General features: G+C 46.2%; 3 protein-coding genes and 1 long non-coding RNA gene across 4 annotated transcripts; 3 read left to right on the plus strand and 1 right to left on the minus strand.

Annotated features, from left to right (window-relative positions):
* The first annotated feature begins 352 nt into the window (after positions 1–352).
* Positions 353–727, plus strand: LOC140245940 (histone H2B.1, embryonic-like). The gene is made up of 2 exons (XM_072325404.1): positions 353–437; positions 501–727. The coding sequence occupies exons 1-2, from the start codon at positions 353–355 to the stop codon at positions 725–727; spliced, it is 312 nt and encodes a 103-aa protein (XP_072181505.1).
* A 7,336-nt stretch (positions 728–8,063) lies between these two features.
* LOC140245944 (histone H2B.2, embryonic) lies at positions 8,064–8,438 on the plus strand. The gene has a single exon (XM_072325406.1). It carries the CDS (start codon positions 8,064–8,066, stop codon positions 8,436–8,438), a length of 375 nt encoding a protein of 124 aa, XP_072181507.1.
* Positions 8,439–9,281: 843 nt separating this feature from the next.
* LOC140245942 (histone H3, embryonic-like) lies at positions 9,282–9,692 on the plus strand. The gene has a single exon (XM_072325405.1). It carries the CDS (start codon positions 9,282–9,284, stop codon positions 9,690–9,692), a length of 411 nt encoding a protein of 136 aa, XP_072181506.1.
* A 5,026-nt stretch (positions 9,693–14,718) lies between these two features.
* On the minus strand, positions 14,719–16,145 carry LOC140245943 (uncharacterized). The gene is made up of 3 exons (XR_011902405.1): positions 15,924–16,145; positions 15,380–15,603; positions 14,719–14,862 (listed from the first exon to the last, which is right to left on the minus strand). It is a non-coding gene; the product is annotated as an uncharacterized lncRNA (long non-coding RNA).
* Between the last annotated feature and the right edge of the window lie 55,944 nt (positions 16,146–72,089).

Below are 72,089 nucleotides of genomic sequence, written 5' to 3' on the forward strand. Positions count from 1 at the left end.
CCTTAATCCTCGCGCCCACAATCATCAATCCTCAATCATCATTTACAGAGAATTATTGATGTGTTTCATTTTTACACGCAGTTCAAGGACAAAATTAGGGTGATATTGAACAGAAATCTGTCTACCGCCATCTGGTGGCAAAAAAAAAAACATTATTCCACGACGACCGGCAGGCAGAGCCGTCATGCCCGCCTGAATCGATGCTTCTGCTTATCCTCATCTAATTTGCATGAACTGTGCGAGCGGATCCTCCGAACGCGTATAAAAGATTGAAGGGGGCTGGTGACCATAACATTTCTCTTTCAAAGCAACGTCGAATTCGCATCTCCGCTTAGTCTAATCAACGCTCACAATGGCTCCTCCATCCGGACAAGTTGCCAAGAAGGGTTCCAAGAAAGCTGCCAAGGCTCCCCGGCCCAATGCCGACAAGAAGAGGCGTAGGAAGAGGAAGGAGAGCTACGGCATCTACATCTACAAGGTTCTGAAGCAAGTCCACCCAGATACTGGAATTTCGAGTCGCGCCATGTCCATCATGAACAGCTTCGTCAACGACATTTTCGAACGCATCGCCGCCGAAGCTGCCCGTCTCGGTCAGTACAACAAGAAGTCGACCATCAGCAGCCGTGAAGTGCAGACCGCAGTGCGCCCCCTTCTCCCCGGAGAACTGGCAAAGCACGCCGTCAGCGAGGGCACCAAAGCTGTCACCAAGTACACTACATCCAAGTAGATGTCCACAGTCGCCTCTAATCCAAACGGCCCTTATCAGGGCCACCACATAACCAAGAAAGAATATCAAACTGTTGTATGAGATCATAATTATATCCTAACTATAACGAATCAAAAAGCTAGTACTTTACACACCAGATTAGAAATACAAATCATTGCTTGCTTAGTGATTTCAGATTGTCTACTTATTCATATTTGCTTCTCGTGTTAACATACTGTACTCATTAATTACTTGAATGAAAGCACTACCTGATCGAAACATGGTAAAATCATGCGAACATATTACAGATTAATGCTTAAGACCCGCACAATATACATTAACTTCCAATCTCCCTGCTCTTCCTCTTCGGGTAGAAGAGAGAATACAAAAGAGTCTAAATTACCACACCGCTTTATAGAATCATCTTCTTAACGAGGTGTTGGTATATGAATCTATTCCAAGGTGTTGCTATATGAATCTATTCCAATCATCGCGGACACAATCGTCAATCCTCAATCATCGCGGACACAATCATCGTCATAATCGTCAATCCTCAATCATCGCGCCCACAATCGTCAATCCTCTATCATCGCTGACACAATCGTCAATCCTCAATCCTCGCGCCCATAATCATCAATCCTCAATCATCGCGCCCACAATCATCAATCCTCAATCATCGCGCCCACAATCGTCAATCCTCAATCATCACGGACACAATCGTCAATCCTCAATCATCGCGGACACAATCGTCAATCCTCAATCATCGCGGTCACAATCGTCAATCCTCAATCATCGCGGACACAATCGTCAATCCTCAATCATCGCGGACACAATCGTCAATCCTCAATCATCGCGGACACAATCGTCAATCCTCAATCATCGCGGACATAATCGTCAATCCTCAATCATCGCGGACACAATCGTCAATCCGCAATCATCGCGCCCACAATTATCAATTTTCAATCATCGCGCCCACAATCGTCAATCCTGAAACATCACGCCCACAATCGTCAATCCTCAAACATCGCGGCCACAATCGTCAATCCTCATCATCCCGGACACAATCGTCAATCCTCAATCATCGCGCCCACAATCATCAATCCTCAATCATCGCGGACACAATCGTCAATCATCAATCATCGCGGACACAATCGTCAATCCTCAATCCTCGCGCCCACAATCATCAATCCTCAATCATCGCGCACACAATCGTCAATCCTCAATCATCGCGGACATAATCGTCAATCCTCAATCATCGCGGACACAATCGTCAATCCGCAATCATCGCGCCCACAATTATCAATTTTCAATCATCGCGCCCACAATCGTCAATCCTGAAACATCACGCCCACAATCGTCAATCCTCAAACATCGCGGCCACAATCGTCAATCCTCATCATCCCGGACACAATCGTCAATCCTCAATCATCGCGCCCACAATCATCAATCCTCAATCATCGCGGACACAATCGTCAATCCTCAATCATCGCGGACACAATCGTCAATCCTCAATCCTCGCGCCCACAATCATCAATCCTCAATCATCGCGCCCACAATCATCAATCCTCAATCATCGCGCCCACAATCGTCAATCCTCAATCATCGCGGACACAATCGTCAATCCTCAATCATCGCGCCCACAATCGTCAATCCTCAAACATCACGGACACAATCGTCAATCCTCAATCATCGCGGACACAATCGTCAATCCTCAATCATCGCGCCCACAATCGTCAATCCTCAATCATCACGGACACAATCGTCAATCCTCAATCATCGCGGACACAATCCTCAATCCTCAATCATCGCGGACACAATCGTCAATCCTCAATCATCGCGGACACAATCGTCAATCCTCAATCATCGCGGACACAATCGTCAATCCGCAATCATCGCGCCCACAATTATCAATTTTCAATCATCGCGCCCACAATCGTCAATCCTGAAACATCACGCCCACAATCGTCAATCCTAAAACATCGCGGCCACAATCGTCAATCCTCATCATCCCGGACACAATCGTCAATCCTCAATCATCGCGCCCACAATCATCAATCCTCAATCATCGCGGACACAATCGTCAATCCTCAATCATCGCGGACACAATCGTCAATCCTCAATCCTCGCGCCCACAATCATCAATCCTCAATCATCGCGCCCACAATCATCAATCCTCAATCATCGCGCCCACAATCGTCAATCCTCAATCATCGCGGACACAATCGTCAATCCTCAATCATCGCGCCCACAATCGTCAATCCTCAATCATCGCGGACACAATGATCAATCCTCAATCATCGCGCCCACAATCATCAATCCTCAAACATCACGCCCACAATCGTCAATCCTCAATCATCGCGCCCACAATCGTCAATCCTCAATCATCACGGACACAATCGTCAATCCTCAATCATCGCGCCCACAATCGTCAATCCTCAATCATCGCGGACACAATCGTCAATCCTCAATCATCGCGGACACAATCGTCAATCCTCAATCCTCGCGCCCACAATCATCAATCCTCAATCATCGCGCCCACAATCATCAATCCTCAATCATCGCGCCCACAATCGTCAATCCTCAATCATCGCGGACACAATCGTCAATCCTCAATCATCGTGCCCACAATCATCAATCCTCAATCATCGCACCCACAATCGTCAATCCTCAAACATCACGCCCACAATCGTCAATCCTCAATCATCGCGCCCACAATCGTCAATCCTCAATCATCGCGGACACAATCGTCAATCCTCAATCATCGCGCCAACAATTGTCAATCCTCAATCATCGAGGACACAATCGTCAATCCTCAATCGTCGCGCCCACAATCATCAATCCTCAATCATCGCGCCCACAATCATCAATCCTCGATCATCGCGCCCACAATCGTCAATCCTCAATCATCGCGGACACAATCTTCAATCCTCAATCATCGCGCCCTCAATCGTCAATCCTTAATCATCGCGCCCACAATCATCAATCCTCAATCATCGCGGACAAAATCGTCAATCCTCAATCATCGCGGACACAATCATCGTCATAATCGTCAATCCTCAATCATCGCGCCCACAATCGTCAATCGTCTATCATGGCGGACACAATCGTCAATCCGCAATCATCGCGGACACAATCGTCAATCCTCAATCATCGCGCCCACAATCGTCAATCCTCAATCATCGCGGACACAATCGTCAATCCGCAATCATCGCGCCCACAATTATCAATTTTCAATCATCGCGCCCACAATCGTCAATCCTGAAACATCACGCCCACAATCGTCAATCCTCAAACATCGCGGCCACAATCGTCAATCCTCATCATCCCGGACACAATCGTCAATCCTCAATCATCGCGCCCACAATCATCAATCCTCAATCATCGCGGACACAATCGTCAATCCTCAATCATCACGGACACAATCGTCAATCCTCAATCATCGCGGACACAATCGTCAATCCTCAATCATCGCGGACACAATCGTCAATCCTCAATCATCGCGGACACAATCGTCAATCCTCAATCATTGCGGACACAATCGTCAATCCTCAATCATCGCGGACACAATCGTCAATCCTCAATCATCGCGGACACAATCGTCAATCCTCAATCCTCGCGCCCACAATCATCAATCCTCAATCATCGCGCCCACAATCATCAATCCTCAATCATCGCGCCCACAATCGTCAATCCTCAATCATCGCGGACACAATCGTCAATCCTCAATCATCGTGCCCATAATCATCAATCCTCAATCATCGCACCCACAATCGTCAATCCTCAAACATCACGCCCACAATCGTCAATCCTCAATCATCGCGCTCACAATCGTCAATCCTCAATCATCGCGGACACAATCGTCAATCCTCAATCATCGCGCCCACAATTGTCAATCCTCAATCATCGAGGACACAATCGTCAATCCTCAATCGTCGCGCCCACAATCATCAATCCTCAATCATCGCGCCCACAATCATCAATCCTCGATCATCGCGCCCACAATCGTCAATCCTCAATCATCGCGGACACAATCTTCAATCCTCAATCATCGCGCCCTCAATCGTCAATCCTTAATCATCGCGCCCACAATCATCAATCCTCAATCATCGCGGACAAAATCGTCAATCCTCAATCATCGCGGACACAATCATCGTCATAATCGTCAATCCTCAATCATCGCGCCCACAATCGTCAATCGTCTATCATGGCGGACACAATCGTCAATCCGCAATCATCGGAGCCACAATCATCAATCCTCAATCATCACGCTCACAATCGTCAATCCTCAATCATCGCGGACAGAATCGTCAATCCTCAATCATCGCGCCCAAAATCGTCAATCCTCAATCATAGCGGACACAATCGTCAATCCTCAAACATCACGCCCACAATCGTCAATCCTCAATCATCGCGCCGACAATCGTCAATCCTCAATCATCGCGGACACAATCGTCAATCCTCAATCATCGCGGACACAATCGTTAATCCTCAATCCTCGCGCCCACAATCATCAATCCTCAATCATCGCGCCCACAATCGTCAATCCTCAATCATCACGGACACAATCGTCAATCCTCAATCATCGCGGACACAATCGTCAATCCTCAATCATCGCGGACACAATCGTCAATCCTCAATCATCGCGGACACAATCGTCAATCCGCAATCATCGCGCCCACAATCATCAATCCTCAATCATCGCGCCCACAATCGTCAATCTTCAAACATCACGCCCACAATCGTCAATCCTCAATCATCGCGCCCACAATCGTCAATCCTCAATCATCGCGCCCACAATCGTCAATCCTCAATCATCGCGGACACAATCGTCATTCCTCAATCCTCGCGCCCACAATCATAAATCCTCAATCATCGCGCCCACATTCATCAATTCTCAATCATCGCGCCCACAATCTTCAATCCGCAATCATCGGAGCCACAATCATCAATCCTCAATCATCGCGCCCACAATCGTCAATCCTCAATCATCGCGGACACAATCGTCATTCCTCAATCCTCGCGCCCACAATCATAAATCCTCAATCATGGCGCCCACATTCATCAATCCTCAATCATCGCGCCCACAATCTTCAATCCGCAATCATCGGAGCCACAATCGTCAATCCTCAATCATCGCGCCCATAATCGTCAATCCTCAATCATAGCGGACACAATCGTCAATCCTCAAACATCACGCCCACAATCGTCAATCCTCAATCATCGCGCCGACAATCGTCAATCCTCAATCATCGCGGACACAATCGTCAATCCTCAATCATCGCGGACACAATCGTCAATCCTCAATCCTCGCGCCCACAATCATCAATCCTCAATCATCGCGCCCACAATCGTCAATCCTCAAACATCACGCCCACAATCATCAATCCTCAATCATCGCGCCCACAATCGTCAATCCTCAATCATCACGGACACAATCGTCAATCCTCAATCCTCGCGCCCACAATCATCAATCCTCAATCATCGCGTCCACAATCATCAATCCTCAATCATCGCGCCCACGATCGTCAATCCTCAATCATCGCGGACACAATCGTCAATCTTCAATCATCGCGCCCACAATCATCAATCCTCAATCATCGCACCCACAATCGTCAATCCTCAAACATCACGCCCACAATCGTCAATCCTCAATCATCGCGCCCACAATCGTCAATCCTCAATCATCTCGGACACAATCGTCAATCCTCAATCATCGCGCCCACAATCGTCAATCCTCAATCATCGAGGACACAATCGTCAATCCTCAATCCTCGCGCCCACAATCATCAATCCTCAATCATCGCGCCCACAATCATCAATCCTCGATCATCTCGCCCACAATCGTCAATCCTCATCATCGCGGACACAATCGTCAATCCGCAATCATCACACCCACAATCGTCAATCCTGAAACATCACGCCCACAATCGTCAATCCTCAATCATCGCGCCCACTATCGTCAATCGTCTATCATGGCGGACACAATCGTCAATCCTCAATCCTCGCGCCCATAATCATCAATCCTTAATCATCGCGCCCACAATCATCAATCCTCAATCATCGCGCCCACAATCATCAATCCTCAATCATCACGGACACATTCGTCAATCCTCAATCATCGCGGACACAATCGTCAATCCTCAATCATCGCGGACACAATCGTCAATCCTCAATCATCGCGGACACAATCGTCAATCCGCAATCATCGCGCCCACAATCATCAATCCTCAATCATCGCGCCCACAATCGTCAATCGTCAAACATCACGCCCACAATCGTCAATCCTCAATCATCGCGCCCACAATCGTCAATCCTCATCATCGCGGACACAATCGTCAATCCTCAGTCATCGCGCCCACAATCATCAATCCTCAATCATCGCGGACACAATCGTCAATTCTCAGTCATCGCGCCCACAATCGTCAATCCTCAATCATCGCGGACACAATCGTCAATCCTCAAACATCACGCCCACAATCGTCAATCCTCAATCATCGCGCCCACAATCGTCAATCCTCAATCATCGCTTACACAATCGTCAATCCTCAAACATCACGCCCACAATCGTCAATCCTCAATCATCGCGCCCACAATCGTCAATCCTCATCATCGCGGACACAATCGTCAATCCTCAGTCATCGCGCCCACAATCATCAATCCTCAATCATCGCGGACACAATCGTCAATTCTCAGTCATCGCGCCCACAATCGTCAATCCTCAATCATCGCGGACACAATCGTCAATCCTCAAACATCACGCCCACAATCGTCAATCCTCAATCATCGCGCCCACAATCGTCAATCCTCAATCATCGCGGACACAATCGTCAATCCTCAAACATCACGCTCACAATCGTCAATCCTCAATCATCGCGCCCACAATCGTCAATCCTCAATCATCGCGGACACAATCGTCAATCCTCAATCATCGCGGACAAAATCGTCAATCCTCAATCATCGCGCCCTCAATCGTCAATCCTCAATCATCGCGGACACAATCGTCAATCCTTAATCCTCGCGACCACAATCATCAATCCTCAATCATCATTTACAGAGAATTATTCATGTGTTTCACTTTTACACGCAGTTCAAGGACAAAATTAGGGTGATATTGAACAGAAATCTGTCTACCGCCATCTGGTGGCAAAAAAAAAACATCATTCCACGACGACCGGCAGGCAGAGCCCTCACGCCCGCCTGAATCGAAGCTTCTGCTTATCCTCAACTAATTTGCATGAACTGTGCGAGCGGATCCTCCGAACGCGTATAAAAGAGGGAAGGGGGCAGGTGACCATAACATTTCTCTTTCAAAGCAACGTCGAATTCGCATCTCCGCTTAGTCTAATCAACGCTCACAATGGCTCCTCCATCCGGACAAGTTGCCAAGAAGGGTTCCAAGAAAGCTGCCAAGGCTCCCCGGCCCAATGCCGACAAGAAGAGGCGTAGGAAGAGGAAGGAGAGCTACGGCATCTACATCTACAAGGTTCTGAAGCAAGTCCACCCAGATACTGGAATTTCGAGTCGCGCCATGTCCATCATGAACAGCTTCGTCAACGACATTTTCGAACGCATCGCCGCCGAAGCTGCCCGTCTCGGTCAGTACAACAAGAAGTCGACCATCAGCAGCCGTGAAGTGCAGACCGCAGTGCGCCTCCTTCTCCCCGGAGAACTGGCAAAGCACGCCGTCAGCGAGGGCACCAAAGCTGTCACCAAGTACACTACATCCAAGTAGATGTCCACAGTCGCCTCTAATCCAAACGGCCCTTATCAGGGCCACCACATAACCAAGAAAGAATATCAAACTGTTGTATGAAATCATAATTATATCCTAACTATAACGAATCAAAAAGCTAGTACTTTACACACCAGATTAGAAATACAAGTCATTGCTTGCTTAGTGATTTCAGATTGTCTGCTTATTCATATTTGCTTCTCGTGTTAACATACTGTACTCATTAATTAGTTGAATGAAAGCACCTGATCGAAACATGGTACATCATGCGAACATATTACAGATTAATGCTTAAGACCCACACAATATACATTAACTTCCAATCTGCCTGCTCTTCCTCTTCGGGTAGAAGAGAGAATACAAAAGAATCTAAATTACCACACCGCTTTATAGAATCATCTTCTTAACGAGGTGTTGCTATATGAATCTATTCCAAATACCATCATGCACGTATAGTAATAATATCACTGTTACAGCAGCCTGCTGCGTACAGAAAAAATCGTTCGGAATGATGTCTTCAGTATATTATAGTGGTCGCAATAATCATTGAATTCGCGAGCTGCTATCTCAACGGCGCCATCTACGGGAACGCGTGAACAGGTTGAGCAGCGTGACCAACCATAGCAGACTGGACGGGTGGCGGCCGCCGCTGCGGGGCTGGACGGTGCGGTCATCTCGGACAAAGGAAATCACTGCTTGACCAATCACAGGCCACGGATTGGATCCGTCCCGGGTCTAGGGATCCATCGTCCGCGATATAAAATGGGAGCTGAATGTCCGGCGGTTTCATTCTCTTCCCAACTCCGCATCGAAAAAACTCCCTACTCGTTACCTGAAGAAAACATGGCTCGCACCAAGCAGACGGCTCGCAAGTCGACTGGAGGCAAGGCTCCTCGCAAGCAACTGGCTACGAAGGCTGCTCGCACGAGTGCCCCCGCCACCGGAGGAGTGAAGAAACCTCATCGCTATAGGCCCGGCACAGTCGCACTTCGTGAGATTCGCCGCTACCAGAAGAGCACCGAGCTTCTCATCCGCAAACTTCCCTTCCAGCGACTTGTTCGTGAGATTGCTCAGGATTTCAAGACCGAGCTGCGCTTCCAAAGCTCTGCTGTCATGGCCCTCCAAGAAGCGAGCGAGGCTTACCTCGTGGGTCTGTTCGAAGACACCAACTTGTGCGCCATCCACGCCAAGCGGGTCACCATCATGCCCGAGGACATTCAGCTGGCCCGTCGCATCCGGAGAGAGAGGGCGTAGAGAGAGGCCTGTCCTCCGTGGTCGCACCACCCAACACAACGGCTCTTTTCAGAGCCACCACATTATCAAGAAAGAATATCATGGTTCATACAATATTCTGTTTGTTATTCTTAGTTTTTTAAAAAAAGTAGAGGCTAGGATGATGTAGGATATTTATGTATTTAAAAGTGCACACGTACTTGAACGGAAATAAGAATTGAGAACAAGAAAAAAAAATGTCGACAAACCAAAAAGATAAATGAAATGCACGTAAAGTAGAGAATATCTGTCCCCGCCCCCTTCTTCATATGAAACGCAGACGACGGTGATTATGTACCTCGCAAATCACTGAATCCATATGTAATTAAGACGAAAAGGGGTCTGTTAGGTGCTTGATAGAGAGGGAGAGAGAGAGAGAGGGTAGATAGATAGGGAGATAGGAGTGAGGGGGGATAGGAAAAAGTAAAACTATATGGCCAAGGAAAGAAAAAAATATAAAGTTTTTGACGTTAATTCTGAGTCTATTCATCAATGTGTTGACGTGATTTGAATGCTGATTCAACTGAAAGTGTGTATTCACAATTGTTTTATCGTGAAATATGATATATGGATAGCCGCCTCGATACAACTAACTGAAGTGAATCACTACACACTGTGCCGAGTTAGCCAGCAAGAGGGCAGCAAACAGCGCTTGTGTCCGCACTGGCAGCAGAAGCTGCCCACGGCTACCACCGGCTACGCTGATTGGTCGACCGGTCAACAAAAGGATCTTGACCCGCTGGATCCCCGAGCGGGGTATAAATGGGTGCGAAAACAATCAGCAGGGATCACACTCTCAGTTGAATCAGCATTCACATCACGTCAACACATTTTGTCTCTCCGTCTCCAATCATGTCTGGACGAGGAAAATCTGGCAAGGCTCGCACCAATCGTCAATCCTCAATCATCGCGCCCACAATCGTCAATCCTCAATCATCGCGGACACAATCGTCAATCCTCAATCATCGCGCCCACAATCGTCAATCCTCAATCATCGCGGACACAATCGTCAATCCTCAATCCTCGCGCCCACAATCGTCAATCCTCAATCATCGCGCCCACAATCATCAATCCTCAATCATCAAGCCCACAATCGTCAATCCTCAATCATCGCGGACACAATCGTCAATCCTCAATCATCGCGCCCACAATCATCAATCCTCAATCATCGCGCCCACAATCGTCAATCCTCAAACATCACGCCCACAATCGTCAATCCTCAATCATCGCGCCCACAATCGTCAATCCTCAATCATCGCGGACACAATCGTCAATCCTAAATCATCGCGGACACAATCTTCAATCCGCAATCATCGCACCCACAATCATCAATCCTCAATCATCGCGCCCACAGTCGTCAATCCTCAATCATCGCGGACACAATCGTCAATCTGCTGATTCAACTGAAAGTGTGTATTCACAATTGTTTTATCGTGAAATATGATATATGGATAGCCGTCTCGATACAACTAACTGAAGTGAACCACTACACACTGTGCCGAGTTAGCCAGCAAGAGGGCAGCAAACAGCGCTTGTGTCCGCACTGGCAGCAGAAGCTGCCCACGGCTACCACCGGCTACGCTGATTGGTCGACTGGTCAACAAAAGGATCTTGACCCGCTGGATCCCCGAGCGGGGTATAAATGGGTGCGGAAACAATCAGCGGGGATCACACTCTCAGTTGAATCAGCATTCAGGTCACGTCAACACATTTTGTCTCTCCGTCTCCAATCATGTCTGGACGAGGAAAATCTGGCAAGGCTAGCACCAAGACCAAGTCTCAATCATCGCGCCCACAATCGTCAATCCTCAATCATCGCGGACACAATCATCAATCCACAATCATCGCGCCCACAATCGTCAATCCTCAATCACCGCGGACACAATCGTCAATCCGCAATCATCGCGCCCACAATCATCAATCCTCAATCATCGCGCCCACAATCGTCAATCCTCAATCATCGCGGACAAAATCGTCAATCCCCAATCATCGCGCCCACAATCGTCAATCCTCAATCATCGCTGACACAATCGTCAATCCTCAAATCCCTTGTAAAAAAATACCATGGTTTGACTATGAGGCATAACCATGGTTTTACATTGGATCCATCCATGGTTTAACCATAGCGCAATATGGTTTGATTATGGTCAAACCATGGTGCACTAATGTTTAACCATAGTGTAACAATAGTTAAACAACAGTGCACTATGGTTAAACCATGGTATCTACGGTTAAACCATAGGTTTAGCATGGGTTAACCATGGTAACCATGGTTTAAAGGTGGTAAATTGGAACGCACTTACCATTACATTACTGTGGTATTACCATGGTCACTACTGTGGTTCTGCAGTACCAAAACCATGGTTAAGAAAAAGTAAAACCATGGTTAAGGAAGTGTGAAACCATGGTTAGGAAATGGTGAAACTATGGTTAGGAAAAGATGAAACCATGGCAAACTTATGGTTTAACCATAGTGCAATAGGGTTTAATTATGGTCAAACCATGGTGCACTAGTGTTTAACCATAGTTTAACCATAGTTAAACAATGGTGCACTATGGTTAAACCATGGTAGCCATGGTTAAACCATAGGTTTAGCATAAGTTAACCATGGTAACCATGGTTTAAAGGTGGTAAATTGGAACGCACTTACCATGACATTACTGTGGTATTACCATGGTCACTACTGTGTTTCTACCAAGCCAAAACCATGGTTAAGAAAAAGTGAAACCATGGTAAAGGAAGTGTAAAACCATGGTTAGGAAATGGTGAAACCAGGGTTAGGAAATGGTGAAACTACGGTTAGGAAAAGATGAAACCATGATAAACTCATGGTTTAACCATAGGGCAATATGGTTTAATTATGGTCAAACCATGGTGCACTAGTGTTAAACCATAGTTTAACCATAGTTAAACAATGGTGCACTATTGTCAAACCATGGTAACCACGGTTAAACCATAGGTTTAGCATGGGTTAACCATGGTAACCATGGTTTAAAGGTGGTAAATTGGAACGCACTTACCATGGCATTACTGTGGTTTTACCATGGTCACTAACTTGTGTTTCTACCGTGCCCAAACCATGGTTACGAAGAAGTGAAACCATGGTTAAGGAAGTGTAAAACCATGGTTAGGTAAAGGTGAAAGTTTGGTTAGGAAAAGATGAAAACATGGTTTTACAGCTGCCAAACCACAGAATTACAACCCAAATCACGATACAACCATGATCCATTGTACATAGTAAACCCACTATTTAACCACAGTGCAATATCGTAGAAAAATGTATTTTTAACTACAGTTGTATTTCACAAGTACTTTGAGAAACCATGGGGAAAATTGGTTGGAGAAATATATTTTTCCACAATTGCTTTGCTATTTGATGAATAATGATCAATAAATAGCACAGTAGAGTCTTCACATAAAGTGATGAAATAAAAATATTTTCAGTAAATTACCTGGAGCAGAATAATAATTCTTACAATTCCTATACATATGTATTGTGATACAGTACATTTGTAAACATGTATATGAACCTGGACTCTGAACAGGAGAAAACCAATTCTCTATTACATGTATTTTCCTTCTAGCTATAGTCTAAAAAATATGTACAGCTGTATTTAAAAACTGACTTCCATGTGTGTGTTGGTGGATGGGTGCAGATTGTAAGTGTTAATTGATTCACTGTTTAATAAAAGAAGCTATATGTAGCAACGAGTACATGTAGGTCGATGCTCTTACCAGCATTGACTTTCACATAGCCAAAGTTCTCCCCAAAATATACATGTATATCGAATACACTATGGCCAAATTGAGGAAACCAATAAGTCCCAATTTTTATGGCCTAGTCATGTGTATTCCTCTGAACATGCAGAAGTCAAACATTGCCCAATTTGATGCGCTTTTTCAGTCAAAACTGACTGACTGGATTTGACTATACTGTCATTAGCATTTAAAGGCACATAGACCCGGTGGTTTGCTTGCGTACACGGCGCACGGCACAAGCTTCCTTGAGAGACCTATGCTATCGACTCCTCTTTATCGTTAGTGTACACTGCGCACGGCACAAGCTTCCTTGAGAGACCTATGCTATCGACTCCTCTTTATCGTTAGCGCTTACGCTTTGACCCATTTCCATGAGTCCGAAGAAGTCCAATCCACTGCTGATGATGACAGCTTTAATATTTTTTTTCTCTGAAGTCAAACAAAGAAGCATGCACCCTGGCATTAAAATTCTACGGACTGTCTGACACGCAGAGAAGACAATGAAGGCAACTTTACCTAGCAACACCTACGCGCTTTACCGTTGACGACAGCTCAATTTCGGCAGTCTTTGTATCAATGCTAATGGTGATCGGCACTCTCACCCAAAAGCGCTGCAGCAACTACCGGGTCTAGGCACCTTAGAATAAGAAAGTACACAAGGGTAGAAACAGTCAATTATGATTATACATTCAAAAGTTATTTTTCAGCAGCTGGGTGTGAGAAGTCAAAGTATCATACAAATATCACATTATTTCCAGTTGCAAAACTGTAGGTTTATGTAAACAAATCAATGAAGAAAATGTACTCTTACTGAACCTCAGTCAACAAATAAGACATAAGAATGCACATTTGCTCACTTTGCTGTTACGATTGAAAAGTAGCTTTTTATTGCTTCATGAGCAGCATCTTGACTGTACGTAGGTATGGCTTATTGCCAGTCACATGATTTAAAACTATAACAATATCACCTGCAAAGAATTAGTTGGATAATTAAATACAGTGTACACATATTAGTGCATGTTTGATGTACATGATCATTAGTAGCTTTGTATAGATAATGCAAATTTGGACTTAAGTGACACCAGGAGCACTGGACAACAGAACAAAACAGCATCAAAAAAATAAATAAATTATCTAGCAACCAACAGTCCTGACATGAGAGCATAGTATACATGCACACTTCACATGCTTTGAAAACTGTCCTTGTACTTCTACTGTCCAAGACTATCCAGCAGTAAGCTTTGGTGCAACTTCTGGATGAGGCTTCGCAGGAACTAGGTCATGATATAGCTTGGTTAGTGTGCCCTTTGTCGTTGTGGAGCCTTGAGATGTCCTTCTTTTGCAACCGTGAGCCGTGAGAATTTTCTTGGGGAAGATCACTCCTGCAACGAACTGAGAATTTATTCATTACGCTATTATTTTTTTAAATAATAATAACATGTAGTACGTGTTAAACTCTACTTCAAATACTCAACACACAAAATTCTTGCACAGAATAGCTACCTTGCAAAAAAACATAAGAATGGGATTAGATTGATGTGGTACACCTAGCCATCATTTCATCACTCTAATGTGCTGGAGAGATACTGTTTAAAATACAGTGTACTTTTACAATCATTTTAACCCCTAAGTGCCACATACAGGTGAAGCCATTACGTTCAACATTCCATATCATGTATTGTGCACAAATTGCCTAGAGTAATTTGATGTTTTTCAAAAATTGATCCATTCTATTTTAAGCAGGTTGCCAATATTTTAGGATGCTGCATAGCATGCTGCTGGTATTTGAGGATGTTGCACAAGAATTTGGGTATGCTGCAGTGTAATGCTCAAATTCCTCATGAACTACACTAATAATGGGTTGAAAAAAAGAAAGAAACAAAGAAAGAAAGAAAGAGGAGTATCTTACCCTTGATGACATGGAAAAGCGGGAGAAAGTATGACATCAGTAGATGGACTTCTCTGCACCAGAATTCAGCCAGGAGGATGCCATACACGTATCAGCACTGCATGTACTTGTACCCATGAAAGGAGCTAGCTAGGGGACAGCCTGATCGATGGTCATGGGTGGACTTCAAGTCTTCTATGGAGAAACCTTCTCGTGTCAGCCACTGGCACAATCAATCATTGATTCTGATGAGGAAAAAAAAAAATAACACAACATAACGATAATAGTGATGATTGAGAGAAGTGAAATAAGGTTAGGCAGAAAAATCACACAGGAAAATGATGTAACATACAAAATACAGCATTGGATGATTTAAAGTTTGGTGCTTGTGCTAGCTCCCAAATGACTGCTGGAATAAAAGACTCCCAAATATTCTACAATGTCGCATAGCATGTTGCTGGTTTTTGAGGATGTTGCACAAGAATTTGGGTATGTTACAGCGATATGCTCAAATTCCTAATGAACCATACTGGGTTGAAATAAAGAAACAAAGAAAAAGGAATACCTTCTCCTTGATGACATGGTCAAACGGGAAAAAACATGACATCAGATGATCCACTTCTTTGCACCAGAATTCAGCCAGGAGGATGCCATGTACACATATTGATGTAAATCAGCGCTGCATGTGTATCATGTACTTGTACCCATGAAAGGAGCAAGCTAGTGGACAGCACGATCAATGGTCATGGATGGACCTCAAGTCTTCTATGGACTGCAAGTCTTCTATGGAAACCAGAAATTTATGACATATTTTTGAGGTCATCCTACCAGCACCTACGGACTTCAAGTTCACTTCAGTTTTATCGCCAGTGCCAGTGGCTGCCAGTGCTTAAGTTAGTGCTGAGACACAATCAAAAGAGTATAGAAGCTAAGAGGGCGTACTCTCGCGACTTCGCACGCAAACGGGTGTAGTACGGCATGGAGCGGGAGCCCAACATGGAGCCCAATGGCAGCCAATTTAGTAATAATACCGCAAGCTTCTTAAACACGTGAGCCTATGGAGCAAACCCTACCTTCCTTTCATTTTCTTCATTTTAAAAGGAAGCACACAGCGGTAGAATTGCATTTCAGACCTCAAAATATCACAAAAAGTATATTTTCTGTCGATATGTAAAAAAAAAAAAAAATTACTTTTTTATCAGTAGTCCCTCAGCAAGTTTGTGTTTGAGCTGACAAACGCCACCTATCTCTTTCTCTCTCCCTCCCGAAACATAGTTTGGTCTACCTACTTCAGCTCAAACTTTGTGGGCCTGCAGATTGCGATTGGAAAGTAAATGACATTTTTTTCAAATACATTTCATGGTTAGACAGGAATGATATTTCTTTACGACAAAACAAGATTCTAAGTACATACATCGGTACATATCTTCCCCTGTATGCCCCCTAAAAAGGGGAAAAATGAAAGGGAGACAGAAATACGAGGACCCAGTAATACGGCACTGATATCATGATCGCGTAATATACAGTACGCCCTCTAATCAATCTATCGGTCTGTTGTTTTCAATGGCGGAATGGCGTCCGTATTTCGCCCATGAGCGTACTAGTTCGCAGGAGTAAAGCCCTTGTGTCTTAGCGTAGCTTCTAGTGATACTCTTGATTCACTGGAGCAGTTACCACTAGAAGTCCTAACAGAGTTCGGCCGTAAGAAGGCAAAACAACGTAACTCAGAATATCATGTTCTGAGAAAAACGACTTTGAAAATTCAATTGGTTCCCATTTTTCCGTCATAGGAGCAAAACACTTTTGAAGCAGCGAAGTTTCTTAGGCATTAATAAAGAATATCTCGGGAAAATTTCAGTAAAAAAGGACTTCCCGTTTTAGAGTAATTGCCATGTTTAGAATAGATACAGCATTTTACCGAATCACAGCACTGTGCTGATGAGTAATTCTAGTTTGCCAAAAGAGCGTATCCTTACTTACGTTGTGCGAGAATCCTCACTCGGCAACATACCAATTAGGCAAAAGAACGTATCCTGACTTACGGCGCGTAAGCATTCTCCCGCGAAGCCACTTCAGTATGCCAAAAGAACGTATCTTGACTTACATATATCTGCGCCTCAACCCTTTCATCAATGTAATTAGGCAGAATGACGTATCCCAACTCTATGGCAACAATCTCTATGATTTATTTACTTTGACAATTTTGTTAACTGGATGATAAAAGTCCCGTTATGTGTTTTAAATATACAGAAGGAATAGTAAAACACGTTAGCTTGCAAAATTATCGATACAATTGAACATGTTCATTTTTTTTTCTGAAAACTTACCGAGTATGTACTAAAATGTAATTAGTTGTTATCTAACAATTACCGTATATTTTTGTTTTACTTCATTTGCATACACAGTTTATAGTTTATTGAGATGTCCATTCTTTTTTATTATCTTTAAGTGTATGTTTTTTATCTCTTGATGTAAGATTTTTTTTTCATTGGGAGCATCATTATATGTGGTTTATCATTCATGTTGTTTTAACAAAAATATGGATTTGGATTAATATTGACAACTAAAGTACGAGTTTGGGTAAAGTCTGAAAATGGATTTCATTACACTTCTTATGCCATGTGCTACAATTAAGATGAACTTGAAATATGTATAATTTTTAGTATGAAAATACATGAGTGGCAACTATTATGACTGTATGGGAACTGGCCAAAAAAAAAAAAAAAAAAAAAAAAAAAAAACTAAAATAAAATGGGTATGAAAAAGAATTGTATAGACATCTGCACATACACTTCGTTTCAAAGACACACACACGCATGTGTTAATATTGAGACTCCTGTTTTAATTTCTATCTTTTCTTTGATTTATTTAACTATTTCCATTGAGATGAAAAGATTTGAATAGACAAAATAATATTAAGTACTTTGTTTATCGTTATAAGTTATTTATGTTTGGTTGATTGCATGAATTGTATCCGTAAGGTTAAAATGCCTCAATTCTTTGAACAACAACAAAAATAACAATGATTTATCAGGTAAGTATGAATCCAGGTTTTAATGTTTTTAGGTGTAACTTGACCACACACACACACACACACACACACACGCACACACACAACCAAGCAAGTACAAAACACACACACACACACACACACACACATACACATCTCAGACTTGTCAGGGGTGCAAACATTCTCTCAGTTGAATAACTTTGAGATAGACATGACAGAAACGTAGATGCAGAGACTGATTTACATTTTCTTAAAGGTTTATAGGGAAAAATGTGTGTACATCTGTTTCTCAAAGACAAGCAGCATTACAGAAATCATTCGATTATTTGCAGGTCTTAAGAATATGAAATAGGTATCTACGCTTTCTTCTTACAATCTAAGATAGAGTTTGATATGCCATTATGCTTTTATCACATTGAAAGCAAATCAGCAGTAACTATAAACATTATCATGATGGTAAAAGAAATAGAAACAAAAATGTAATTTACTTCCCGAGTAAAGTAGCCTTTATTATTACGTACCACAGTTGAACAGAACCATGGGACGAAAATTTTCATATTTTTTTTTTCTGGAGATTAGTTATACTTAGTTATACTATTACCATATCAGACCTTCGCATCAATTGTTACCTTGGAAGATCAGAACATCTACAAATTACAAATTATAAATAGCACACAATGTATTTTTAATCCTTAATGTTGTTGAAGATCAAGTGTAGTAAGAAGTAAATACTTGGGTAAAGAACAATTATCAGGCAACTGAAACGAAGGGAGAATTTGCAACAGTATTCACTTTAAACACATTTCAATAAACGTCTTATCACAACAGCGATTTGCTGTGCTGCAATACATCTGCGTTGTCTGAGAGCTCCCGGAGAGATTAGGCTCAAAATAAATCAAAATTAGGCAGGAAATAAAGGTTACTATTTCCCTGGTTTTCTGAAATATGTTGACAAGTTTCAATCAACATGATATTGATTTTGAGGGCAAGCATTTACAACAATATTTGATATGAACAAGTGATAGTCTTACCTAAAGTTGATAATCATCATTTCAAAGGGCAATAAGCCCTCATCATATCTTTTTTGAAATAGAATCTTTAGTTTCATATCAGTATAAAAAAAAAAAATCTTTCTTGTGCCTTAATAACGTAACAATAGTCATTGACATTTCACAGCTGAGTTTTGCGAGTTCTTAATTTAACTGTGAAAGATTTACTTGATCCTATATAAACAATCCGAGTGTTATTATTTTTCTTTTAGAGTTGACTGATCTAGTGCACAATCCACTCCATCCTTCATGAGATTCTGACGGGCGTGCAGAGCTGTTCTGAAATTTGTATAGTTGCTCCTTTCTCTGCTTTCGAACTGCTCGGTAGACCAATGCAGGAAAATGAAAAAGAAACGCAAGAGAATAATTAACACAAAATATAATGAGGCACTCTGTATTTTCCACAAAAAAAAAGTTAGTGAATTTCAAGTCTGCTTTAGTTATGTGATTAAATTCTTCATTAGACATGGTTGTTTGTAACAAATCCTCTCTCACAGACCCCCCCCCCCCTCCTAAAAAAAGCAAAGAATATGAGAATGAGTATTTATGAAGAGTTTGTTCGCAAAACCGATAAGTCCGTTTTTGAAGATTTTGAAGTACAGTCTCTCTCATAAAGTACAATATGATATCTTTTAAATCATATACTGGTCAGTCCATAAAATGGAACATTTTTGAAGTTGTGGTCAAAAGAAGCAAACAATTTCTTATTATTCTCTTTATTTTTCTTGACCCTTAATCGCAAATATCTCCATTTGGGAAATATGGACTTATCGTATTTTGCAAACAAACTCTTCAAATAATGAAATATACTCACAATATCTATTATTCAACATCATACAAATACCCCTTGAGGATGCACAAGACTTTGTGTTTGTTTTGAGACAGAATATGGTTACCATTTCATCAGTTTTCATTTAATATTATTATTTTTTATCGCTAAGGAATGAACTGTGAAATGTGGTATTCTCAAATTATCAGAGAGTCATTATCATGGATTCTGCCTTCCTTTATTTTTATTTTTTTTATTTTTCCAAATGCCGGCTTGTGTCGCTAGTGATAATGACAAAGGTGGGATTCATTTCTGCCCCCTTCTCCTAATACTTTTTTTTTTTTGTATGAATTAATAGGTGATTATTCAACGTGTACCTTTCATTGTACTTGATACACTGCATTCCTTTTCTGTGCTGGTCTAGGCTGGCGGTTGGTGTGGACACTGAAAAGAGAGACAAGCAAATATGTATATCAACACGAATGTTAATATCACCTAAAGTAGACGATTGGGTCTGAATATTTGAACTATACATAGTGTTTAAAACCACCTAACTTAAGAATAAATATTTGAATTCCATAAGCTTTTGCCCTCAACATTTTTATGGGGGAGGGGTGGAACGTATCAGCATGTATAGGATCTACCATGGCAACAATGCACTATATCGTATCGAAATGAAAAAAAAAAATAATGTTTTAAAGAATATGTACAGCTGACTAAAATTGCACAAAGAATTAAAAAGAAAATAAATCAGGCCTCCATAGTTAGCAGGTAAAGAGTACCATTAAATATTACCTTATTTTTTAGGCTAATTTTAAGTGAGTAAATTCCTGTATGTATGAAAACACCACAATCACATTCTTCATCCTTTCAAGAAATAACAAAGAATATCTAAGACTACTTATGTTTAACCAAAGATGTAGACCAAACATTACATTTTATCCCTACTTTTCTTGCCAAAGTAATGATGTTAATGCCATTACTAGAACATATCGTCTGCCATCAGTTCATGTAGCCACTAAAGACTAAATGGAATTCATCAGTATCAAGCTTTATTGTCATTTGCTTGAAGTCGAGTCTACTGTTTACTATAAAGCTGTTACTTTACAAAACTGAATTTGAGGTAGAAGACCTCAAGTCGAATGATGTCGATGATCATAACAGTATATTGGGGTCCACTTCCTTTGCGCATAGGTAAATTTCTTTTGAGAGTCACTACTTGATCTACTAGACCACTAGTAGTAGTACAAGTATCCTACATTTATATAGTCCTTTACTAGTAGAACCACAACCACACCAATGAGCCACGTTTTGCCAAGCCGACCGACAGGAAAGGCTGTCATACTCATAGATCTATTTTTGCTCTTTATTTTCGTAGCTTGCTGTGTTTTTTGTTTATTTATTTATTTATTTATTTTACTCATCGTTTTCTTAAATCTTAGTGAAAACTATAATTGAAAGTACTGGACCCTACTAGCATAGCGTACTGTCGTCCACTCTGTACAGCCCAATCGCCGTACTTCGCACGGCGTCTGGTCGGGCTGGATCAAACTTAGACCTGACAAAAACAAAATAAAACTTACCGGTGTTACCGCTCATTTTCTTTGTGGTAGCATTAACTGGTCAGGAGAATATCCATTCCATGACTGCAAAACAGAACAATTGGCATGACTTCATGGTTCACACTGCAGCAAAGCTTGCCTGCCAGTCAACCAGTACTCTGCTGGAGCACTGCTGCAGCTGTTGTTGCAAGCGGCCCGGCATCAGCGGCGGCACTACACTCACTGCCGCTGCTGAAATGGATCTGCAGCACGTAGCCGTAGGTCTTGCACATAGAGTTACGCAGTGTAGCGTGTGTCGAGTTGTGATGGCCACGATGTTGATACGTTGTTTTGCCGTGCTGACTGTAGCGCGCATGGCCCTGATTTTATACAGCAAAGCGCTGTATGATGACATACGTTCTTTTGCCGTGCTGACTGCAGCGCGCATGGCCATGATTTTATACAGCAAAGCGCTGTATGATGACATACGTTCTTTTGGCGTCGCAATTTCCTTTTTTTTTCTTGAGAAACCACCATGAAAAACAGTGTATGTAAAGATACGTTCATTTGCCGTAACAGCGAAAATGCTTTCTTTGTCATTTCTATACGTATCTCAGCTTACGTTGTTTTGCCTAGCTGGAAACGGCAACGTTGTGAAAAAGGTGTGTGAGATACGCTTTTTACCTCTGAAATGGTAAACATTTGAGAATTGAGACATTCACCATTAAAAAGAGCACATTTTATTTAGGAGCCATATGCTCATAACTCAAAATGCCCAAATTTTGAGTTACGTTCCTTTGCCTTATCACGGCCGAGTTAGTAGAAAATAGTGTTGTTGATGTAGCTTGCACCGAACCTGATATCACCACCCAATATGAGGTAGGCCTATGCCTACTAACATTGTTAGGGATTACGCCTAATTGTTAGAACTACCGACTACCGTCTTGTTAGCCCGACCAGACGCTGTTAGAGTACGCTGTGCGAATAAATTATAGCCTGTCGCTACTATGTAGGGTTGGGGGTATCACGTATCGTCACCCTAAGGATCTGTAGCTTGTTTATTCTAAAAATATAACACAAATCCGCCTAATTCTTACCTCAAATATGCCATAAATACTGCAGTTTTGAATGTCGTGACCGTCTCTTTGATTATGAATCTCCGTTTTAAAATAGCGCCATTTTAGCGCGTGCGTTTCGTTTTCTTCGCGCAGCTAAAAAGGGAACCTTGCCATCGGCACCCCCTAACCTCCATAGGTATACATGTGAATTTCACAGCATAGGTAATACACGTGAATTTCACAGGCCATAGGTAATACACGTGAATTTCACAGCCATGCGTCGTTACTGAGCGGATGTGTAATTTTTAGCTTGGTTTGTTTGAGTTTGATTTTCGTTTCTTCGTTTTTGTTTTTATAGCTCATGACACTTAATCCCGCGCGTACCTTTTCGTTCTATACGCATAACAGCCATGATACGCAGGGTGCCGATGGGAAGGTGCCCTGCCGATAGGTGGTGCCCCAACCATACTAGATACACACTGTCTACAGCGACTGGGTTGTGTATAGAATCTAGTTACCGTAGATAACTTGTAGAATTTACGTGATACAGTAACACTAACAGTAACAGTTCAGTACATATACAGTGGCTGAGTTAGAACAACTCATTCCAAACTCTTGAGCTCTCATGTCATACTCTCACACTCACTGACTCAGTCACACTTTCAGATACAGAACAGTCTACTGGACTAGTTATCCCCACTTGATACGATCATGCGAAATTTGCACAACAGGGGCAGGGCCGCTGCCGGCCCCGGGTCGGTCGGGACAATTCAATGCAAATCTCGCTGGTAATTATTTCAGCTAAGATTAGGTCTACTAATAATGTATTAGAAGTTACGTTGACCAACCTTCCTCGAAGAATCCCAAAGGAGCAGTTCCTCTTTTTGCTAGCCATTTCTGAAAATATCAGATGGTTCGTACGTCGAGATGTTTGACTCCGGTCAGAGATCATCACGAAAGAGCGTTTGAAATGATGAACAGCAAATCGTCATGGTAGCCGTGTGTGTGGTTTTTGAGCGCGGTCGCGGACTAACGGTTCAGCAGTACATACACGTAAGGTTCAATCAGCGACAACAACAACACGCACATGACCTCTTACGTTACATTATTATCAAGAAAACTTGTAATCATTAATTTTTTGGTTTTGAATAAAAAATATATATTTAAAACATTTTTTATTGCAAATTAAATTTTTTTTAATGTGTCAATATTTTTTGTGCTCCATATATTTTGAAATATATTTTTGTTGTGATCTTTGGTACGAACGAGCCTCATATCAACAACCCGGATCTCCCGGCCCAAATCCCATTCATCGTACACAATTACTACACGGCGATTGCATTCATAATAGTTTTCTATTGTTGTGTGTACATGTCAAAGCTACGGGGAACGAACGGGCGGCAATGGGTTACTACCTTTTTTATTTTTTCACGAGTATGTAATCTCAATTAAGGTTTTTTACGTGCTTTATTCCGTAGTGAATAGATGTTGCATTTTAGGAATGCTGTAAATCAAGCAAGTGAAGCAGCTTTTTGTTTGCAATGGTAAGACTACTGTTTGTTTACATAATCCTGTTGAAGCCAAACGGGTGCGGGTGGTTGCGTTAGATGAATGTCCGTCATGATTTGCATTGGCATTGCGGCGATATATCACACCCACAATCGTCAATCCGCAATCATCGCGCCCACAATTATCAATCCTCAATCATCGCGCCCACAATCGTCAATCCTGAAACATCACGCCCACAATCGTCAATAATCAAACATCGCGCCCACAATCGTCAATCCTCATCATCGCGGACACAATCGTCAATCCTCAATCATCGCGCCCACAATCATCAATCCTCAATCATCGCGGACACAATCGTCAATCCTGAATCATCGCGGACACAATCATCGTCATAATCGTCAATCCTCAATCATCGCGCCCACAATCGTCAATCCTCAATCATCGCGGACAAAATCGTCAATCCTCAATCCTCGCGCCCACAATCATCAATCCTCAATCATCGCGCCCACAGTTGTCAATCCTCAATCATCGCGCCCACAATCGTCAATCCTCAATCATCGCGGACACAATCGTCAATCCTCAATCATCGCACCCACAATCGTCAATCCTCAATCATCGCGGACACAATCGTCAATCCTCAATCATCGCGGACACAATCGTCAATCCTCAATCCTCGCGCCCACAATCATCAATCCTCAATCATCGCGCCCACAATCATCAATCCTCAATCATCGCGCCCACAATCGTCAATCCTCAATCATCGCGCCCACAATCGTCAATCCTCAATCATCGCGGACACAATCGTCATTCCTCAATTCTCCCGCCCACAATCTTCAATCCGCAATCATCGCACCCACAAACGTCAATCCTCAATCATCGCGGACACAATCGTCAATCCTCAATCATCGCGCCCACAATCATCAATCCTCAATCATCGCGCCCACAATCGTCAATCCTCAATCATCGCGCCCACAATCATCAATCCTCAATCATTGCGCCCACAATCGTCAATCCTCAAACATCACGCCCACAATCGTCAATCCTCAATCATCGCGCCCACAATCGTCAATCCTCAATCATCGCGGACACAATCGTCAATCCTCAATCATCGCGCCCACAATCATCAATCCGCTATCATCGCGGACGCAATCGTCAATCCTCAATCATCGCGGACACAATCGTCAATCCTCAATCATCGCGCCCACAATCGTCAATCCTCAATCATCGAGCCCACAATCGTCAATCCTCAAACATCACGCCCACAATCGTCAATCGTCAATCATCGCGCCCACAATCGTCAATCCTCAATCATCGCGCCCACAATCGTCAATCCTCAATCATCACGGACACAATCGTCAATCCTCAATCCTCGCGCCCACAATCATCAATCCTCAATCATCGCGCCCACAATCATCAATCCTCAATCATCAAGCCCATAATCGTCAATCCTCAATCATCGCGGACACAATCGTCAATCCTCAATCATCGCGCCCACAATCATCAATCCTCAATCATCGCGCCCACAATCGTCAATCCTCAAACATCACGCCCACAATCGTCAATCCTCAATCATCGCGCCCACAATCGTCAATCCTCAATCATCGCGGACACAATCGTCAATCCTAAATCCTCGCGCCCACAATTATCAATCCTCAATCATCGCGCCCACAATCATCAATCCTCAATCATCGCGCCCACAATCGTCAATCCTCAATCATCGCGGACACAATCATCAATCCACAATCATCGCGCCCACAATCGTCAATCCTCAATCACCGCGGACACAATCGTCAATCCGCAATCATCGCGCCCACAATCATCAATCCTCAATCATCGCGGACAAAATCGTCAATCCCCAATCATCGCGCCCACAATCGTCAATCCTCAATCATCGCTGACACAATCGTCAATCCTGAAATATCACACCCACAATCGTCAATCCTCAATCATCACGCCCACAATCGTCAATCCTCAATCATCGCGGACACAATCGTCAATCCGCAATCATCGCGCCCACAATTATCAATCCTCAATCATCGCGCCCACAATCGTCAATCCTGAAACATCACGCCCACAATCGTCAATCCTCAAACATCGCGCCCACAATCGTCAATCCTCATCATCGCGGACACAATCGTCAATCCTCAATCATCGCGCCCACAATCATCAATCCTCAATCATCGCGGACACAATCGTCAATCCTCAATCATCGCGGACACAATCATCGTCATAATCGTCAATCCTCAATCATCGCGCCCACAATCGTCAATCCTCAATCATCGCGGACAAAATCGTCAATCCTCAATCCTCGCGCCCACAATCATCAATCCTCAATCATCGCGCCAACAATCGTCAATCCTCAATCATCGCGGACAAAATCGTCAATCCCCAATCATCGCGCCCACAATCGTCAATCCTCAATCATAGCGCATCGCTGACACAATCGTCAATCCTCAAATATCACACCCACAATCGTCAATCCTCAATCATCGCACCCACAATCGTCAATCCTCAATCATCGCGGACACAATCGTCAATCCGCAATCATCGCCCCCACAATTATCAATCCTCAATCATCGCGCCCACAATCGTCAATCCTGAAACATCACGCCCACAATCGTCAATCCTCAAACATCGCGCCCACAATCGTCAATCCTCATCATCGCCGACACAATCGTCAATCCTCAATCATCGCGCCCACAATCATCAATCCTCAATCATCGCGGACACAATCGTCAATCCTCAATCATCGCGGACACAATCATCGTCATAATCGTCAATCCTCAATCATCGCGCCCACAATCGTCAATCCTCAATCATCGCGGACAAAATCGTCAATCCTCAATCCTCGCGCCCACAATCATCAATCCTCAATCATCGCGCCCACAATTGTCAATCCTCAATCATCGCGCCCACAATCGTCAATCCTCAATCATCGCGGACACAATCGTCAATCCTCAATCATCGCACCCACAATCGTCAATCCTCAATCATCGCGGACACAATCGTCAATCCTCAATCATCGCGGACACAATCGTCAATCCTCAATCCTCGCGCCCACAATCATCAATCCTCAATCATCGCGCCCACAATCGTCAATCCTCAATCATCGCGCCCACAATCGTCAATCCTCAATCATCGCGCCCACAATCGTCAATCCTCAATCATCGCGGACAAAATCGTCAATCCTCAATCCTCGCGCCCACAATCATCAATCCTCAATCATCGCGCCCACAATTGTCAATCCTCAATCATCGCGCCCACAATCGTCAATCCTCAATCATCGCGGACACAATCGTCAATCCTCAATCATCGCACCCACAATCGTCAATCCTCAATCATCGCGGACACAATCGTCAATCCTCAATCATCGCGGACACAATCGTCAATCCTCAATCCTCGCGCCCACAATCATCAATCCTCAATCATCGCGCCCACAATCGTCAATCCTCAATCATCGCGCCCACAATCGTCAATCCTCAATCATCGCGCCCACAATCGTCAATCCTCAATCATCGCGGACACAATCGTCATTCCTCAATTCTCCCGCCACAATCTTCAATCCGCAATCATCGCACCCACAATCGTCAATCCTCAATCATCGCGGACACAATCGTCAATCCTCAATCATCGCGCCCACAATCATCAATCCTCAATCATCGCGCCCACAATCGTCAATCCTCAATCATCGCGCCCACAATCATCAATCCTCAATCATTGCGCCCACAATCGTCAATCCTCAAACATCACGCCCACAATCGTCAATCCTCAATCATCGCGCCCACAATCGTCAATGTTCAATCATCGCGGACACAATCGTCAATCCTCAATCATCGCGCCCACAATCGTCAATCCTCAATCATCGCGGACACAATCGTCAATCCGCAATCATCGCACCCACAATCATCAATCCTCAATCATCGCGCCCACAGTCGTCAATCCTCAATCATCGCGGACACAATCGTCAATCTGCTGATTCAACTGAAAGTGTGTATTCACAATTGTTTTATCGTGAAATATGATATATGGATAGCCGCCTCGATACAACTAACTGAAGTGAACCACTACACACTGTGCCGAGTTAGCCAGCAAGAGGGCAGGAAACAGCGCTTGTGTCCGCACTGGCAGCAGAAGCTGCCCATGGCTACCACCGGCTACGCTGATTGGTCGACCGGTCAACAAAAGGATCTTGACCCGCTGGATCCCCGAGCGGGGTATAAATGGGTGCGGAAACAATCAGCGGGGATCACACTCTCAGTTTAATCAGCATTCAGATCACGTCAACACATTTTGTCTCTCCGTCTCCAATCATGTCTGGACGAGGAAAATCTGGCAAGGCTCGCACCAAGACCAAGTCTCAATCATCGCGCCCACAATCGTCAATCCTCAATCATCGCGGACACAATCATCAATCCGTAATCATCGCGCCCACAATCGTCAATCCTCAATCACCGCGGACACAATCGTCAATCCGCAATCATCGCGCCCACAATCATCAATCCTCAATCATCGCGCCCACAATCGTCAATCCTCAATCATCGCGGACAAAATAGTCAATCCCCAATCATCCCGCCCACAATCGTCAATCCTCAATCATCGCTGACACAATCGTCAATCCTCAAATATCACACCCACAATCGTCAATCCTCAATCATCGCGCCCACAATCGTCAATCCTCAATCATCGCGGACACTATCGTCAATCCGCAATCATCGCGCCCATAATTATCAATCCTCAATCATCGCGCCCACAATCGTCAATCCTAAAACATCACGCCCACAATCGTCTATCCTCAAACATCGCGCCCACAATCGTCAATCCTCATCATCGCGGACACAATCGTCAATCCTCAATCATCGCGGACACAATCGTCAATCCTCAATCATCGCGGACAAAATCGTCAATCCTCAATCATCGCGCCCACAATCATCAATCCTCAATCATCGCGCCCACAATCATCAATCCTCAAACATCACTCCCACAATCGTCAATCCTCAATCATCGCGCCCACAATCATCAATCCGCTATCATCGCGGACACAATCGTCAATCCTCAATCATCGCGGACACAATCGTCAATCCTCAATCATCGCGCCCACAATCATCAATCCTCAATCATCGAGCCCACAATCGTCAATCCTCAAACATCACGCCCACAATCGTCAATCTTCAATCATCGCGCCCACAATCGTCAATCCTCAATCATCGCGGACACAATCATCAATCCTCAATCATCAAGCCCATAATCATCAATCCTCAATCATCGCGCCCACAATCGTCAATCCTCAAACATCACGCCCACAATCGTCAATCCTCAATCATCGCGCCCACAATCGTCAATCCTCAATCATCGCGGACACAATCGTCAATCCTAAATCCTCGCGCCCACAATTATCAATCCTCAATCATCGCGCCCACAATCATCAATCCTCAATCATCGCGCCCACAATCGTCAATCCTCAATCATCGCGGACACAATCTTCAATCCGCAATCATCGCACCCACAATCATCAATCCTCAATCATCGCGCCCACAGTCGTTAATCCTCAATCATCGCGGACACAATCGTCAATCTGCTGATTCAACTGAAAGTGTGTATTCACAATTGTTTTATCGTGAAATATGATATATTGATAGCCGCCTCGATACAACTAACTGAAGTGAACCACTACACACTGTGCCGAGTTAGCCAGCAAGAGGGCAGCAAACAGCGCTTGTGTCCGCACTGGCAGCAGAAGCTGCCCACGGCTACCACCGGCTACGCTGATTGGTCGACCGGTCAACAAAAGGATCTTGACCCGCTGGATCCCCGAGCGGGGTATAAATGGGTGCGTAAACAATCAGCGGGGATCACACTCTCAGTTGAATCAGCATTCAGGTCACGTCAACACATTTTGTCTCTCCGTCTCCAATCATGTCTGGACGAGGAAAATCTGGCAAGGCTCGCACCAAGACCAAGTCTCAATCATCGCGCCAAACAATCGTCAATCCTCAATCATCGCGGACACAATCATCATTCAATCATCGCGCCCACAATCATCAATCCTCAAACATCACTCCCACAATCGTCAATCCTCAATCATCGCGCCCACAATCATCAATCCGCTATCATCGCGGACACAATCGTCAATCCTCAATCATCGCGGACACAATCGTCAATCCTCAATCATCGCGCCCACAATCATCAATCCTCAATCATCGAGCCCACAATCGTCAATCCTCAAACATCACGCCCACAATCGTCAATCTTCAATCATCGCGCCCACAATCGTCAATCCTCAATCATCGCGGACACAATCGTCAATCCTCAATCATCGCGCCCACAATCGTCAATCCTCAATCATCACGGACACAATCGTCAATCCTCAATCCTCGCGTCCACAATCATCAATCCTCAATCATCGCGCCCACAATCATCAATCCTCAATCATCAAGCCCATAATCGTCAATAATCAATCATCGCGGACACAATCGTCAATCCTCAATCATCGCGCCCACAATCATCAATCCTCAATCATCGCGCCCACAATCGTCAATCCTCAATCATCGAGCCCACAATCGTCAATCCTCAATCATCGCGGACACAATCGTCAATCCTCAATCCTCGCGCCCACAATTATCAATCCTCAATCATCGCGCCCACAATCATCAATCCTCAATCATCGCGCCCACAATCGTCAATCCTCTATCATCGAGCCCACAATCGTCAATCCTCAATCATCGCGGACACAATCGTCAATCCTCAATCCTCGCGCCCACAATTATCAATCCTCAATCATCGCGCCCACAATCATCAATCCTCAATCATCGCGCCCACAATCGTCAATCCTCAATCATCGCGCCCACAATCATCAATCCACTATCATCGCGGACACAATCTCCAATCCTCAATCATCGCGGACACAATCGTCAATCCTCAATCATCGCGCCCACAATCATCAATCCTCAATCATCGAGCCCACAATCGTCAATCCTCAAACATCACGCCCACAATCGTCAATCTTCAATCATCGCGCCCACAATCGTCAATCCTCAATCATCGCGGACACAATCGTCAATCCTCAATCATCGCGCCCACAATCGTCAATCCTCAATCCTCGCGTCCACAATCATCAATCCTCAATCATCGCGCCCACAATCATCAATCCTCAATCATCAAGCCCATAATCGTCAATCCTCAATCATCGCGGACACAATCGTCAATCCTCAATCATCGGGCCCACAATCATCAATCCTCAATCATCGCGCCCACAATCGTCAATCCTCAATCATCGAGCCCACAATCGTCAATCCTCAATCATCGCGGACACAATCGTCAATCCTCAATCCTCGCGCCCACAATTATCAATCCTCAATCATCGCGCCCACAATCATCAATCCTCAATCATCGCGCCCACAATCGTCAATCCTCAATCATCGAGCCCACAATCGTCAATCCTCAATCATCGCGGACACAATCGTCAATCCTCAATCCTCGCGCCCACAATTATCAATCCTCAATCATCGCGCCCACAATCGTCAATCCTCAATCATAGCGGACACAATCTTCAATCCGCAATCATCACACCCACAATCATCAATCCTCAATCATCGCGCCCACAGTCGTCAATCCTCAATCATCGCGGACACAATCGTCAATCTGCTGATTCAACTGAAAGTGTGTATTCACAATTGTTTTATCGTGAAATATGATATATGGATAGCCGCCTCGATACAAATAACTGAAGTGAACCACTACACACTGTGCCGAGTTAGCCAGCAAGAGGGCAGCAAACAGCGCTTGTGTCCGCACTGGCAGCAGAAGCTGCCCACGGCTACCACCGGCTACGCTGATTGGTCGACCGGTCAACAAAAGGATCTTGACCCGCTGGATCCCCGAGCGGGGTATAAATGGGTGCGGAAACAATCAGCGGGGATCACACTCTCAGTTGAATCAGCAATCAGATCACGTCAACACATTTTGTCTCTCCGTCTCCAATCATGTCTGGACGAGGAAAATCTGGCAAGGCTCGCACCAAGACCAAGTCTCAATCATCGCGCCCACAATCGTCAATCCTCAATCATCACGGACACAATCGTCAATCCTCAATCCTCGCGCCCAAAATCATCAATCCTCATTCATCGCGCCCACAATCATCAATCCTCAATCATCAAGCCCATAATCGTCAATCCTCAATCATCGCGGACACAATCGTCAATCCTCAATGATCGCGCCCACAATCATCAATCCTCAATCATCGCGCCCACAATCGTCAATCCTCAAACATCACGCCCACAATCGTCAATCCTCAATCATCGCGCCAGAAATCGTCAATCCTCAATCATCGCGCCCACAATCATCAATCCGCTATCATCGCGGACACAATCGTCAATCCTCAATCATCGCGGACACAATCGTAAATCCTCAATCATCGCGCCCACAATCATCAATCCTCAATCATCGAGCCCACAATCGTCAATCCTCAAACATCACGCCCACAATCGTCAATCTTCAATCATCGCGCCCACAATCGTCAATCCTCAATCATTGCGGACACAATCGTCAATCCTCAATCATCGCGCCCACAATCGTCAATCCTCAATCATCACGGACACAATCGTCAATCCTCAATCCTCGCGTCCACAATCATCAATCCTCAATCATCGCGCCCACAATCATCAATCCTCAATCATCAAGCCTATAATCGTCAATCCTCAATCATCGCCGACACAATCGTCAATCCTCAATCATCGCGCCCACAATCATCAATCCTCAATCATAGCGCCCACAATCGTCAATCCTCAATCATCGAGCCCACAATCGTCAATCCTCAATCATCGCGGACACAATCGTCAATCATCAATCCTCGCGCCCACAATTATCAATCCTCAATCATCGCGCCCACAATCATCAATCCTCAATCATCGCGCCCACAATCATCAATCCTCAATCATCGAGCACACAATCGTCAATCCTCAATCATCGCGCCCACAATCATCAATCCTCAATCATAGCGCCCAAAATCGTCAATCCTCAATCATCGAGCCCACAATCGTCAATCCTCAATCATCGCGGACACAATCGTCAATCCTCAATCCTCGCGCCCACAATTATCAATCCTCAATCATCGCGCCCACAATCATCAATCCTCAATCATCGCGCCCACAATCGTCAATCCTCAATCATCGAGCCCACAATCGTCAATCCTCAATCATCGCGGACACAATCGTCAATCCTCAATATTCGCGCCCACAATTATCAATCCTCAATCATCGCGCCCACAATCATCAATCCTCAATCATCGCGCCCACAATCGTCAATCCTCAATCATAGCGGACACAATCTTCAATCCGCAATCATCGCACCCACAATCATCAATCCTCAATCATCGCGCCCACAGTCGTCAATCCTCAATCATCGCGGACACAATCGTCAATCTGCTGATTCAACTGAAAGTGTGTATTCACAATTGTTTTATCGTGAAATATGATATATGGATAGCCGCCTCGATACAAATAACTGAAGTGAACCACTACACACTGTGCCGAGTTATCCAGCAAGAGGGCAGCAAACAGCGCTTGTGTCCGCAATGGCAGCAGAAGCTGCCCACGGCTACCACCGGCTACGCTGATTGGTCGACCAGTCAACAAAAGGATCTTGAAACGCTGGATCCCCGAGCGGGGTATAAATGGGTGCTGAAACAATCAGCGGGGATCACACTCTCAGTTGAATCAGCAATCAGATCACGTCAACACATTTTGTCTCTCCGTCTCCAATCATGTCTGGACGAGGAAAATCTGGCAAGGCTCGCACCAAGACCAAGTCTCAATCATCGCGCCCACAATCGTCAATCCTCAATCATCGCGGACACAATCATCAATCCGCAATCATCGCGCCCACAATCGTCAATCCTCAATCACCGCGGACACAATCGTCAATCCGCAATCATCGCGCCCACAATCATCAATCCTCAATCATCGCGCCCACAATCGTCAATCCTCAATCATCGCTGACAAAATCGTCAATCCCCAATCATCGCGCCCACAATCGTCAATCCTCAATCATCGCTGACACAATCGTCAATCCTCAAATATCACACCCACAATCGTCAATCCTCAATCCTCGCGCCCACAATCGTCAATCCGCAATCATCGCGCCCACAATTATCAATCCTCAATCATCGCGCCCACAATCGTCAATCCTGAAACATCACGCCCACAATCGTCAATCCTCAAACATCGCGCCCACAATCGTCAATCCTCATCATCGCGGACACAATCGTCAATCCTCAATCATCGCGGACACAATCGTCAATCCTCAATCATCGCGGACACAATCATCGTCATAATCGTCAATCCTCAATCATCGCGCCCACAAACGTCAATCCTCAATCATCGCGGACAAAATCGTCAATCCTCAATCCTCGCGCCCACAATCATCAATCCTCAATCATCGCGCCCACAATTGTCAATCCTCAATCATCGCGGACACAATCGTCAATCCTCAATCATCGCGGACACAATCGTCAATCCTCAATCATCGCGCCCACAATCGTCAATCCTCAATCATCGCGGACAAAATCGTCAATCCTCAATCCTCGCGCCCACAATCATCAATCCTCAATCATCGCGCCCACAATTGTCAATCCTCAATCATCGCGGACACAATCATCAATCCTCAATCATCGCGGACACAATCGTCAATCCTCAATCATCGCGCCCACAATCATCAATCCTATCATCGCGCCCACAATCATCAATCCTCAAACATCACTCCCACAATCGTCAATCCTCAATCATCGCGCCCACAATCATCAATCCGCTATCATCGCGGACACAATCGTCAATCCTCAATCATCGCGGACACAATCGTCAATCCTCAATCATCGCGCCCACAATCATCAATCCTCAATCATCGAGCCCACAATCGTCAATCCTCAAACATCACGCCCACAATCGTCAATCTTCAATCATCGCGCCCACAATCGTCAATCCTCAATCATCGCGGACACAATCGTCAATCCTCAATCATCGCGCCCACAATCGTCAATCCTCAATCATCACGGACACAATCGTCAATCCTCAATCCTCGCGTCCACAATCATCAATCCTCAATCATCGCGCCCACAATCATCAATCCTCAATCATCAAGCCCATAATCGTCAATAATCAATCATCGCGGACACAATCGTCAATCCTCAATCATCGCGCCCACAATCATCAATCCTCAATCATCGCGCCCACAATCGTCAATCCTCAATCATCGAGCCCACAATCGTCAATCCTCAATCATCGCGGACACAATCGTCAATCCTCAATCCTCGCGCCCACAATTATCAATCCTCAATCATCGCGCCCACAATCATCAATCCTCAATCATCGCGCCCACAATCGTCAATCCTCAATCATCGAGCCCACAATCGTCAATCCTCAATCATCGCGGACACAATCGTCAATCCTCAATCCTCGCGCCCACAATTATCAATCCTCAATCATCGCGCCCACAATCATCAATCCTCAATCATCGCGCCCACAATCGTCAATCCTCAATCATCGCGCCCACAATCATCAATCCACTATCATCGCGGACACAATCTCCAATCCTCAATCATCGCGGACACAATCGTCAATCCTCAATCATCGCGCCCACAATCATCAATCCTCAATCATCGAGCCCACAATCGTCAATCCTCAAACATCACGCCCACAATCGTCAATCTTCAATCATCGCGCCCACAATCGTCAATCCTCAATCATCGCGGACACAATCGTCAATCCTCAATCATCGCGCCCACAATCGTCAATCCTCAATCCTTGCGTCCACAATCATCAATCCTCAATCATCGCGCCCACAATCATCAATCCTCAATCATCAAGCCCATAATCGTCAATCCTCAATCATCGCGGACACAATCGTCAATCCTCAATCATCGGGCCCACAATCATCAATCCTCAATCATCGCGCCCACAATCGTCAATCCTCAATCATCGAGCCCACAATCGTCAATCCTCAATCATCGCGGACACAATCGTCAATCCTCAATCCTCGCGCCCACAATTATCAATCCTCAATCATCGCGCCCACAATCATCAATCCTCAATCATCGCGCCCACAATCGTCAATCCTCAATCATCGAGCCCACAATCGTCAATCCTCAATCATCGCGGACACAATCGTCAATCCTCAATCCTCGCGCCCACAATTATCAATCCTCAATCATCGCGCCCACAATCGTCAATCCTCAATCATAGCGGACACAATCTTCAATCCGCAATCATCACACCCACAATCATCAATCCTCAATCATCGCGCCCACAGTCGTCAATCCTCAATCATCGCGGACACAATCGTCAATCTGCTGATTCAACTGAAAGTGTGTATTCACAATTGTTTTATCGTGAAATATGATATATGGATAGCCGCCTCGATACAAATAACTGAAGTGAACCACTACACACTGTGCCGAGTTAGCCAGCAAGAGGGCAGCAAACAGCGCTTGTGTCCGCACTGGCAGCAGAAGCTGCCCACGGCTACCACCGGCTACGCTGATTGGTCGACCGGTCAACAAAAGGATCTTGACCCGCTGGATCCCCGAGCGGGGTATAAATGGGTGCGGAAACAATCAGCGGGGATCACACTCTCAGTTGAATCAGCAATCAGATCACGTCAACACATTTTGTCTCTCCGTCTCCAATCATGTCTGGACGAGGAAAATCTGGCAAGGCTCGCACCAAGACCAAGTCTCAATCATCGCGCCCACAATCGTCAATCCTCAATCATCACGGACACAATCGTCAATCCTCAATCCTCGCGCCCAAAATCATCAATCCTCATTCATCGCGCCCACAATCATCAATCCTCAATCATCAAGCCCATAATCGTCAATCCTCAATCATCGCGGACACAATCGTCAATCCTCAATGATCGCGCCCACAATCATCAATCCTCAATCATCGCGCCCACAATCGTCAATCCTCAAACATCACGCCCACAATCGTCAATCCTCAATCATCGCGCCCGAAATCGTCAATCCTCAATCATCGCGCCCACAATCATCAATCCGCTATCATCGCGGACACAATCGTCAATCCTCAATCATCGCGGACACAATCGTAAATCCTCAATCATCGCGCCCACAATCATCAATCCTCAATCATCGAGCCCACAATCGTCAATCCTCAAACATCACGCCCACAATCGTCAATCTTCAATCATCGCGCCCACAATCATCAATCCTCAATCATTGCGGACACAATCGTCAATCCTCAATCATCGCGCCCACAATCGTCAATCCTCAATCATCACGGACACAATCGTCAATCCTCAATCCTCGCGTCCACAATCATCAATCCTCAATCATAGCGCCCACAATCGTCAATCCTCAATCATCGAGCCCACAATCGTCAATCCTCAATCATCGCGGACACAATCGTCAATCATCAATCCTCGCGCCCACAATTATCAATCCTCAATCATCGCGCCCACAATCATCAATCCTCAATCATCGCGCCCACAATCATCAATCCTCAATCATCGAGCACACAATCGTCAATCCTCAATCATCGCGCCCACAATCATCAATCCTCAATCATAGCGCCCAAAATCGTCAATCCTCAATCATCGAGCCCACAATCGTCAATCCTCAATCATCGCGGACACAATCGTCAATCCTCAATCCTCGCGCCCACAATTATCAATCCTCAATCATCGCGCCCACAATCATCAATCCTCAATCATCGCGCCCACAATCGTCAATCCTCAATCATCGAGCCCACAATCGTCAATCCTCAATCATCGCGGACACAATCGTCAATCCTCAATATTCGCGCCCACAATTATCAATCCTCAATCATCGCGCCCACAATCATCAATCCTCAATCATCGCGCCCACAATCGTCAATCCTCAATCATAGCGGACACAATCTTCAATCCGCAATCATCGCACCCACAATCATCAATCCTCAATCATCGCGCCCACAGTCGTCAATCCTCAATCATCACGGACACAATCGTCAATCTGCTGATTCAACTGAAAGTGTGTATTTACAATTGTTTTATCGTGAAATATGATATATGGATAGCCGCCTCGATACAAATAACTGAAGTGAACCACTACACACTGTGCCGAGTTATCCAGCAAGAGGGCAGCAAACAGCGCTTGTGTCCGCAATGGCAGCAGAAGCTGCCCACGGCTACCACCGGCTACGCTGATTGGTCGACCGGTCAACAAAAGGATCTTGAAACGCTGGATCCCCGAGCGGGGTATAAATGGGTGCGGAAACAATCAGCGGGGATCACACTCTCAGTTGAATCAGCAATCAGATCACGTCAACACATTTTGTCTCTCCGTCTCCAATCATGTCTGGACGAGGAAAATCTGGCAAGGCTCGCACCAAGACCAAGTCTCAATCATCGCGCCCACAATCGTCAATCCTCAATCATCGCGGACACAATCATCAATCCGCAATCATCGCGCCCACAATCGTCAATCCTCAATCACCGCGGACACAATCGTCAATCCGCAATCATCGCGCCCACAATCATCAATCCTCAATCATCGCGCCCACAATCGTCAATCCTCAATCATCGCTGACAAAATCGTCAATCCCCAATCATCGCGCCCACAATCGTCAATCCTCAATCATCGCTGACACAATCGTCAATCCTCAAATATCACACCCACAATCGTCAATCCTCAATCCTCGCGCCCACAATCGTCAATCCGCAATCATCGCGCCCACAATTATCAATCCTCAATCATCGCGCCCACAATCGTCAATCCTGAAACATCACGCCCACAATCGTCAATCCTCAAACATCGCGCCCACAATCGTCAATCCTCATCATCGCGGACACAATCGTCAATCCTCAATCATCGCGGACACAATCGTCAATCCTCACTCATCGCGGACACAATCATCGTCATAATCGTCAATCCTCAATCATCGCGCCCACAAACGTCAATCCTCAATCATCGCGGACAAAATCGTCAATCCTCAATCCTCGCGCCCACAATCATCAATCCTCAATCATCGCGCCCACAATTGTCAATCCTCAATCATCGCGGACACAATCGTCAATCCTCAATCATCGCGGACACAATCGTCAATCCTCAATCATCGCGCCCACAATCGTCAATCCTCAATCATCGCGGACAAAATCGTCAATCCTCAATCCTCGCGCCCACAATCATCAATCCTCAATCATCGCGCCCACAATTGTCAATCCTCAATCATCGCGGACACAATCATCAATCCTCAATCATCGCGGACACAATCGTCAATCCTCAATCATCGCGCCCACAATCATCAATCTAGCTCAATCATCGCGTCCACAATCATCAATCCTCAAACATCACTCCCACAATCGTCAATCCTCAATCATCGCGCCCACAATCATCAATCCGCTATCATCGCGGACACAATCGTCAATCCTCAATCATCGCGGACACAATCGTCAATCCTCAATCATCGCGCCCACAATCATCAATCCTCAATCATCGAGCCCACAATCGTCAATCCTCAAACATCACGCCCACAATCGTCAATCTTCAATCATCGCGCCCACAATCGTCAATCCTCAATCATCGCGGACACAATCGTCAATCCTCAATCATCGCGCCCACAATCGTCAATCCTCAATCATCACGGACACAATCGTCAATCCTCAATCCTCGCGTCCACAATCATCAATCCTCAATCATCGCGCCCACAATCATCAATCCTCAATCATCAAGCCCATAATCGTCAATAATCAATCATCGCGGACACAATCGTCAATCCTCAATCATCGCGCCCACAATCATCAATCCTCAATCATCGCGCCCACAATCGTCAATCCTCAATCATCGAGCCCACAATCGTCAATCCTCAATCATCGCGGACACAATCGTCAATCCTCAATCCTCGCGCCCACAATTATCAATCCTCAATCATCGCGCCCACAATCATCAATCCTCAATCATCGCGCCCACAATCGTCAATCCTCTATCATCGAGCCCACAATCGTCAATCCTCAATCATCGCGGACACAATCGTCAATCCTCAATCCTCGCGCCCACAATTATCAATCCTCAATCATCGCGCCCACAATCATCAATCCTCAATCATCGCGCCCACAATCGTCAATCCTCAATCATCGCGCCCACAATCATCAATCCACTATCATCGCGGACACAATCTCCAATCCTCAATCATCGCGGACACAATCGTCAATCCTCAATCATCGCGCCCACAATCATCAATCCTCAATCATCGAGCCCACAATCGTCAATCCTCAAACATCACGCCCACAATCGTCAATCTTCAATCATCGCGCCCACAATCGTCAATCCTCAATCATCGCGGACACAATCGTCAATCCTCAATCATCGCGCCCACAATCGTCAATCCTCAATCCTCGCGTCCACAATCATCAATCCTCAATCATCGCGCCCACAATCATCAATCCTCAATCATCAAGCCCATAATCGTCAATCCTCAATCATCGCGGACACAATCGTCAATCCTCAATCATCGGGCCCACAATCATCAATCCTCAATCATCGCGCCCACAATCGTCAATCCTCAATCATCGAGCCCACAATCGTCAATCCTCAATCATCGCGGACACAATCGTCAATCCTCAATCCTCGCGCCCACAATTATCAATCCTCAATCATCGCGCCCACAATCATCAATCCTCAATCATCGCGCCCACAATCGTCAATCCTCAATCATCGAGCCCACAATCGTCAATCCTCAATCATCGCGGACACAATCGTCAATCCTCAATCCTCGCGCCCACAATTATCAATCCTCAATCATCGCGCCCACAATCGTCAATCCTCAATCATAGCGGACACAATCTTCAATCCGCAATCATCACACCCACAATCATCAATCCTCAATCATCGCGCCCACAGTCGTCAATCCTCAATCATCGCGGACACAATCGTCAATCTGCTGATTCAACTGAAAGTGTGTATTCACAATTGTTTTATCGTGAAATATGATATATGGATAGCCGCCTCGATACAAATAACTGAAGTGAACCACTACACACTGTGCCGAGTTAGCCAGCAAGAGGGCAGCAAACAGCGCTTGTGTCCGCACTGGCAGCAGAAGCTGCCCACGGCTACCACCGGCTACGCTGATTGGTCGACCGGTCAACAAAAGGATCTTGACCCGCTGGATCCCCGAGCGGGGTATAAATGGGTGCGGAAACAATCAGCGGGGATCACACTCTCAGTTGAATCAGCAATCAGATCACGTCAACACATTTTGTCTCTCCGTCTCCAATCATGTCTGGACGAGGAAAATCTGGCAAGGCTCGCACCAAGACCAAGTCTCCATCATCGCGCCCACAATCGTCAATCCTCAATCATCACGGACACAATCGTCAATCCTCAATCCTCGCGCCCAAAATCATCAATCCTCATTCATCGCGCCCACAATCATCAATCCTCAATCATCAAGCCCATAATCGTCAATCCTCAATCATCGCGGACACAATCGTCAATCCTCAATGATCGCGCCCACAATCATCAATCCTCAATCATCGCGCCCACAATCGTCAATCCTCAAACATCACGCCCACAATCGTCAATCCTCAATCATCGCGCCCGAAATCGTCAATCCTCAATCATAGCGTCCACAATCATCAATCCGCTATCATCGCGGACACAATCGTCAATCCTCAATCATCGCGGACACAATCGTAAATCCTCAATCATCGCGCCCACAATCATCAATCCTCAATCATCGAGCCCACAATCGTCAATCCTCAAACATCACGCCCACAATCGTCAATCTTCAATCATCGCGCCCACAATCGTCAATCCTCAATCATTGCGGACACAATCGTCAATCCTCAATCATCGCGCCCACAATCGTCAATCCTCAATCATCACGGACACAATCGTCAATCCTCAATCCTCGCGTCCACAATCATCAATCCTCAATCATCGCGCCCACAATCATCAATCCTCAATCATCAAGCCTATAATCGTCAATCCTCAATCATCGCCGACACAATCGTCAATCCTCAATCATCGCGCCCAAAATCATCAATCCTCAATCATAGCGCCCACAATCGTCAATCCTCAATCATCGAGCCCACAATCGTCAATCCTCAATCATCGCGCCCACAATCGTCAATCATCAATCCTCGCGCCCACAATTATCAATCCTCAATCATCGCGCCCACAATCATCAATCCTCAATCATCGCGCCCACAATCGTCAATCCTCAATCATCGAGCCCACAATCGTCAATCCTCAATCATCGCGGACACAATCGTCAATCCTCAATCCTCGCGCCCACAATTATCAATCCTCAATCATCGCGCCCACAATCATCAATCCTCAATCATCGCGCCCACAATCGTCAATCCTCAATCATCGCGCCCACAATCATCAATCCACTATCATCGCGGACACAATCTCCAATCCTCAATCATCGCGGACACAATCGTCAATCCTCAATCATCGCGCCCACAATCATCAATCCTCAATCATCGAGCCCACAATCGTCAATCCTCAAACATCACGCCCACAATCGTCAATCTTCAATCATCGCGCCCACAATCGTCAATCCTCAATCATCGCGGACACAATCGTCAATCCTCAATCATCGCGCCCACAATCGTCAATCCTCAATCCTTGCGTCCACAATCATCAATCCTCAATCATCGCGCCCACAATCATCAATCCTCAATCATCAAGCCCATAATCGTCAATCCTCAATCATCGCGGACACAATCGTCAATCCTCAATCATCGGGCCCACAATCATCAATCCTCAATCATCGCGCCCACAATCGTCAATCCTCAATCATCGAGCCCACAATCGTCAATCCTCAATCATCGCGGACACAATCGTCAATCCTCAATCCTCGCGCCCACAATTATCAATCCTCAATCATCGCGCCCACAATCATCAATCCTCAATCATCGCGCCCACAATCGTCAATCCTCAATCATCGAGCCCACAATCGTCAATCCTCAATCATCGCGGACACAATCGTCAATCCTCAATCCTCGCGCCCACAATTATCAATCCTCAATCATCGCGCCCACAATCGTCAATCCTCAATCATAGCGGACACAATCTTCAATCCGCAATCATCACACCCACAATCATCAATCCTCAATCATCGCGCCCACAGTCGTCAATCCTCAATCATCGCGGACACAATCGTCAATCTGCTGATTCAACTGAAAGTGTGTATTCACAATTGTTTTATCGTGAAATATGATATATGGATAGCCGCCTCGATACAAATAACTGAAGTGAACCACTACACACTGTGCCGAGTTAGCCAGCAAGAGGGCAGCAAACAGCGCTTGTGTCCGCACTGGCAGCAGAAGCTGCCCACGGCTACCACCGGCTACGCTGATTGGTCGACCGGTCAACAAAAGGATCTTGACCCGCTGGATCCCCGAGCGGGGTATAAATGGGTGCGGAAACAATCAGCGGGGATCACACTCTCAGTTGAATCAGCAATCAGATCACGTCAACACATTTTGTCTCTCCGTCTCCAATCATGTCTGGACGAGGAAAATCTGGCAAGGCTCGCACCAAGACCAAGTCTCAATCATCGCGCCCACAATCGTCAATCCTCAATCATCACGGACACAATCGTCAATCCTCAATCCTCGCGCCCAAAATCATCAATCCTCATTCATCGCGCCCACAATCATCAATCCTCAATCATCAAGCCCATAATCGTCAATCCTCAATCATCGCGGACACAATCGTCAATCCTCAATGATCGCGCCCACAATCATCAATCCTCAATCATCGCGCCCACAATCGTCAATCCTCAAACATCACGCCCACAATCGTCAATCCTCAATCATCGCGCCCGAAATCGTCAATCCTCAATCATCGCGCCCACAATCATCAATCCGCTATCATCGCGGACACAATCGTCAATCCTCAATCATCGCGGACACAATCGTAAATCCTCAATCATCGCGCCCACAATCATCAATCCTCAATCATCGAGCCCACAATCGTCAATCCTCAAACATCACGCCCACAATCGTCAATCTTCAATCATCGCGCCCACAATCATCAATCCTCAATCATTGCGGACACAATCGTCAATCCTCAATCATCGCGCCCACAATCGTCAATCCTCAATCATCACGGACACAATCGTCAATCCTCAATCCTCGCGTCCACAATCATCAATCCTCAATCATAGCGCCCACAATCGTCAATCCTCAATCATCGAGCCCACAATCGTCAATCCTCAATCATCGCGGACACAATCGTCAATCATCAATCCTCGCGCCCACAATTATCAATCCTCAATCATCGCGCCCACAATCATCAATCCTCAATCATCGCGCCCACAATCATCAATCCTCAATCATCGAGCACACAATCGTCAATCCTCAATCATCGCGCCCACAATCATCAATCCTCAATCATAGCGCCCAAAATCGTCAATCCTCAATCATCGAGCCCACAATCGTCAATCCTCAATCATCGCGGACACAATCGTCAATCCTCAATCCTCGCGCCCACAATTATCAATCCTCAATCATCGCGCCCACAATCATCAATCCTCAATCATCGCGCCCACAATCGTCAATCCTCAATCATCGAGCCCACAATCGTCAATCCTCAATCATCGCGGACACAATCGTCAATCCTCAATATTCGCGCCCACAATTATCAATCCTCAATCATCGCGCCCACAATCATCAATCCTCAATCATCGCGCCCACAATCGTCAATCCTCAATCATAGCGGACACAATCTTCAATCCGCAATCATCGCACCCACAATCATCAATCCTCAATCATCGCGCCCACAGTCGTCAATCCTCAATCATCACGGACACAATCGTCAATCTGCTGATTCAACTGAAAGTGTGTATTTACAATTGTTTTATCGTGAAATATGATATATGGATAGCCGCCTCGATACAAATAACTGAAGTGAACCACTACACACTGTGCCGAGTTATCCAGCAAGAGGGCAGCAAACAGCGCTTGTGTCCGCAATGGCAGCAGAAGCTGCCCACGGCTACCACCGGCTACGCTGATTGGTCGACCGGTCAACAAAAGGATCTTGAAACGCTGGATCCCCGAGCGGGGTATAAATGGGTGCGGAAACAATCAGCGGGGATCACACTCTCAGTTGAATCAGCAATCAGATCACGTCAACACATTTTGTCTCTCCGTCTCCAATCATGTCTGGACGAGGAAAATCTGGCAAGGCTCGCACCAAGACCAAGTCTCAATCATCGCGCCCACAATCGTCAATCCTCAATCATCGCGGACACAATCATCAATCCGCAATCATCGCGCCCACAATCGTCAATCCTCAATCACCGCGGACACAATCGTCAATCCGCAATCATCGCGCCCACAATCATCAATCCTCAATCATCGCGCCCACAATCGTCAATCCTCAATCATCGCTGACAAAATCGTCAATCCCCAATCATCGCGCCCACAATCGTCAATCCTCAATCATCGCTGACACAATCGTCAATCCTCAAATATCACACCCACAATCGTCAATCCTCAATCCTCGCGCCCACAATCGTCAATCCGCAATCATCGCGCCCACAATTATCAATCCTCAATCATCGCGCCCACAATCGTCAATCCTGAAACATCACGCCCACAATCGTCAATCCTCAAACATCGCGCCCACAATCGTCAATCCTCATCATCGCGGACACAATCGTCAATCCTCAATCATCGCGGACACAATCGTCAATCCTCACTCATCGCGGACACAATCATCGTCATAATCGTCAATCCTCAATCATCGCGCCCACAAACGTCAATCCTCAATCATCGCGGACAAAATCGTCAATCCTCAATCCTCGCGCCCACAATCATCAATCCTCAATCATCGCGCCCACAATTGTCAATCCTCAATCATCGCGGACACAATCGTCAATCCTCAATCATCGCGGACACAATCGTCAATCCTCAATCATCGCGCCCACAATCGTCAATCCTCAATCATCGCGGACAAAATCGTCAATCCTCAATCCTCGCGCCCACAATCATCAATCCTCAATCATCGCGCCCACAATTGTCAATCCTCAATCATCGCGGACACAATCATCAATCCTCAATCATCGCGGACACAATCGTCAATCCTCAATCATCGCGCCCACAATCATCAATCTAGCTCAATCATCGCGTCCACAATCATCAATCCTCAAACATCACTCCCACAATCGTCAATCCTCAATCATCGCGCCCACAATCATCAATCCGCTATCATCGCGGACACAATCGTCAATCCTCAATCATCGCGGACACAATCGTCAATCCTCAATCATCGCGCCCACAATCATCAATCCTCAATCATCGAGCCCACAATCGTCAATCCTCAAACATCACGCCCACAATCGTCAATCTTCAATCATCGCGCCCACAATCGTCAATCCTCAATCATCGCGGACACAATCGTCAATCCTCAATCATCGCGCCCACAATCGTCAATCCTCAATCATCACGGACACAATCGTCAATCCTCAATCCTCGCGTCCACAATCATCAATCCTCAATCATCGCGCCCACAATCATCAATCCTCAATCATCAAGCCCATAATCGTCAATAATCAATCATCGCGGACACAATCGTCAATCCTCAATCATCGCGCCCACAATCATCAATCCTCAATCATCGCGCCCACAATCGTCAATCCTCAATCATCGAGCCCACAATCGTCAATCCTCAATCATCGCGGACACAATCGTCAATCCTCAATCCTCGCGCCCACAATTATCAATCCTCAATCATCGCGCCCACAATCATCAATCCTCAATCATCGCGCCCACAATCGTCAATCCTCTATCATCGAGCCCACAATCGTCAATCCTCAATCATCGCGGACACAATCGTCAATCCTCAATCCTCGCGCCCACAATTATCAATCCTCAATCATCGCGCCCACAATCATCAATCCTCAATCATCGCGCCCACAATCGTCAATCCTCAATCATCGCGCCCACAATCATCAATCCACTATCATCGCGGACACAATCTCCAATCCTCAATCATCGCGGACACAATCGTCAATCCTCAATCATCGCGCCCACAATCATCAATCCTCAATCATCGAGCCCACAATCGTCAATCCTCAAACATCACGCCCACAATCGTCAATCTTCAATCATCGCGCCCACAATCGTCAATCCTCAATCATCGCGGACACAATCGTCAATCCTCAATCATCGCGCCCACAATCGTCAATCCTCAATCCTCGCGTCCACAATCATCAATCCTCAATCATCGCGCCCACAATCATCAATCCTCAATCATCAAGCCCATAATCGTCAATCCTCAATCATCGCGGACACAATCGTCAATCCTCAATCATCGGGCCCACAATCATCAATCCTCAATCATCGCGCCCACAATCGTCAATCCTCAATCATCGAGCCCACAATCGTCAATCCTCAATCATCGCGGACACAATCGTCAATCCTCAATCCTCGCGCCCACAATTATCAATCCTCAATCATCGCGCCCACAATCATCAATCCTCAATCATCGCGCCCACAATCGTCAATCCTCAATCATCGAGCCCACAATCGTCAATCCTCAATCATCGCGGACACAATCGTCAATCCTCAATCATCGCGCCCACAATCGTCAATCCTCAATCATCGAGCCCACAATCGTCAATCCTCAATCATCGCGGACACAATCGTCAATCCTCAATCCTCGCGCCCACAATTATCAATCCTCAATCATCGCGCCCACAATCGTCAATCCTCAATCATAGCGGACACAATCTTCAATCCGCAATCATCACACCCACAATCATCAATCCTCAATCATCGCGCCCACAGTCGTCAATCCTCAATCATCGCGGACACAATCGTCAATCTGCTGATTCAACTGAAAGTGTGTATTCACAATTGTTTTATCGTGAAATATGATATATGGATAGCCGCCTCGATACAAATAACTGAAGTGAACCACTACACACTGTGCCGAGTTAGCCAGCAAGAGGGCAGCAAACAGCGCTTGTGTCCGCACTGGCAGCAGAAGCTGCCCACGGCTACCACCGGCTACGCTGATTGGTCGACCGGTCAACAAAAGGATCTTGACCCGCTGGATCCCCGAGCGGGGTATAAATGGGTGCGGAAACAATCAGCGGGGATCACACTCTCAGTTGAATCAGCAATCAGATCACGTCAACACATTTTGTCTCTCCGTCTCCAATCATGTCTGGACGAGGAAAATCTGGCAAGGCTCGCACCAAGACCAAGTCTCCATCATCGCGCCCACAATCGTCAATCCTCAATCATCACGGACACAATCGTCAATCCTCAATCCTCGCGCCCAAAATCATCAATCCTCATTCATCGCGCCCACAATCATCAATCCTCAATCATCAAGCCCATAATCGTCAATCCTCAATCATCGCGGACACAATCGTCAATCCTCAATGATCGCGCCCACAATCATCAATCCTCAATCATCGCGCCCACAATCGTCAATCCTCAAACATCACGCCCACAATCGTCAATCCTCAATCATCGCGCCCGAAATCGTCAATCCTCAATCATCGCGTCCACAATCATCAATCCGCTATCATCGCGGACACAATCGTCAATCCTCAATCATCGCGGACACAATCGTAAATCCTCAATCATCGCGCCCACAATCATCAATCCTCAATCATCGAGCCCACAATCGTCAATCCTCAAACATCACGCCCACAATCGTCAATCTTCAATCATCGCGCCCACAATCGTCAATCCTCAATCATTGCGGACACAATCGTCAATCCTCAATCATCGCGCCCACAATCGTCAATCCTCAATCATCACGGACACAATCGTCAATCCTCAATCCTCGCGTCCACAATCATCAATCCTCAATCATCGCGCCCACAATCATCAATCCTCAATCATCAAGCCTATAATCGTCAATCCTCAATCATCGCCGACACAATCGTCAATCCTCAATCATCGCGCCCAAAATCATCAATCCTCAATCATAGCGCCCACAATCGTCAATCCTCAATCATCGAGCCCACAATCGTCAATCCTCAATCATCGCGCCCACAATCGTCAATCATCAATCCTCGCGCCCACAATTATCAATCCTCAATCATCGCGCCCACAATCATCAATCCTCAATCATCGCGCCCACAATCATCAATCCTCAATCATCGAGCACACAATCGTCAATCCTCAATCATCGCGCCCACAATCATCAATCCTCAATCATAGCGCCCAAAATCGTCAATCCTCAATCATCGAGCCCACAATCGTCAATCCTCAATCATCGCGGACACAATCGTCAATCCTCAATCCTCGCGCCCACAATTATCAATCCTCAATCATCGCGCCCACAATCATCAATCCTCAATCATCGCGCCCACAATCGTCAATCCTCAATCATCGAGCCCACAATCGTCAATCCTCAATCATCGCGGACACAATCGTCAATCCTCAATCCTCGCGCCCACAATTATCAATCCTCAATCATCGCGCCCACAATCATCAATCCTCAATCATCGCGCCCACAATCGTCAATCCTCTATCATCGAGCCCACAATCGTCAATCCTCAATCATCGCGGACACAATCGTCAATCCTCAATCCTCGCGCCCACAATTATCAATCCTCAATCATCGCGCCCACAATCATCAATCCTCAATCATCGCGCCCACAATCGTCAATCCTCAATCATCGCGCCCACAATCATCAATCCACTATCATCGCGGACACAATCTCCAATCCTCAATCATCGCGGACACAATCGTCAATCCTCAATCATCGCGCCCACAATCATCAATCCTCAATCATCGAGCCCACAATCGTCAATCCTCAAACATCACGCCCACAATCGTCAATCTTCAATCATCGCGCCCACAATCGTCAATCCTCAATCATCGCGGACACAATCGTCAATCCTCAATCATCGCGCCCACAATCGTCAATCCTCAATCCTCGCGTCCACAATCATCAATCCTCAATCATCGCGCCCACAATCATCAATCCTCAATCATCAAGCCCATAATCGTCAATCCTCAATCATCGCGGACACAATCGTCAATCCTCAATCATCGGGCCCACAATCATCAATCCTCAATCATCGCGCCCACAATCGTCAATCCTCAATCATCGAGCCCACAATCGTCAATCCTCAATCATCGCGGACACAATCGTCAATCCTCAATCCTCGCGCCCACAATTATCAATCCTCAATCATCGCGCCCACAATCATCAATCCTCAATCATCGCGCCCACAATCGTCAATCCTCAATCATCGAGCCCACAATCGTCAATCCTCAATCATCGCGGACACAATCGTCAATCCTCAATCCTCGCGCCCACAATTATCAATCCTCAATCATCGCGCCCACAATCGTCAATCCTCAATCATAGCGGACACAATCTTCAATCCGCAATCATCACACCCACAATCATCAATCCTCAATCATCGCGCCCACAGTCGTCAATCCTCAATCATCGCGGACACAATCGTCAATCTGCTGATTCAACTGAAAGTGTGTATTCACAATTGTTTTATCGTGAAATATGATATATGGATAGCCGCCTCGATACAAATAACTGAAGTGAACCACTACACACTGTGCCGAGTTAGCCAGCAAGAGGGCAGCAAACAGCGCTTGTGTCCGCACTGGCAGCAGAAGCTGCCCACGGCTACCACCGGCTACGCTGATTGGTCGACCGGTCAACAAAAGGATCTTGACCCGCTGGATCCCCGAGCGGGGTATAAATGGGTGCGGAAACAATCAGCGGGGATCACACTCTCAGTTGAATCAGCAATCAGATCACGTCAACACATTTTGTCTCTCCGTCTCCAATCATGTCTGGACGAGGAAAATCTGGCAAGGCTCGCACCAAGACCAAGTCTCCATCATCGCGCCCACAATCGTCAATCCTCAATCATCACGGACACAATCGTCAATCCTCAATCCTCGCGCCCAAAATCATCAATCCTCATTCATCGCGCCCACAATCATCAATCCTCAATCATCAAGCCCATAATCGTCAATCCTCAATCATCGCGGACACAATCGTCAATCCTCAATGATCGCGCCCACAATCATCAATCCTCAATCATCGCGCCCACAATCGTCAATCCTCAAACATCACGCCCACAATCGTCAATCCTCAATCATCGCGCCCGAAATCGTCAATCCTCAATCATAGCGTCCACAATCATCAATCCGCTATCATCGCGGACACAATCGTCAATCCTCAATCATCGCGGACACAATCGTAAATCCTCAATCATCGCGCCCACAATCATCAATCCTCAATCATCGAGCCCACAATCGTCAATCCTCAAACATCACGCCCACAATCGTCAATCTTCAATCATCGCGCCCACAATCGTCAATCCTCAATCATTGCGGACACAATCGTCAATCCTCAATCATCGCGCCCACAATCGTCAATCCTCAATCATCACGGACACAATCGTCAATCCTCAATCCTCGCGTCCACAATCATCAATCCTCAATCATCGCGCCCACAATCATCAATCCTCAATCATCAAGCCTATAATCGTCAATCCTCAATCATCGCCGACACAATCGTCAATCCTCAATCATCGCGCCCAAAATCATCAATCCTCAATCATAGCGCCCACAATCGTCAATCCTCAATCATCGAGCCCACAATCGTCAATCCTCAATCATCGCGCCCACAATCGTCAATCATCAATCCTCGCGCCCACAATTATCAATCCTCAATCATCGCGCCCACAATCATCAATCCTCAATCATCGCGCCCACAATCGTCAATCCTCAATCATCGAGCCCACAATCGTCAATCCTCAATCATCGCGGACACAATCGTCAATCCTCAATCCTCGCGCCCACAATTATCAATCCTCAATCATCGCGCCCACAATCATCAATCCTCAATCATCGCGCCCACAATCGTCAATCCTCAATCATCGCGCCCACAATCATCAATCCACTATCATCGCGGACACAATCTCCAATCCTCAATCATCGCGGACACAATCGTCAATCCTCAATCATCGCGCCCACAATCATCAATCCTCAATCATCGAGCCCACAATCGTCAATCCTCAAACATCACGCCCACAATCGTCAATCTTCAATCATCGCGCCCACAATCGTCAATCCTCAATCATCGCGGACACAATCGTCAATCCTCAATCATCGCGCCCACAATCGTCAATCCTCAATCCTTGCGTCCACAATCATCAATCCTCAATCATCGCGCCCACAATCATCAATCCTCAATCATCAAGCCCATAATCGTCAATCCTCAATCATCGCGGACACAATCGTCAATCCTCAATCATCGGGCCCACAATCATCAATCCTCAATCATCGCGCCCACAATCGTCAATCCTCAATCATCGCGCCCACAGTCGTCAATCCTCAATCATCGCGGACACAATCGTCAATCTGCTGATTCAACTGAAAGTGTGTATTCACAATTGTTTTATCGTGAAATATGATATATGGATAGCCGCCTCGATACAAATAACTGAAGTGAACCACTACACACTGTGCCGAGTTAGCCAGCAAGAGGGCAGCAAACAGCGCTTGTGTCCGCACTGGCAGCAGAAGCTGCCCACGGCTACCACCGGCTACGCTGATTGGTCGACCGGTCAACAAAAGGATCTTGACCCGCTGGATCCCCGAGCGGGGTATAAATGGGTGCGGAAACAATCAGCGGGGATCACACTCTCAGTTGAATCAGCAATCAGATCACGTCAACACATTTTGTCTCTCCGTCTCCAATCATGTCTGGACGAGGAAAATCTGGCAAGGCTCGCACCAAGACCAAGTCTCCATCATCGCGCCCACAATCGTCAATCCTCAATCATCACGGACACAATCGTCAATCCTCAATCCTCGCGCCCAAAATCATCAATCCTCATTCATCGCGCCCACAATCATCAATCCTCAATCATCAAGCCCATAATCGTCAATCCTCAATCATCGCGGACACAATCGTCAATCCTCAATGATCGCGCCCACAATCATCAATCCTCAATCATCGCGCCCACAATCGTCAATCCTCAAACATCACGCCCACAATCGTCAATCCTCAATCATCGCGCCCGAAATCGTCAATCCTCAATCATAGCGTCCACAATCATCAATCCGCTATCATCGCGGACACAATCGTCAATCCTCAATCATCGCGGACACAATCGTAAATCCTCAATCATCGCGCCCACAATCATCAATCCTCAATCATCGAGCCCACAATCGTCAATCCTCAAACATCACGCCCACAATCGTCAATCTTCAATCATCGCGCCCACAATCGTCAATCCTCAATCATTGCGGACACAATCGTCAATCCTCAATCATCGCGCCCACAATCGTCAATCCTCAATCATCACGGACACAATCGTCAATCCTCAATCCTCGCGTCCACAATCATCAATCCTCAATCATCGCGCCCACAATCATCAATCCTCAATCATCAAGCCTATAATCGTCAATCCTCAATCATCGCCGACACAATCGTCAATCCTCAATCATCGCGCCCAAAATCATCAATCCTCAATCATAGCGCCCACAATCGTCAATCCTCAATCATCGAGCCCACAATCGTCAATCCTCAATCATCGCGCCCACAATCGTCAATCATCAATCCTCGCGCCCACAATTATCAATCCTCAATCATCGCGCCCACAATCATCAATCCTCAATCATCGCGCCCACAATCGTCAATCCTCAATCATCGAGCCCACAATCGTCAATCCTCAATCATCGCGGACACAATCGTCAATCCTCAATCCTCGCGCCCACAATTATCAATCCTCAATCATCGCGCCCACAATCATCAATCCTCAATCATCGCGCCCACAATCGTCAATCCTCAATCATCGCGCCCACAATCATCAATCCACTATCATCGCGGACACAATCTCCAATCCTCAATCATCGCGGACACAATCGTCAATCCTCAATCATCGCGCCCACAATCATCAATCCTCAATCATCGAGCCCACAATCGTCAATCCTCAAACATCACGCCCACAATCGTCAATCTTCAATCATCGCGCCCACAATCGTCAATCCTCAATCATCGCGGACACAATCGTCAATCCTCAATCATCGCGCCCACAATCGTCAATCCTCAATCCTTGCGTCCACAATCATCAATCCTCAATCATCGCGCCCACAATCATCAATCCTCAATCATCAAGCCCATAATCGTCAATCCTCAATCATCGCGGACACAATCGTCAATCCTCAATCATCGGGCCCACAATCATCAATCCTCAATCATCGCGCCCACAATCGTCAATCCTCAATCATCGAGCCCACAATCGTCAATCCTCAATCATCGCGGACACAATCGTCAATCCTCAATCCTCGCGCCCACAATTATCAATCCTCAATCATCGCGCCCACAATCATCAATCCTCAATCATCGCGCCCACAATCGTCAATCCTCAATCATCGAGCCCACAATCGTCAATCCTCAATCATCGCGGACACAATCGTCAATCCTCAATCCTCGCGCCCACAATTATCAATCCTCAATCATCGCGCCCACAATCGTCAATCCTCAATCATAGCGGACACAATCTTCAATCCGCAATCATCACACCCACAATCATCAATCCTCAATCATCGCGCCCACAGTCGTCAATCCTCAATCATCGCGGACACAATCGTCAATCTGCTGATTCAACTGAAAGTGTGTATTCACAATTGTTTTATCGTGAAATATGATATATGGATAGCCGCCTCGATACAAATAACTGAAGTGAACCACTACACACTGTGCCGAGTTAGCCAGCAAGAGGGCAGCAAACAGCGCTTGTGTCCGCACTGGCAGCAGAAGCTGCCCACGGCTACCACCGGCTACGCTGATTGGTCGACCGGTCAACAAAAGGATCTTGACCCGCTGGATCCCCGAGCGGGGTATAAATGGGTGCGGAAACAATCAGCGGGGATCACACTCTCAGTTGAATCAGCAATCAGATCACGTCAACACATTTTGTCTCTCCGTCTCCAATCATGTCTGGACGAGGAAAATCTGGCAAGGCTCGCACCAAGACCAAGTCTCAATCATCGCGCCCACAATCGTCAATCCTCAATCATCACGGACACAATCGTCAATCCTCAATCCTCGCGCCCAAAATCATCAATCCTCATTCATCGCGCCCACAATCATCAATCCTCAATCATCAAGCCCATAATCGTCAATCCTCAATCATCGCGGACACAATCGTCAATCCTCAATGATCGCGCCCACAATCATCAATCCTCAATCATCGCGCCCACAATCGTCAATCCTCAAACATCACGCCCACAATCGTCAATCCTCAATCATCGCGCCCGAAATCGTCAATCCTCAATCATCGCGCCCACAATCATCAATCCGCTATCATCGCGGACACAATCGTCAATCCTCAATCATCGCGGACACAATCGTAAATCCTCAATCATCGCGCCCACAATCATCAATCCTCAATCATCGAGCCCACAATCGTCAATCCTCAAACATCACGCCCACAATCGTCAATCTTCAATCATCGCGCCCACAATCATCAATCCTCAATCATTGCGGACACAATCGTCAATCCTCAATCATCGCGCCCACAATCGTCAATCCTCAATCATCACGGACACAATCGTCAATCCTCAATCCTCGCGTCCACAATCATCAATCCTCAATCATAGCGCCCACAATCGTCAATCCTCAATCATCGAGCCCACAATCGTCAATCCTCAATCATCGCGGACACAATCGTCAATCATCAATCCTCGCGCCCACAATTATCAATCCTCAATCATCGCGCCCACAATCATCAATCCTCAATCATCGCGCCCACAATCATCAATCCTCAATCATCGAGCACACAATCGTCAATCCTCAATCATCGCGCCCACAATCATCAATCCTCAATCATAGCGCCCAAAATCGTCAATCCTCAATCATCGAGCCCACAATCGTCAATCCTCAATCATCGCGGACACAATCGTCAATCCTCAATCCTCGCGCCCACAATTATCAATCCTCAATCATCGCGCCCACAATCATCAATCCTCAATCATCGCGCCCACAATCGTCAATCCTCAATCATCGAGCCCACAATCGTCAATCCTCAATCATCGCGGACACAATCGTCAATCCTCAATATTCGCGCCCACAATTATCAATCCTCAATCATCGCGCCCACAATCATCAATCCTCAATCATCGCGCCCACAATCGTCAATCCTCAATCATAGCGGACACAATCTTCAATCCGCAATCATCGCACCCACAATCATCAATCCTCAATCATCGCGCCCACAGTCGTCAATCCTCAATCATCACGGACACAATCGTCAATCTGCTGATTCAACTGAAAGTGTGTATTTACAATTGTTTTATCGTGAAATATGATATATGGATAGCCGCCTCGATACAAATAACTGAAGTGAACCACTACACACTGTGCCGAGTTATCCAGCAAGAGGGCAGCAAACAGCGCTTGTGTCCGCAATGGCAGCAGAAGCTGCCCACGGCTACCACCGGCTACGCTGATTGGTCGACCGGTCAACAAAAGGATCTTGAAACGCTGGATCCCCGAGCGGGGTATAAATGGGTGCGGAAACAATCAGCGGGGATCACACTCTCAGTTGAATCAGCAATCAGATCACGTCAACACATTTTGTCTCTCCGTCTCCAATCATGTCTGGACGAGGAAAATCTGGCAAGGCTCGCACCAAGACCAAGTCTCAATCATCGCGCCCACAATCGTCAATCCTCAATCATCGCGGACACAATCATCAATCCGCAATCATCGCGCCCACAATCGTCAATCCTCAATCACCGCGGACACAATCGTCAATCCGCAATCATCGCGCCCACAATCATCAATCCTCAATCATCGCGCCCACAATCGTCAATCCTCAATCATCGCTGACAAAATCGTCAATCCCCAATCATCGCGCCCACAATCGTCAATCCTCAATCATCGCTGACACAATCGTCAATCCTCAAATATCACACCCACAATCGTCAATCCTCAATCCTCGCGCCCACAATCGTCAATCCGCAATCATCGCGCCCACAATTATCAATCCTCAATCATCGCGCCCACAATCGTCAATCCTGAAACATCACGCCCACAATCGTCAATCCTCAAACATCGCGCCCACAATCGTCAATCCTCATCATCGCGGACACAATCGTCAATCCTCAATCATCGCGGACACAATCGTCAATCCTCACTCATCGCGGACACAATCATCGTCATAATCGTCAATCCTCAATCATCGCGCCCACAAACGTCAATCCTCAATCATCGCGGACAAAATCGTCAATCCTCAATCCTCGCGCCCACAATCATCAATCCTCAATCATCGCGCCCACAATTGTCAATCCTCAATCATCGCGGACACAATCGTCAATCCTCAATCATCGCGGACACAATCGTCAATCCTCAATCATCGCGCCCACAATCGTCAATCCTCAATCATCGCGGACAAAATCGTCAATCCTCAATCCTCGCGCCCACAATCATCAATCCTCAATCATCGCGCCCACAATTGTCAATCCTCAATCATCGCGGACACAATCATCAATCCTCAATCATCGCGGACACAATCGTCAATCCTCAATCATCGCGCCCACAATCATCAATCTAGCTCAATCATCGCGTCCACAATCATCAATCCTCAAACATCACTCCCACAATCGTCAATCCTCAATCATCGCGCCCACAATCATCAATCCGCTATCATCGCGGACACAATCGTCAATCCTCAATCATCGCGGACACAATCGTCAATCCTCAATCATCGCGCCCACAATCATCAATCCTCAATCATCGAGCCCACAATCGTCAATCCTCAAACATCACGCCCACAATCGTCAATCTTCAATCATCGCGCCCACAATCGTCAATCCTCAATCATCGCGGACACAATCGTCAATCCTCAATCATCGCGCCCACAATCGTCAATCCTCAATCATCACGGACACAATCGTCAATCCTCAATCCTCGCGTCCACAATCATCAATCCTCAATCATCGCGCCCACAATCATCAATCCTCAATCATCAAGCCCATAATCGTCAATAATCAATCATCGCGGACACAATCGTCAATCCTCAATCATCGCGCCCACAATCATCAATCCTCAATCATCGCGCCCACAATCGTCAATCCTCAATCATCGAGCCCACAATCGTCAATCCTCAATCATCGCGGACACAATCGTCAATCCTCAATCCTCGCGCCCACAATTATCAATCCTCAATCATCGCGCCCACAATCATCAATCCTCAATCATCGCGCCCACAATCGTCAATCCTCTATCATCGAGCCCACAATCGTCAATCCTCAATCATCGCGGACACAATCGTCAATCCTCAATCCTCGCGCCCACAATTATCAATCCTCAATCATCGCGCCCACAATCATCAATCCTCAATCATCGCGCCCACAATCGTCAATCCTCAATCATCGCGCCCACAATCATCAATCCACTATCATCGCGGACACAATCTCCAATCCTCAATCATCGCGGACACAATCGTCAATCCTCAATCATCGCGCCCACAATCATCAATCCTCAATCATCGAGCCCACAATCGTCAATCCTCAAACATCACGCCCACAATCGTCAATCTTCAATCATCGCGCCCACAATCGTCAATCCTCAATCATCGCGGACACAATCGTCAATCCTCAATCATCGCGCCCACAATCGTCAATCCTCAATCCTCGCGTCCACAATCATCAATCCTCAATCATCGCGCCCACAATCATCAATCCTCAATCATCAAGCCCATAATCGTCAATCCTCAATCATCGCGGACACAATCGTCAATCCTCAATCATCGGGCCCACAATCATCAATCCTCAATCATCGCGCCCACAATCGTCAATCCTCAATCATCGAGCCCACAATCGTCAATCCTCAATCATCGCGGACACAATCGTCAATCCTCAATCCTCGCGCCCACAATTATCAATCCTCAATCATCGCGCCCACAATCATCAATCCTCAATCATCGCGCCCACAATCGTCAATCCTCAATCATCGAGCCCACAATCGTCAATCCTCAATCATCGCGGACACAATCGTCAATCCTCAATCATCGCGCCCACAATCGTCAATCCTCAATCATCGAGCCCACAATCGTCAATCCTCAATCATCGCGGACACAATCGTCAATCCTCAATCCTCGCGCCCACAATTATCAATCCTCAATCATCGCGCCCACAATCGTCAATCCTCAATCATAGCGGACACAATCTTCAATCCGCAATCATCACACCCACAATCATCAATCCTCAATCATCGCGCCCACAGTCGTCAATCCTCAATCATCGCGGACACAATCGTCAATCTGCTGATTCAACTGAAAGTGTGTATTCACAATTGTTTTATCGTGAAATATGATATATGGATAGCCGCCTCGATACAAATAACTGAAGTGAACCACTACACACTGTGCCGAGTTAGCCAGCAAGAGGGCAGCAAACAGCGCTTGTGTCCGCACTGGCAGCAGAAGCTGCCCACGGCTACCACCGGCTACGCTGATTGGTCGACCGGTCAACAAAAGGATCTTGACCCGCTGGATCCCCGAGCGGGGTATAAATGGGTGCGGAAACAATCAGCGGGGATCACACTCTCAGTTGAATCAGCAATCAGATCACGTCAACACATTTTGTCTCTCCGTCTCCAATCATGTCTGGACGAGGAAAATCTGGCAAGGCTCGCACCAAGACCAAGTCTCCATCATCGCGCCCACAATCGTCAATCCTCAATCATCACGGACACAATCGTCAATCCTCAATCCTCGCGCCCAAAATCATCAATCCTCATTCATCGCGCCCACAATCATCAATCCTCAATCATCAAGCCCATAATCGTCAATCCTCAATCATCGCGGACACAATCGTCAATCCTCAATGATCGCGCCCACAATCATCAATCCTCAATCATCGCGCCCACAATCGTCAATCCTCAAACATCACGCCCACAATCGTCAATCCTCAATCATCGCGCCCGAAATCGTCAATCCTCAATCATCGCGTCCACAATCATCAATCCGCTATCATCGCGGACACAATCGTCAATCCTCAATCATCGCGGACACAATCGTAAATCCTCAATCATCGCGCCCACAATCATCAATCCTCAATCATCGAGCCCACAATCGTCAATCCTCAAACATCACGCCCACAATCGTCAATCTTCAATCATCGCGCCCACAATCGTCAATCCTCAATCATTGCGGACACAATCGTCAATCCTCAATCATCGCGCCCACAATCGTCAATCCTCAATCATCACGGACACAATCGTCAATCCTCAATCCTCGCGTCCACAATCATCAATCCTCAATCATCGCGCCCACAATCATCAATCCTCAATCATCAAGCCTATAATCGTCAATCCTCAATCATCGCCGACACAATCGTCAATCCTCAATCATCGCGCCCAAAATCATCAATCCTCAATCATAGCGCCCACAATCGTCAATCCTCAATCATCGAGCCCACAATCGTCAATCCTCAATCATCGCGCCCACAATCGTCAATCATCAATCCTCGCGCCCACAATTATCAATCCTCAATCATCGCGCCCACAATCATCAATCCTCAATCATCGCGCCCACAATCATCAATCCTCAATCATCGAGCACACAATCGTCAATCCTCAATCATCGCGCCCACAATCATCAATCCTCAATCATAGCGCCCAAAATCGTCAATCCTCAATCATCGAGCCCACAATCGTCAATCCTCAATCATCGCGGACACAATCGTCAATCCTCAATCCTCGCGCCCACAATTATCAATCCTCAATCATCGCGCCCACAATCATCAATCCTCAATCATCGCGCCCACAATCGTCAATCCTCAATCATCGAGCCCACAATCGTCAATCCTCAATCATCGCGGACACAATCGTCAATCCTCAATATTCGCGCCCACAATTATCAATCCTCAATCATCGCGCCCACAATCGTCAATCCTCAATCATCGCGCCCACAATCGTCAATCCTCAATCATAGCGGACACAATCTTCAATCCGCAATCATCGCACCCACAATCATCAATCCTCAATCATCGCGCCCACAGTCGTCAATCCTCAATCATCGCGGACACAATCGTCAATCTGCTGATTCAACTGAAAGTGTGTATTCACAATTGTTTTATCGTGAAATATGATATATGGATAGCCGCCTCGATACAAATAACTGAAGTGAACCACTACACACTGTGCCGAGTTATCCAGCAAGAGGGCAGCAAACAGCGCTTGTGTCCGCAATGGCAGCAGAAGCTGCCCACGGCTACCACCGGCTACGCTGATTGGTCGACCGGTCAACAAAAGGATCTTGAAACGCTGGATCCCCGAGCGGGGTATAAATGGGTGCGGAAACAATCAGCGGGGATCACACTCTCAGTTGAATCAGCAATCAGATCACGTCAACACATTTTGTCTCTCCGTCTCCAATCATGTCTGGACGAGGAAAATCTGGCAAGGCTCGCACCAAGACCAAGTCTCAATCATCGCGCCCACAATCGTCAATCCTCAATCATCGCGGACACAATCATCAATCCGCAATCATCGCGCCCACAATCGTCAATCCTCAATCACCGCGGACACAATCGTCAATCCGCAATCATCGCGCCCACAATCATCAATCCTCAATCATCGCGCCCACAATCGTCAATCCTCAATCATCGCTGACAAAATCGTCAATCCCCAATCATCGCGCCCACAATCGTCAATCCTCAATCATCGCTGACACAATCGTCAATCCTCAAATATCACACCCACAACCGTCAATCCTCAATCCTCGCGCCCACAATCGTCAATCCGCAATCATCGCGCCCACAATTATCAATCCTCAATCATCGCGCCCACAATCGTCAATCCTGAAACATCACGCCCACAATCGTCAATCCTCAAACATCGCGCCCACAATCGTCAATCCTCATCATCGCGGACACAATCGTCAATCCTCAATCATCGCGGACACAATCGTCAATCCTCAATCATCGCGGACACAATCATCGTCATAATCGTCAATCCTCAATCATCGCGCCCACAAACGTCAATCCTCAATCATCGCGCCCACAATCATCAATCCTCAATCATCGCGCCCACAATTGTCAATCCTCAATCATCGCGGACACAATCGTCAATCCTCAATCATCGCGGACACAATCGTCAATCCTCAATCATCGCGCCCACAATCATCAATCCTCAATCATCGCGCCCACAATCATCAATCCTCAAACATCACGCCCACAATCGTCAATCCTCAATCATCGCGCCCACAATCGTCAATCCTCAATCATCGTGGACACAATCGTCAATCCTCAATCATCGCGCCCACAATCGTCAATCCTCAATCATCGCGGACACAATCGTCAATCCTCAATCATCGCGGACACAATCGTCAATCCTCAATCCTCGCGCCGACAATCATCAATCTTCAATCATCGCGCCCACAATCATCAATCCTCAATCATCGCGGACACAATCGTCAATCCTCAATCATCGCGCCCACAATCGTCAATCCTCAATCATCGCGGACACCTTCGTCATTCCTCAATCCTCGCGCCCACAATCTTCAATCCGCAATCATCGCACCCACAATCGTCAATCCTCAATCATCGCGGACACAATCGTCAATCCTCAATCATCGCGCCCACAATCGTCAATCCTCAATCATCACGGACACAATCGTCAATCCTCAATCCTCGCGCCCACAATCATCAATCCTCAATCATCGCGCCCACAATCATCAAGCCCATAATCGTCAATCCTCAATCATCGCGGACATAATCGTCAATCCTCAATCATCGCGCCCACAATCGTCAATCCTCAAACATCACGCCCACAATCGTCAATCCTCAATCATCGCGCCGACAATCGTCAATCCTCAATCATCGCGCCCACAATCATCAATCCGCTATCATCGCGGACACAATCGTCAATCCTCAATCATCGCGCCCACAATCATCAATCCTCAATCATCGAGCCCACAATCGTCAATCCTCAAACATCACGCCCACAATCGTCAATCTTCAATCATCGCGCCCACAAACGTCAATCCTCAATCATCGCAGACACAATCGTCAATACTCAATCATCGCGCCCACAATCGTCAATCCTCAATCATCACGGACACAATCGTCAATCCTCAATCTTCAATCATCGCGCCCACAATCATCAATCCTCAATCATCAAGCCCATAATCGTCAATCCTCAATCATCGCGGACACAATCGTCAATCCTCAATCATCGCGCCCACAATCGTCAATCCTCAATCATCGCGGATAAAATCGTCAATCCCCAATCATCGCGCCCACAATCGTCAATCCTCAATCATCGCTGACACAATCGTCAATCCTCAAATATCACACCCAAAATCGTCAATCCTCAATCATCGCGCCCACAATCGTCAATCCTCAATCATCGCGGACACAATCGTCAATCCGCAATCATCGCGCCCACAATTATCAATCCTCAATCATCGCGCCCACAATCGTCAATCCTGAAACATCACGCCCACAATCGTCAATCCTCAAACATCGCACCCACAATAGTCAATCCTCAATCATCGCGGACACAATAGTCAATCCTCAATCATCGCGGACACAATCATCAATCCTCAATCATCGCGCCCACAATCGTCAATCCTCAATCATCGCGCCCACAATCATCAATCCTCAATCATCGCGCCCACAATCATAAATCCTCAAACATCACGCCCACAATCGTCAATCCTCAATCATCGTGGACACAATCGTCAATCCTCAATCCTCGCGCCCACAATCATCAATCTTCAATCATCGCGCCCACAATCATCAATCCTCAATCATCGCGCCCACAATCGTCAATCCTCAATCATCGCGCCCACAATCGTCAATCCTCAATCATCGCGGACACCTTCGTCATTCCTCAATCCTCGCGCCCACAATCTTCAATCCGCAATCATCGCACCCACAATCGTCAATCCTCAATCATCGCGGACACAATCGTCAATCCTCAATCATCGCGGACACAATCGTCAATCCTCAATCCTCGCGCCCACAATCATCAATCTTCAATCATCGCGCCCACAATCATCAATCCTCAATCATCGCGCCCACAATCGTCAATCCTCAATCATCGCGCCCACAATCGTCAATCCTCAATCATCGCGGACACCTTCGTCATTCCTCAATCCTCGCGCCCACAATCTTCAATCCGCAATCATCGCACCCACAATCGTCAATCCTCAATCATCGCGGACACAATCGTCAATCCTCAATCATCACGGACACAATCGTCAATCCTCAATCCTCGCGCCCACAATCATCAATCCTCAATCATCGCGCCCACAATCATCAATCCTCAATCATCAAGCCCATAATCGTCAATCCTCAATCATCGCGGACACAATCGTCAATCCTCAATCATCGCGCCCACAATCATCAATCCTCAATCATCGCGGACACAATCGTCAATCCTCAATCCTCGCGCCCACAATCATCAATCTTCAATCATCGCGCCCACAATCATCAATCCTCAATCATCGCGCCCACAATCGTCAATCCTCAATCATCGCGCCCACAATCGTCAATCCTCAATCATCGCGGACACCTTCGTCATTCCTCAATCCTCGTGCCCACAATCTTCAATCCGCAATCATCGCACCCACAATCGTCAATCCTCAATCATCGCGGACACAATCGTCAATCCTCAATCATCACGGACACAATCGTCAATCCTCAATCCTCGCGCCCACAATCATCAATCCTCAATCATCGCGCCCACAATCATCAATCCTCAATCATCAAGCCCATAATCGTCAATCCTCAATCATCGCGGACACAATCGTCAATCCTCAATCATCGCGCCCACAATCGTCAATCCTCAATCATCGCGCCCACAATCGTCAATCCTCAAACATCACGCCCACAATCGTCAATCCTCAATCATCGCGCCGACAATCGTCAATCCTCAATCATCGCGCCCACAATCATCAATCCGCTATCATCGCGGACACAATCGTCAATCCTCAATCATCGCGCCCACAATCATCAATCCTCAATCATCGAGCCCACAATCGTCAATCCTCAAACATCACGCCCACAATCGTCAATCTTCAATCATCGCGCCCACAATCGTCAATCCTCAATCATCGCAGACACAATCGTCAATACTCAATCATCGCGGACACCTTCGTCATTCCTCAATCATCGCGCCCACAATCTTCAATCCGCAATCATCGCGCCCACAATCTTCAATCCGTAATCATCGCACCCACAATCGTCAATCCTCAATCATCGCGGACACAATCGTCAATCCTCAATCATCACGGACACAATCGTCAATCCTCAATCATCGCGCCCACAATCGTCATTCCTCAATCCTCCCGCCCACAATCATCAATCCTCAATCATCAAACAGATAATCGTCAATCCTCAATCATCGCGGACACAATCGTCAATCCTCAATCATCGCGCCCACAATCATCAATCCTCAATCATCGCGGACACAATCGTCAATCCTCAATCCTCGCGCCCACAATCATCAATCTTCAATCATCGCGCCCACAATCATCAATCCTCAATCATCGCGCCCACAATCGTCAATCCTCAATCATCGCGCCCACAATCGTCAATCCTCAATCATCGCGGACACAATCGTCAATCCTCAATCATCGCAGACACAATCGTCAATACTCAATCATCGCGCCCACAATCGTCAATCCTCAATCATCACGGACACAATCGTCAAACTGCCCCCCCAAGGAAAAACGCAGTATCTACATCCAGCTCCATTTCTCAACAACCGAGATATTCACCATTTTATGTTTTTGCCAAAGCCCCTGGAAAATATACTCTTTTGAAAAATTCCTTCATTGTGGAATTTTAGTCTATCTAGCTACCAATTTTCCTGAAAAATATCATTTTGTGATTTTGTTTTGTTTTTAAGTTATTAATGAAAATGTAGATACTTCGGGGAAACCTCATGCAATTGACTGATTTCCCCAAGGAAAAACGCAGTATCTACAATGGAACGTATTTCCCCAAGGAAAAACGCAGTATCTACAGCGGAATGACTGCCATAATTATGTATGCATGTAGACAGTTGTATACATCATTGTACAAGTATTCATGATGCACCATCCTCAACCTCTGGCCCTTGGGGATGCATCCTCCATCCCCCATTTATGCCCTGATTACAGAGGAGGCTTCATAACAATAGCATTAACAAATAACAGATCGTTCTTGGAACGTTTTGCTTACATTCCCAGACCGATCTTGCTGTAAACGTTACGCGTCGGAAGCTTGCCAGGGCTGTAATGTGATATGGCTAAGCATCTAGAATACCAGATCTAGATCTGTACAGTCTAGGCTAGAGTCTGTCTAGACCAAAATAAATCTAAATCGGATGTCTGGACGTAGATCGATCTAGACTAGGTCTAGTTTTTATATCGTTTATTCTAGGCTGGCTACGTAGCAGGCTACACGAGTCTACAGCCTCAGGCTATGCACGATACTCACAGAAAAAAAAAAATAGCCTAACGTTAGAACTGCAGAAGGTTTAGTCTAAGCCCTTAGATTACCTGTCTAGGCCCTACCTATTTTTCACATAATCTATTTTCAACTAGATCGCTGTCTATGTAATTTTAAGACAGTATGGTATGGAGTAGACTTCACCAGCGGTGTTAGATTTTGAGGATTCTGAGTGGTTAAGTTTTAGTTTTAGACTTCTTTCTTAGTTTTATAAACAGGACTGCCGTAGAGTAGGCCTATTTTAGTCCTACACTACATCTTTCTTTAGACTTTCGGAATACGGACCCTGAAAGTTCTGATTAACGTTAAGTCTAACGTTAGAAAAGAGACGCAAGACTCAAACGTTACTGTCTAGACAAGTCTTAGACTTGGACTTAGGCCTAGATGTATAGGGTCTAACATGTTAGTCAAACGCGACGTTTATCCGATACAACACAAATAGATCTAGGCACCTAGACTAGGTCTATTGCCTTTCGACGAAACTTTCAGATTTGGAGCCTGAGGAATTTTGATAAGGGTCTAGGCCTATCAAAGTTACTTCACAACAAGTTAATATTGAAATAGTACGAAAGATGTTCATCATCGAGGTAGAATATAAAAGAAAAGCTGATCGTTAATCACACGAAGCAAGGTAAACATGCATTTGTGTTTAGAACTCTAACGTTACCTCGCTTCGTGTGACAAACATGTATTTGTGTTCACCTCGCTTCGTGTGACAAACGATCAGCTTTATTCTTTCAATATTGAAATAGTTTTGAATTACTTACTCATTATCTGCAGAAAAAATTTTTCTTGAGGGCTAGGCTCACGAGTAATTTTCCCCGCGACAACATTTTGTTTTAATCCAAGACAAGTACACACTCACACTGTAAATGCTGACTAGCCGGCCGGGCCCTGTGCTGACTGCATGCGATGCTCAGTGCAGCTAATATGCAAGCTGTCAGTGTTGTGCTGTATTGTTCAATGTGCACTCGGTTAGTCTTAATCACACACTGTGTTTTATATTAGGATCACGATCTCATCAAAATATTTACTAATCAGTATTTTTTCGGTTAGATATTTTTAACATTATGTCTTATTATTGAGCAAGTATATCTAAAGAAAGTAATTTACGTTCAAATTACAGAACAACCGGCAAAGTATTCACATATATAAATAACAGTGTCTGGTAATTAAGACTAGCTTTGTAGATACTGCGTTTTTCCTTGGGGAAATATTCATGATGTAGATACTGCGTTTTTCCTTGGGGAAAGTGCAAGTTAAGTGTAGATACTGCGTTTGGCAGTTATGGAAAAGTAGCTTTCCCAACATTTTTTTCAAAAATCTGAATATGTCATATGAAGAAGGATTGCCCACTGACTATATTTATGCAAAAAAGTGAAAATCGCCAAAAATGTTAGATACTGCGTTTTTCCTTGGGGGGGCAGATCCTCAATCCTCAATCATCGCGCCCACAATCATCAATCCTCAATCATCAAGCCCATAATCGTCAATCCTCAATCATCGCGGACACAATCGTCATTCCTCAATCCTCGCGCCCACAATCTTCAATCCGCAATCATCGCACCCACAATCGTCAATACTCAATCATCGCGGACACAATCGTCAATCCTCAATCATCACGGACACAATCGTCAATCCTCAATCCTCGCGCCCACAATCATCAATCCTCAATCATCGCGCCCACAATCATCAATCCTCAATCATCAAGCCCATAATCGTCAATCCTCAATCATCGCGGACACAATCGTCAATCCTCAATCATCGCGCCCACAATCATCAATCCTCAATCATCGCGCCCACAATCGTCAATCCTCAAACATCACGCCCACAATCGTCAATCCTCAATCATCGCGCCGACAATCGTCAATCCTCAATCATCGCGCCCACAATCATCAATCCGCTATCATCGCGGACACAATCGTCAATCCTCAATCATCGCGCCCACAATCATCAATCCTCAATCATCGAGCCCACAATCGTCAATCCTCAAACATCACGCCCACAATCGTCAATCTTCAATCATCGCGCCCACAATCGTCAATCCTCAATCATCGCAGACACAATCGTCAATAGTCAATAATCGCGCCCACAATCGTCAATCCTCAATCATCACGGACAGAATCGTCAATCCTCAATCCTCAATCATCGCGCCCACAATCATCAATCCTCAATCATCAAGCCCATAATCGTCAATCCTCAATCATCGCGGACACAATCGTCAATCCTCAATCATCGCGCCCACAATCGTCAATCCTCAATCCTCGCGCCCACAATCGTCAATCCTCAATCATCAAGCCCATAATCGTCAATCCTCAATCATCGCTGACACAATCGTCAATCCTCAATCATCGAGCCCACAATCGTCAATCCTCAAACATCACGCCCACAATCGTCAATCGTCAATCATCGCGCCCACAATCGTCAATCCTCAATCATCGCGGACACAATCGTCAATCGTCAATCCTCGCGCCCACAATCATCAATCCTCAATCATCAAGCCCATAATCGTCAATCCTCAATCATCGCTGACACAATCGTCAATCCTCAATCATCGCGCCCACAATCATCAATCCTCAATCATCGCGCCCACAATCGTCAATCCTCAAACATCACGCCCACAATCGTCAATCCTCAATCATCGCGCCCACAATCGTCAATCCTCAATCATCGCGCCCACAATCGTCAATCCTCAATCATCGCGGACACAATCTTCAATCCGCAATCATCGCACCCACAATCATCAATCCTCAATCATCGCGCCCACAGTCGTCAATCCTCAATCATCGCGGACACAATCGTCAATCTGCTGATTCAACTGAAAGTGTGTATTCACAATTGTTTTATCGTGAAATATGATATATGGATAGCCGCCTCGATACAAATAACTGAAGTGAACCACTACACACTGTGCCGAGTTAGCCAGCAAGAGGGCAGCAAACAGCGCTTGTGTCTGCACTGGCAGCAGAAGCTGCCCACGGCTACCACCGGCTACGCTGATTGGTCGACTGGTCAACAAAAGGATCTTGACCCGCTGGATCCCCGAGCGGGGTATAAATGGGTGCGGAAACAATCAGCGGGGATCACACTCTCAGTTGAATCAGCATTCAGATCACGTCAACACATTTTGTCTCTCCGTCTCCAATCATGTCTGGACGAGGAAAATCTGGCAAGGCTCGCACCAAGACCAAGTCTCAATCATCGCGCCCACAATCGTCAATCCTCAATCACCGCGGACACAATCGTCAATCCGCAGTCATCGCGCCCACAATCATCAATCCTCAATCATCGCGCCCACAATCGTCAATCCTCAATCATCGCGGACAAAATCGTCAATCCCCAATCATCGCGCCCACAATCGTCAATCCTCAATCATCGCTGACACAATCGTCAATCCTCAAATATCACACCCACAATCGTCAATCCTCAATCATCGCGCCCACAATCGTCAATCCTCAATCATCGCGGACACATCGTCAATCCGCAATCATCGCGCCCACAATTATCAATCCTCAATCATCGCGCCCACAATCGTCAATCCTGAAACATCACGCCCACAATCGTCAATCCTCAAACATCGCGCCCACAATCGTCAATCCTCATCATCGCGGACACAATCGTCAATCCTCAATCATCGCGCCCACAATCATCAATCCTCAATCATCGCGGACACAATCGTCAATCCTCAATCATCGCGGACACAATCATCGTCATAATCGTCAATCCTCAATCATCGCGCCGACAATCGTCAATCCTCAATCATCACGGACAAAATCGTCAATCCTCAATCCTCGCGCCCACAATCGTCAATCCTCAATCATCGCTCCCACAATCGTCAATCCTCAATCATCGCGGACACAATCGTCAATCCTCAATCGTCGCGCCCACAATCGTCAATCCTCAATCATCGCGGACACAATCGTCAATCCTCAATCATCGCGGACACAATCGTCAATCCTCAATCCTCGCGCCCACAATCGTCAATCCTCAATCATCGCGGACACAATCCTCAATCCACAATCGTCAATCCTCAATCATCACGGACACAATCGTCAATCCTCAATCCTCAATCATCGCGCCCACAATCATCAATCCTCAATCATCAAGCCCATAATCGTCAATCCTCAATCATCGCGGACACAATCGTCAATCCTCAATCATCGCGCCCACAATCGTCAATCCTCAAACATCACGCCCACAATCGTCAATCCTTAATCATCGAGCCCACAATCGTCAATCCTCAATCATCGCGGACACAATCCTCAATCCTCAATCCTCGCGCCCACAATTATCAATCCTCAATCATCGCGCCCACAATCATCAATCCTCAATCATCGCACCCACAATCGTCAATCCTCAATCATCGCGGACACAATCTTCAAACCGCAATCATCGCACCCACAATCATCAATCCTCAATCATCGCGCCCACAGTCGTCAATCCTCAATCATCGCGGACACAATCGTCAATCTGCTGATTCAACTGAAAGTGTGTATTCACAATTGTTTTATCGTGAAATATGATATATGGATAGCCGCCTCGATACAAATAACTGAAGTGAATCACTACACACTGTGCCGAGTTAGCCAGCAAGAGGGCAGCAAACAGCGCTTGTGTCCGCACTGGCAGCAGAAGCTGCCCACGGCTACCACTGGCTACGCTGATTGGTCGACCGGTCAACAAAAGGATCTTGACCCGCTGGATCCCCGAGCGGGGTATAAATGGGTGCGGAAACAATCAGCAGGGATCACACTCTCAGTTGAATCAGCATTTAGATCACGTCAACACATTTTGTCTCTCCGTCTCCAATCATGTCTGGACGAGGAAAATCTGGCAAGGCTCGCACCAATCGTCAATCCTCAATCATCGCGCCCACAATCGTCAATCCTCAATCATCGCGGACACAATCGTCAATCCGCAATCATCGCGCCCACAATCATCAATCCTCAATCATCGCGCCCACAATCGTCAATCCTCAATCATCGCGGACACAATCGTCAATCCTCAATCATCGCGCCCACAATCGTCAATCCTCAATCATCGCGGACACAATCGTCAATCTTCAAAGATCACGCCCACAATCGTCAATCCTCAATCATCGCGGACACAATCGTCAATCCTCAATCATCGCGGACACAATCGTCAATCCTCAATCCTCGCGCCCACAATCATCAATCCTCAATCATCGCGCCCACAATCATCAATCCTCAATCATTGCGCCCACAATTGTCAATCCTCAATCATCGCGCCCACAATCGTCAATCCTCAATCATCGCGGACACAATTGTCATTCCTCAATCCTCGCGCCCACAATCTTCAATCC

This window comes from Diadema setosum, unplaced genomic scaffold (assembly GCF_964275005.1).
Source record: "Diadema setosum unplaced genomic scaffold, eeDiaSeto1 scaffold_72, whole genome shotgun sequence".
Lineage (NCBI taxonomy): Eukaryota > Metazoa > Echinodermata > Echinoidea > Diadematoida > Diadematidae > Diadema > Diadema setosum.

Excerpts from the sequence above, each read along its gene's own strand:
- LOC140245942 (XM_072325405.1), top strand. The coding sequence starts at position 9,282 with ATGGCTCGCACCAAGCAGACGGCTCGCAAGTCGACTGGAGGCAAGGCT.
- LOC140245940 (XM_072325404.1), top strand. The coding sequence starts at position 353 with ATGGCTCCTCCATCCGGACAAGTTGCCAAGAAGGGTTCCAAGAAAGCT. Across the intron at positions 438-500 it reads CAATGCCGACAAGAAGAGGC|ATACTGGAATTTCGAGTCGC; the intron begins GTAGGAAGAGGA and ends AAGTCCACCCAG.
- LOC140245944 (XM_072325406.1), top strand. The coding sequence starts at position 8,064 with ATGGCTCCTCCATCCGGACAAGTTGCCAAGAAGGGTTCCAAGAAAGCT.